The 72089-nt window shown below is 41.5% G+C and overlaps 1 protein-coding gene across 1 annotated transcript; it reads left to right on the top strand.

Annotated features, from left to right (window-relative positions):
* Positions 1-34305: 34305 nt before the first annotated feature.
* On the top strand, positions 34306-69319 carry DCTD (dCMP deaminase). Its single transcript, XM_077815505.1, has 7 exons — positions 34306-34538; positions 40971-41082; positions 45175-45310; positions 57619-57735; positions 61194-61290; positions 63877-63951; positions 69184-69319. Exons 1-7 carry the CDS (start codon positions 34498-34500, stop codon positions 69236-69238), a joined length of 633 nt encoding a protein of 210 aa, XP_077671631.1. The 5' UTR covers positions 34306-34497; the 3' UTR covers positions 69239-69319.
* The last annotated feature ends 2770 nt before the right edge of the window (positions 69320-72089 follow it).

Genomic DNA, 72089 nt, shown 5'->3' with positions numbered 1-72089 from the left:
GTTCTGTTCACTTTCAATGTCAGGAACAACATGGTCATATATTACTCCTCCAGTTTCTGGAAGGTAGACAATCTGTAGGACACTCAGGCAAGAACTGTGATCTGGAAAAGAAAGGCACATTTTGCATGGTGTGGCATATCTCACATGCTATGCTCAGACAATGGCCTACATTACAAGTCAGCAGAATTCAAATGATTCAGTACTAAATGGGAATTTGAGCATGATATGTCTTCTCCTGATTACCCACAAAGCAATAGGAAAGCAGAGTCAGCAGTAAAGACCAAGAGGCTGTTGGCAAAGGCAGACAGACAGGTAGGAATCACTACCTGATAGTGTTAAACCATCAAAATTACAGGGCCTAGATTCATAGATTCCAAGGCCAGAAGGGGCCACAGTGATCATCTAGTCTGACCTCCGGTATAACACAGGACATAGAACTTCCCCAAAATAATTCCTCAAGCAGATCTTTTAGAAAAACATCCAATCTTGATTTTAAAAATTATCAGTAATGGAGAATCCACCAGGACCCTTGACTTTAGCAAAGATGTGGGCAAATTGGAGAGAGTCCAGAGGAAAGCAACAAAAATGATAAAAGATTAGAAAAGCTCATCTCATTAAAAACCTGGGCATGTTTAGTCCTGAGAAAATTAGACTGGGGGGCACGGGGAACTTATAACAGATTTCAAATATGTTAAGGGCTGTTATAAAGAGGACAGGGATCAATTGTTCTCCATGTCCGCTGAGGGTAGGACAAGAAGTAATGGGCTTAATCTGTAGCAAGGGAGATTTAGGTTAGACATTAGGAAAAATGTCTTAAGTGTAAGGGTAGTTAAGATCTGGAATAGGCTTCAAGGGAGCTTGTGGAATATCTTTCACTGGACATTTTTAAGAATAGATTTGACAAACACCTGTCAGGGATGCTCTAGGTTTAGTTGGTTCTGCTTCAGCCCAAAGGGCTGGACTTCATGACTTAGAATCATAGAATATCAGGGACCTCAGGAGGTCATCTAGTCCAACCCCCTGCTCAAAGCAGGACCAATCCCCAATTAAATCATCCCAGACAGGGCTTTGTCAAGCCTGACCTTAAAAACTTCTAAGGAAGGAGATTCCACCAACTCCCTAGGTAACGCATTCCAGTGTTTCACCACCCTCCTAGTGAAAAAGTTTTTCTTAATATCCAACCTAAACCTCCCCCACTGCAACTTGAGACCATTACTCATTGTTCTGTCATCTGCCACCACTGAGAACAGTCTAGATCCATCCTCTTTGGAACCCCCTTTCAGGTAGTTGAAAGCAGCTATCAAATCCCTCCTCGTCCTTCTCTTCCGCAGACTAAACAATCCCAGTTCCCTCAGCCTCTCGTCATAAGTCATGTGTTCCAGCCCCCTAATAATTTTTGTTGCCCTCCTCGGGACGTTTTCCAATTTTTCCACATCCTTCTTGTAGTGTGGGGCCCAAAACTGGACACAGTACTCCAGATGAGGCCTCACCAATGTCGAATAGAGGGGAATGATCACATCCCTCGATCTGCTGGCAGTGCCCCTACTTATACAGCCCAAAATGCCATTGGCCTTCTTGGCAACAAGGGCATACTGTTGACTCCTATCCAGCTTCTTGTCCACTGTAACCCCTAGGTCGTTTTCTGCAGAACTGCTGCCTAGCCATTCGGTCCCTAGTCTGTAGTGGTGCATGGGATTCTTCCATCCTAAGTGCAGGACTCTGCACTTGTCCTTGTTGAACCTCATCAGATTTCTTTTGGCCCAATCCTCCAATTTGTCTAGGTCTCTTTGTATCCTATTTCTACCCTCCAGCGTATCTACCTCTCTTCCCAGTTTAGTGTCATCTGCAAACTTGCTGAGGGTGCAATCCATGCCATCCTCCAGATCATTAATGAAGATATTGAACAAAACCGGCCTGAGGACCGACCCCTGGGGCACTCCACTTGATACCAGCTGCCAACTAGATATGGAGCCATTGATCACTACCCTTACAGCCCGACAATCTAGCCAGCTTTCTATCCACCTTATAGTCCATTTATCCAGCCCATACGTTTTTAACTTGCTGGCAAGAATACTGTGGGAGACCGTGTCAAAAGCTTTGCTAAAGTCAAGGAACAACACGTCCACTGCTTTCCCCATATTCACAGAGCCAGTTATCTCGTCATAGAAGGCAATCAGATTAGTCAGGCATGACTTGCCCTTGGTGGATCCATGCTGACTGTTCCTGATCACTTTCCTCTCTAAGTGCTTCAGAATTGATTCCTTGAGGACCTGCTCCATGATTTTTCCAGGGACTGAGGTGAGGCTGACTGGCCTGTAGTTCTCCAGATCCTCCTTCTTCCCTTTTTTAAAGATGGGCACTACATTAGCCTTTTTCCAGTCGTCCGGGACCTCCCCCGATCGCCATGAGTTTTCAAAGATAATGGCCAATGCCTCTCCAGTCACATCCGCCAACTCCTTTAGCACTCTTGGATGCAGTGCATCCGGCCCCATGGACTTGTGCTCATCCAGGTTTTCTAAATAGACCCAAACCACTTCTTTCTCCACAGAGGGCTGATCACCTCCTCCCCATGCTGTGCTGCCCAGTGCAGTAGTCTGGGAGCTGACCTTGTTCATAAGACAGAGGCAAAAAAAGCACTGAGTACATTAGCTTTTCCCACATCCTCTGTCACTAGGTTGCTTCCCTCATTCAGTAAGGGGCCCACACTTTCCTTGAATTTCTTCTTTGTTGCTCACATACCTGAAGAAACCCTTCTTGTTACTCTTAACATCTCTTGCTAGCTGCAACTCCAGGTGTGATTTGGCCTTCCTGATTTTACTCCTGCGTGCTCAAGCAATATCTTTATACCCTTCCTTGGTCATTTGTCCAATCTTCCACTTCTTGTAAGCTTCTTTTTTGTGTTTAAGATCAGCAAGGATTTCACTGTGAAGCCAAGCTGGTCGCCTGCCATATTTACTATTCTTTCTACACATCGGGATGGCTTGTCCCTGTAGCCTCAATAAGGATTCTTTAAAATACAGCCAGCTCTCCTGGACTCCTTTTCCCCTCATGTTATTCTCCCAGGGGATCCTGCCCATCAGTTCCCTGAGGTTGTCAAAGTCTGCTTTTCTGAAGTCCAGGGTCCGTATTCTGCTGCTCTCCTTTCTTCCTTGTGTCAGGATCCTGAACTCAACCATCTCATGGTCACTGCCTCCCAGGTTTCCATCCACTTTTGCTTCCCCTACTAATTCTTCCCGGTTTGTGAGCAGCAGGTCAAGAAGAGCTCTGCCCCTAGTTGGTTCCTCCAGCACTTGCACCAGGAAATTGTCCCCTACACTTTCCAAAAACTTCCTGGATTGTCTGTGCACTGCTGTATTGCTCTCCCAGCAGATATCAGGGTGATTGAAGTCTCCCATGAGAACCAGGGCCTGCAATCTAGTAACTTCCGTTAATTGCCAGAAGAAAGCCTCATCCACCTCATCCTCCTGGTCCGGTGGTCTATAGCAGACTCCCACCACGACATCACCCTTGTTGCTCACACTTCTAAACTTAATCCAGAGACTCTCAGGTTTTTCTGCAGTTTCATACCGGAACTCTGAGCAGTCATACTGCTCTCTTACATACAGTGCAACTCCCCCACCTTTTCTGCCCTGCCTGTCCTTCCTGAACAGTTTATATCCATCCATGACAGTACTCCAGTCATGTGAATTATCCCACCAAGTCTCTGTTATTCCAATCACATCATAATTCCTTGACTGTGCCAGGATTTCCAGTTCTCCCTGCTTGTTTCCCAGACTTCTTGCATTTGTGTATAGGCACTTGAGATAACTCGCTGATTGTCCTGTTTTCTTAGTATGAGGCAGGAGTCCTCCCCCCTTGCGCTCTCCTACTCATGCTTCCTCCCGGTATCCCACGTCCCCACTTACCTCAGGGCTTTGGTCTCCTTTCCCCAGTGAACCTAGTTTAAAGCCCTCCTCACTAGGTTAGCCAGCCTGCTTGTGAAGATGCTCTTCGTTAGGTGGAGTACTCCTCCTTCTTGGAACACCATCCGATGGTCAAAGAATCCAAAGCCTTCTCTCCCACACCACCTGTGTAGCCATTCGTTGACATGATTCGACGGTCTCTACCCAGGCCTGTTCCTTCTATGGGGAGGATGGACAAGAACAGCACTTGCGCCTCAAACTCCTTTATCCTTCTTCCCAGAGCCACGTAGTCTGCAGTGATCCGCTCAAGGTCATTCTTGGCAGTATCATTGGTGCCCACGTGGAGAAGCAGGAAGGGGTAGCGATCCAAGGGCTTGATGAGTCTCGGCAGTGTCTCCGTCACATCGTAAATCCTACCTCCTGGCAAGCAGCACACTTCTCGGTTTTCCCGGTCTGGGCGGCAGATAGATGACTCAGTCCCCCTGAGGAGAGAGTCCCCAACCACCACCACCTGCCTCCTTCTCTTGGGAGCGGTGGTCATGGAACCCCCTTCCCTAGGACAGTGCATCTCATGCCTTCCAATTGGCGGAGTCTCCTTCTGTTCCCTTCCCTCAGATGTATCATCTAGTCCACTCTCCGCATTAGTACCTGTGGAGAGAACATGAAAATGGTTGCTGTATCTGCGCTGCTGGTACATGGACGCTCCCCTTTCTTCTAGTGTAGGTCACATGCTGCCAAATTTCTTCACCATCCTCCTGTCCCCTCTGCGCAGCCTGCTCTGAATCTTCAGAACATTGTGTCCATAGAAGCATATCCTGACATCTGTCCAGGAAATCTTCAGTTTCTCTTATGCAACGCAGGGTCGATACTTGTTTCTCCAGACTTTGAACCTTCTCTTCCAATATGGAGACCAGCTTGCACTTTGTACAGACAAAGTCGCTTCTGTCCCGTGGAAGAAAGACAAACATGGCACATCCAGTGCAGGTCACAACAGCTGAACACTGCCCATCCATATTACCTTCCTTCTACGAGCTTCCTCAGGAGTTGTAGTAACTACTCAGAGAAGCCGGCAAGATTTAAGCCTCAGTGGGCTCTCCCCAGGCGAACTCCCAGGGAAACTCCATCTGTTAGCCTCTCTGCCGTTCACTGGTTCGCAGCTGACTGGCTTTTTATAACAGTCAGGCCCACTCAAGGCTCACCTGGAACAAAGCACTCCCAATTCACACTTTTCAAACAACCAGTCAAGCACATGGTCAAACTATCAAACTGTCCCCACAACAGACACTCAGATACTCACCAACACAGCCTCCCTAATGCAGCCCTTAGCATACCTCCTCTCAGACAGATCCCAGGCAAACTCCCTCTGTTAGCCTGTCTGCTGTTTGCCGCTCAGCTGGTTCGCAGCTTCTTGAGGTTCCTTCCAGCCCTACATTTCTGTGATTCTGTGACACCAACCAACAGAACAAAGGCAATGACCGGGTGGAACTAGAACCGCTCAACAAACAGAGATAATAAACATAAGGAAGTAGGAGACTGGTTCCAAGACCAGCAAACTTGAAGGACTATGAGGCCTAACAGGCCACAAAGGGCTGCTGGTAAAGGCCATGTCACTACTGTACTACTAACCTCTGGTTCCAGCATGTAAGCTAACACTTGCACAAAAGTCACAACAACAACTGTTAAAAGGAAAGATGTAGAAACCTGAATGGAACTTGAAGAGAGGAACACAGGTTGGAAGAGGAAGAAGTCTGGAGGAGGCACTGGCGAAATGGTCTGTGTGCACATGGCTGGAATGTTTGCTGCAGTTGCAGTAGCTCAGTAAATAGTTCTCTTAATAAAGAACCAGTTTAGTTTAAGAAATATGGATAACTTTCATGTTATTATCCCGAACATGGTACATTTAAACAATCTTCAGCCAAATTTTAGGTAATTTTTAAGAGACTAGCTGGGCCAAGCTTTCATATATCACAATCTCTTCATCCACAGCATGTATATTTAAAAACAAAACAAACAAAACCTACAACTCTTATCAAAATAAGACACCACTGCACACACTTCTCCCTCTGCAGAGAGGACAAAAGAACAAGCAGAAATGTGACAGAAATGTAGTTATAGTGCTTAATACACTACTGGAAGATACTCAGATTGGTGTCTGAGTATGGTATAGGAACCTATATCGAATAGAAATAGAGCAACAGTTACAGTGGCAGTTCACACCTCATAATTAAATTCAGATACACAAATAACACAAGGAGGTTTCCAAAGATTAAATGGCTAGGGGCAAAGTAATTCTTGGCGATTAGCTATTAGTTAAATTCTAAAGAGTAACTTTCTGTGGTTTTATTTGTGTAATCAGAATTTGACAGCAGAGACTGCTAGAAAACAGAACAGTGTTGCATGTTATATTTAGTTTGGCAAGAGCTATTTCTCTGTGGATCTGAAGTTTTTTTGAAATTTTCTTTTTTATTGTATTTTACATTAGCCTTCTGCAACAACAACAAAAAAGGGAGGTGGAGTTGGCTTCTGCAGTAATGAATTGACTCTTTCATTATAGCAAATACCCATGACCCCCACTGTTCACCTGTAAACAATAATAGTTACTGGTCTCTTTAGGAAACTAACAGATGGATTATAAATTCTCACTGGAGCTTTTATCCATTTGTGGCTTGCAGTGCGCACATGTTTGTCTTTTAAACAGTATAAAATGATGTCAAAAGGGGATCTGTGTTCTGTTTTTATTAGTATTAATTTATTCTGATCATAGATGAAAAGAAATCTTCTGAATGCATCGTCATGCTGCTCCTGGCTCCAGGCAAATTGACATCCCACGTACTAGGGGAAAAGTGGTAGAGTTTCACCTTTGGCTTTTTGACAGAGTTGCATTGTCTTTAAAAGAACCCACACTCAAAACTTAAAAAAAAACACAAACTATGTCCGCTTCTGCAGAGATTAAACTGCCTGATATTTTACTCTAGATGAGATGGCAATTGGACCTTGGAAATTATTAATGTTCTATCGTTCTGCAACTGAAATTTTTTGTACAGCCAACATTTCTGTACATAGTTTTGGAAAACGTGATGAACTGTTCATTTACCTTGGATGCCAGGATGGGCCCTAGCATATGAAGACGTTTAGGATGCTTGTCTGGTTGGCTGCATGCAGGTAATGACTGTCATTCCCAGTCACATCTATTATACGGCTGTGCAAGATGCCCAGTGCTATGTTGAGACCAATTAATCTTTGATAGCATTTGGTAGAGTATGTTGCTGTTTCAGAGCAGTAACATTTTACCTTAGTGTGTGATTTTGTGATGAGTCTTCTAGTTCTTTATATGCCCAGGCTGTCACGGTTGCAGTCAAACCCTCAGTTATTTTGCTAGCTGAAATCAAGCTCTGTTATCAAGAAACAAAAATTATTGAAAGGAGAGAAATACATTATGGGCCTTCAGCTCCCAGTAACTTCTAACCACCTTGTAGATTCATTTATGTAGTTTATGTAATTTTTTGTTTTGTTTTGATTTTTAACTGATTTTATTGCTACAACTGATAACTACTGGAAACTGAAGTCCTCTGTTTAGCCCCTGAACAGCTACAGCACAATCAAATGGCATTGCAATCTTCTCTCTACTTTCAAACTTTCAGTTTCAAACTGGATCTGAACACCTCTGGGCCAACAGATAATTCATTCTCTACGCTCAGTCAGTCTTGGCCTCTCCTACTAACAGTTCCTATTAGTGTGTACAGATTTGGTAGGCTGATTTTGTGATGTGGAGGCCTGTCCACTGGGAATTGGATTGAGACCACCTGCTCATTTACAGAGATCAAACATCTATCAAAAGGTAACTATACTTTCAGTAAATACAAGACAGGTTCAATTCAAAAAGGGAATGGGAATAAAAGGCTTTGCATCCAACTGCTGTACCAACCCACTGAGCCAACGAGGGCCTCTGGGGACATGCATAACTGACAATATTGAATTTTGAAAGTTTGCCAGCAGGCTGCACTATTGGTATTTTTATTTCCTATTGCCACTATATCTTCACATACTAAAACCTTGTGGGTGAAATTGACTCCTCTACAGTGGGCCACACGAAAATCTATGCACCATGTAAATCCTGTTTTGAGGACTGAAAAGCATGGACCTTACGCTGTCCTTCTGCACAGCAATACATTTCACCACAATATAACAAACTAGTTTAACCGGGGCAGTCTTTGCACTATGGACAGCTACAGGGCTATAATGCCATAGTGTAGATGCCTCCCACAGTGACAGAAGGGTCACTGTAGATATTCCACCTTCCTGAGTGGTAGTAGCTAGATTGACAAAAGCATACACCTAGCCCCACCTACAGCCGGGGTTAGGTCAGCATAGCTAAGGTGTTCAGGGGTATGGATTTTTCACACCCCTGAGCAACATAGTTATGTTAATCTAAATTTTTAGTGTAGACCAGGCCTGGGTCACTGATAGTTCTTTCATATGAAGTTAATAGTGATCTCAAACAAAAGTCTATTTTATCTTTGCCCTTGTGTTCCCATGTATTATATTCAGTTTTTAAGTTTTACACACTGAATAGTTACTGCTTTAAAGATACCAATGCCTCATGCAAAAAGTTTGCAATCAGAGCATGTATTTTCTGTTTTATCTTCACCTGTCCTTATTTGAAAGGATATTTACATAAAAAAAGATCTATGTTCCTTAAGCGAAACATCTGTTCTTGCTGCTTATTCTTCACGTGAAGATATAATCTTCTGCTTCTGACATCTTAGTGAGAAATAAGCAACAGGAGCAGATGAGCTCTTAAGAAACAAAGATCCTATTTTCATGCAAATGTGTTAGTAATTAAAAGTGAGAGGAGAAAAAAATCTGAAAGAGTGACATCTGCAGCATTGATTTAAAATAGAAAGATTTTCAAAGTTTTCCAGGAGAACTCAGTGCCTCTTTAAGTTGTTTAGACCTTAAAACAATAGAATAATTGTAATTAAACTGAATGGGATATTTTTCTTTGCAAAAAGAGATCTAGAACAGTTTGGCAATGGTGATAAGTTGAAAAGATCTTATTTTTCCTCTTGATACAGTGGAAATAGGTTCGTGGAGGACTTCTTTTGAGATCTATGAGTGAAGGTTACCCTGTTCAGAGGGCAAGCAGGAGGTCTGTTCACCACTTAAGCCTCACAGGACTTCCTGTCTTCGGGGGGGCTCACATAATTAGGCCCTTATTATCCATCCTCCACTAATAAACCTCCCCTCCCCCTTTTTGGGGGGTATGTGTGTGTATGTCCTCTGGTATTTCCGAAAAATTGGTTTCAGGTTAGACCAAATCCAAAAATTCAAAGACATTTTGGTGAATTGAAAGAGTTGACAAAAATCTCATTTGGGGTTGAACAGAATGCTTCATTTGACCCAAAAACATGAGGTTTCACCTACTTTCTAGGCACTTCTTCCACATAAAAAGCAAAGGAAAGGAAGGACATGACAACTATCTCTTCATCCTCTTCTGGTTATTTTGAAAGTTACTGTATAAACGTCTAGTCCAGTAGTAAGCACACTCAGCTTGGATGTGGAAAACCCAAGTTGAAATCCCAAAGGGAATTGAACCAGGAAAGAAGAATGTGATGGCAGACTGTTGTTTTGTAAGGTGATTGTGTGAGATGGATTGATATGTCAAAGCATGTCATATATTAGGTTTGTATCCACTGTTGAATTTTTGGAAGATTATGTAGAGCTATGGAATTATAAATATACATAAAATATACCCATCACTCCAGTCCTGGCTGTGCATTGGTTCTTTAATTCTGCTGTTTTTGTGGGGGAAGGTGTGTGTTGATAGGGATGTGCGTCAATGAGTGAGATCAATGCAAAGCTGCCTCATATAGATCACAAGGAGGGAGAGGGAAAGAAAAAAATGAAATATTTAAAATGTGTTGGTTAAAGCTTATATTTTGCCTAGTTTGCCTAGGAGATGCAGGAGTTTGTAAGTAATATAAATTGTTACAGATTCTGTCAGTGATAATCTGAATGGAAACCTAACTTGCTTACTCAAACATGTTTTTAAAAAGTACTGCACCGAAACAAGCAACTAGAATTTTCTGCACAACAGGCTGATCCACAGCTCACTGACTTCACAAGGATTTGGATCAGGCCCAACATGCATCAGGCGATTCTTTCTTTTAGTGCTTTTGGTCAAGGAAGGAAAACACAAGACTGAATTTGGGCAGTTCTAGGGAGAAAGTGTTTCCAGGTAATGGTATTCATGTACAATATTATTTACCTATATATGCAAACACCAGCATGATAGGTCATCTTTTAGATCTAGGACATGACACTGAATTTACATGGACATATTAGGGAGCTGGCAACACCAGACAATTCCTCAAGGTTCAGTGACAAACAGAGGGAAAAAAAAGGAAGATAAAATTTTTTCAAGTACTTTAACTCTGGTATCACGGCAACACTGTTAATGTTATCCAAGGTCTGTTCAGTTGGTGCCTAAGGCATCTACACTAAGTCTCAGAGTTTATGATAATGAGCAATTAAAGCTGTCTGGAAGAGCCTATATTTTTATAACTGATTTGTTTTTAACTGTTTGTCTCTTAAGATTAATGATTCCCCCCACCCAGTTCAGAGAATATTGTCAGTTGGTGCCTCCAACCATATTTATTTTTATTACAAACATCACAGCTGAAACATTTGACAATGATTCTTTTAGGAAATGAAACAGACTGTGTGTAAAGGTTGAGAATTCAAACGACTGTGCTCAGCATCACCACAAAGGCCACACTGATGGGCAAATGCTGGTTATACGTAATATACTAGAAGATGTTTCATGCATTAATTCTGCTCTCTGTAACAATATAAAGCAGGGAACTTGCAATGCAGCTGACTTCCACTGCATGTAGAAAGATAGTTTCTGTTTCTGCTTGTACCATCATTCTTTCCATGTAGTTCCATTTACTACATAACTATCCAAATTGTTATTTTGTTTCTTTCAACTTATTATAAACAAGCATCCATCTAAAATCTCTAGGTGCCCTGCAACCTTTATAAAGCAACTCCGTGGATAAGTATCCAGAAGGAGCTCCCCAAGAAAGTATTCCCCAACAAAATAAAATCTTCCCTTTCAACCCAGTGGGCCTAGTTCCCAAGTCAGGTACAACTCTACCAATGTCAATGGTATGAACATTACTGTGTAAAGCTAAGTATTCAACTCAGAAATTGCCACTATTTAGATGGAAAGCATAAGGAGGCATCCAGGGGTAAGGGAGAGGAAGGAGAAAAATGTTCACTGCCCAGATCTTCAGCACAGAACCCAGTGAGAAAGGAGGCTAGACTTTGTTCTTTCCTCACAACCATCTGTTCTCAATCCTCTCTTCCCCACATACACCCCTGCACACCTCCTGGTGTCTGTTGAAAGGCAGCCCTGTTCCTTCAGATCAGGAAATGACAATTTCTGTGGGGAAAAAAGCAAAGGCAGGCACTGAGATGCTGCAGTGATGATGGTGTGGGCAGTATAAGAAATTAAATAGTGTGGAGACAAAGCAGCACAATACTGGAGACTGAACTTCTATATGCACATCATAAAACCTGTGTTCTGTGGTGTACATTTTCAATGCTCCACCCACGAGGACAGTGAGCTGACATCCCTAGGGGAGAAGATTTAAAAGACCTTGGGTACCTTAACTGTGATTTTCCATCCTTTAAAATGTTTGCATGAAAATTTAACTCAAATTGCTGTTTTATTAATGGCTGCTTTTTGTTAATTAAAATGCCCCAAAGGGTTTTATCTTTCTGAAAATACTGGTATGCATTTTTAACCTTAACTTCTTAACATTTTTGCAGGGCTAAGTCAAATGTTCCCAACCTCTCATATTAGCCTCCAAGATCCCTCATTGTCCTTATGGACTTTCACTCCCTGCTTTCAGTTATTCAATATCATGTTTGTAATGTGGTACCCCAAATTTTTACAATACCTCAAATGTGTTCTCACTATTCCAGATATAAAGCCCAATTATGCTCCCTACTAAAGTCAGTGTCAAAATTCCCATTGAAATTGGGCTTTATGATTTTTTAAATGATTTGACTCTCTATAAAAGGCACCAGACTGCCAACCCGGGAGATTAAAATCCCTGCTAATGCCCAGAAGAGGCAGTGCAAGCTTCCCACAGGTATTGTCCCCTAACAATGGGCCTCAGCTTGACCCGCTGACACTACCCCTAAACCCTGAGAACAGTTCAGTGTCCATTCCCAGACCACCATACAACAGCTTGATGGGAACTACTTTTAATGTCTGCTGTCCGAGGGGAATTTCCCTACACCCCCTCTGAACGTCCCCAGCCCTGCAGTGTTGGCATTTTCTAACCCCACCTGTAAATTTCCTGGGGAAATTGCTGCCTGAGATAGATTCAGACTGGTAATTTAGGTTCCACTTCCCATTCTCATTCCCCTGTACCCGAACACCTGCCTTATAAGCTGTGTGGCACTGTGCACTACTCCTCTATCTCTACATTGTTGGTTTTGTGCTTTCCAGCTTCTTCCAGACATCAAACTGCTAACAGCATCTGTATTGTTTTACAGAGCTGTACAAACATTAACGAATTAACTCATTTATCTAATTAAATAATGTTTTAAAGTTTACATCCACTGTCACTGCCAGATCCTTTACATACCCCGTATATGTATATAATTTAAGCCAGGGTGAAAGTAAGGGGGTACGGGTCGCTTCGGTGTACTGGTAAAAGGTAGCTGCCGGCACCGGCCTGAACTGCTGACTTTAAAGCCCTGCCGTGGCAGCGCTTTAATGTCGCTGCCCCTTTTGCCCCCCAGCTGTTGACAGTGGGGAAGGGCGGAAGAAGTAGATGCCCAGGGGCCGTGATTTAAAAGGGCCTGGGACTCCAGCCTCCACTGCTGCTACCGCGGGAGCACCAGCCAGAGCCCTGGGCCCTTTAAATCGCCGCTGGAACCCCGGGCGGTGTGGGCCAGGGAGCGCAGATGGACTGGCTGGGGGACACTGACCCCCCCAGCCCTGCCCCTTCCACCTAAGGCCGTATTTTGACCTCGTTTCTTGTTAATTTAGTGACCCCATTGGTCTCCCTCCTCTTTGGTACTGGCCAGCTGTCCCGCATTCATGATACCCAGCATGCTGCACGCCTAGCTGTTCAGCCAGTTTTCCAGTTCATTGATGTCTACTGTGAGCAAGACTGGACCCAAGAATGGTCTCTGTGGTGCTGCATGTATCAGCTCGTTTGTACTCAAACACACTGACCTATGTAACCAAGCCATTTTTTAAATCCAGCTGAGTATTACATCATTAGTACTGTTTCCTAAGCTTATGCATTAATCCTTTGCAGTACTGCATTAAAAGCCTTTCTGAAATCCAATAATATGAATAATGTGTACTTCTTCACCCTTCTTTGCTTTTATCGTCACTTCCTCAAATTAACCAAGTGTGTTATGCATGACTTCCCTCTTGGTAATCTTTTCACAGAAATATTTAAAATCCTATTTACATGGAAGCTCTGAGCATTTTACCAAAATAGAGAACTTGATTTTTTGGATACCTGTGGTAATGCCAGAGGCAGCACTTAATATTTTACGGAGAGACAAGTACAGCAAATAGTATATTTGTGACACTCCCCAGAGTAAAAGTGTGATTTCACATAACAGAAATGAACTACAGTCTAATAGAGAACAAAATAGATTCTGTAAAGAAATACTTTAAAACATCATAAAACACACGTTTTAGACACAGAAATCTGCCAATCAAGTTTACTTCAGTTACATAAGGTACCCTGGGGTGTCAACAGTGCTGCAATGTTCAGCCAAAGGAAATATGAGGCTGCAAAAGTGTCACAAATACATTAAATCTAAAAAGTGCCCATTAAGTTTGATGTGGGAAAAATTCTTATAATTTTTTAATCTTTTTTTGGCAGCTATATATTTAGAGCCTGATCCTGAATTCCTTGCCATTTAAACTCCTGTGAGTTCACTGAGAGTTTCTGACTGTGCAACGAGTGCAATTTGGGCCCCTTTTGCCATCTACTTTCCTTGACCCACTGTTGTGATAGGACAGCCCCCACCTGGAGACTCTCCAGCAGCAGGCTGTGACAGACAGGTATGCTTGTCTTGTTTTCCCTCTTTCAGAGTCCCCAGTAACCTCACACAAGCATTTTTGCCTCAATACCACCTCTCCTTCGAGCCAGTTTGTTAAAAAAAACATAGTGCAAAATAGTCCATAACAAAAATCCCAAAACATAACACATTTATCACCCCCAGTGCATGTAGTTGGTAAAATCTTGACACCCCATATACAACACTCCATCTCCCACTACACCTAGTAGTCCTCTCATATTCTTCTGCCAGGAGAATACCCCAGCCATTCAAACTCAAGGGCAACCCTGCTCTTCTCAGCGGGAACCACCCTGCAGCATCTCTGCTAGGAATTCAGGGGATCATCTATCACTACCCCTGTTCTGTTCACCTTTTGTCTCAAACAAACCAACCAGCTGGCTCTGCCCTATTCCCCTGGCTCCAGCTCTCCAGCATCAAGACACTAGCAGATAAACCCCTCTGCTGCCTCCCTGCCTTCAGCCCTCCAGTTTAGAAGTTAACCAAAAACTGCTTCTGCTGCTCTCTGGACTTCAGCCCTCGTTCTTTGGCTTGGGGAGGTCACTTGGAAAACCCCTTTACTGCTGTCCTACCCTCAGCCTTTGCCCAGGAAACGCCATCAGCTTCCTTCAGCAAGCTCCTACATTATCTCGATCTCTAGCAGTCCTCACCTATCTTCCTCTGTGACATGGGTGCCCTCTTTTAAGCCCAGTTGGGGTCAGCTGACTAGTCAAAGCTGCATTGGCCTCTTCCCTCTTAAAGGGCCAGTGTTGCCCTGTGACATTGGCAGACTAGATACCAGCTGATGCTAAGGTCCCTAGGCCTCACTGAACACTGACAAATGCATAGCTGGGAACCAGTCGGACTCACCTGTGTGTTCATATTGTTAAAATAGATATTAAAGTTATAAGAATGTGTTTAGTCGTTATGAAATGCTTGTAGGATGCTGCATGTATTACTCTTACTTATAATATCTGTATCTCATGTTGTAAGGTAATATTTAAGTGCTTGCTCTGTAACCATAAAAATGTTTTCTAAGACTGTAAAACCACACAGTCAGGGGTGGAGCATTACCAAGTGTGAAATACTAGTTTGCTGGAAAGCACAAAAACAACTAGGTGTCATCTCCCCAACAAAAGAAGGCCTATGGGCACCAGACAACCATTGTGGAACATCAGTGGACAAAAGACTTTGTTGATTGCTTCCACCACACTCATAAGAGGGTACCTCACAAGCCCTCATCCCATCATAGCCTGAACACTGGGGGAAGGGAATAAAAAATCCCTACGGAGAAATGTTTATCCCTATGCTACTTGAACTCTGAGGGGCAAAGGTTTCTAAGCATAAACAAAGGTCCCCAGCTGTTTAGCTTGGGTTAGCCCTAAAGGACATATAAAGCTTACTATTATAGTAGCTAATATAACCTTTTGGAACCTCAGACTGCATCTCAGTGTCTGCATGTGTACTGGATTTAATCTTATAAGTAACTCTCATTTCTTTTCCCTATTTAATAAACCTTTAGTTAGTTTATTAAAGGATTGGCTATAAGCATTGTCTTCGATGAGAGATCTAGGGTGCACTTGCCCTGGGGGTAAGTGACTGGTCCTTTGAGATTGGGAGTAACCTGAATATTGATGTGATATTTGGTGTAGGGAGCCATCTGTCACAAAAGCAAGCTTGCCTGGGTGACAAGATACACTGGAGTGCCCAAGGTCATGTGACTCCATGTTAATGCTGTTCTAGTGCTTTAGGAGTTCACAGTTGTTACATGGTTGGTGAAATGTAATTATAGAACATACAACCAGTTTGGGGTTTGTGCCCTGTTCCTTGAAAGTCTGCCCTGAGGTTGGCACTCACCATGTTTATGAACCTCTTCAGACAGATTGACAACACCCATGTACACAACTTCTGTTGACTTTAAGAGGTCTGTGTGCAGATCAAGGGCAGTATATTCTCCTCTGAGTGACAATGATTTTGCCCACGTTATAGACAAATCATACTTAATTTTTGTTTTATTAATTGATCTGAGTTTCTTAATGAAACAAACACACACCAAGAAAACAGGGGGATTGGAAAAGTTGTTGTTTTCTTGGTTCATGTATATGGTACTAGATAATCACAGGACACTGAAGTATTCTGTTTATCCACATGCCATGCGGTAAAGGTGAAAATCTGCCTCACATTGCCTTTCAGTGTGCCTCAATCTTGATTTGAAGGAAGAATCAAAAAGATAGTTGAGTGTCCATGCCCCATGAAGTCACTGCTAAGATTGCAACAAGGGTGCCAGTTTACAATGGTGCTATTATGCTGTAATATGAATTATAATGACGAGGGCCAGATTAAGACCTTTAGAGGCCCTAAGCACTGAAAAGATTATGGTGCCCCCACATATGTAATTCAAAATAAAAACAATATCATACCGTAAAATAAAATTTTATTTTTCGAAATGACACAAAACTTACACGTATGCTGAAATTAGAATAGCTTCTTTCTAGATTTTCTGATTGCAAAATCTGATTGCAAAATTCTGAATAACTTCATCGTAGCTGACTCGACAAAGCATGTCCACTTCCATACATAATAGGGAAAGTGAATCAAGTCTGTCCTGACACATTGTTGTTCTCTGAGGGTTTTTTACTCTTTTCAGCTGAGAAAAAGAGCGTTCTGCGGAGCAGTTAGTAATCATCAATGTTAGAAAAATATGTAGTGCAATCTCTACATTTGGAAATACACGTTGTATTCTGTCTTTCAATATTGTGTCACGAAGATCAATGTGACTGAATTTTATTTTTCCTGTTTCATTAAACTTTGACACATATAACAGTGGAACTGCTGTACTTCTCCACAGAGATTCATGTTGAAGTCAACAGGGTATGAGTCAACTAGTTTTTGGGAACCTTGTCCATATCAGTCCATATCATTTAGAAAAGAAAATCTACTTGATACTTCTTTGTACACTTCACCTCTCCTCTTCATATGAGCTTCAAGTGTATCGATTATAGCATAATAAGTAGGTACATGAAATTTGTCTCTAGGATTCACTGCTGTTTCTGTTGCATTGCTATCATTTGCTTGTTTTTTCCTTATTTGCTTGTGGGACTGGGCTTCTTTGTAGTTAGCATCAGGCAAGATATCTTTTGATATGTCTTCAAATCTTTCAAAATCATTCCTCAAAGTGTGTAAGTGGTCTGCTAATGATTGACAGAGGTCTGCACATGTTTTCAAATCCAATTCTTTTTCTTGGAGAGCTTGACCTGTGTGGTAAAAGTGTTGTAAAATTTCATTCCACATGATCAACATGAATACAGACTCTAGTTCTTGCATCTTGTTTGCAATGTTTTCTGCCTCTCTTGTAGTTTCTCCCTTTTGTGATTGGTCTTCAGCTATACTTTCTAATGCATCCACAATCTTTGAGTAGGACTCCAGAATTGCACTTGTTGCCACTGCATGTGCCTCCCAGTGAGTTTTAGAAAGAGATTTCAACACACGATCATTGCCCAAATATATTTTAAGAACTGCCCATTGGTGTGTTGAGGCAGAGAAAATGTATAAAGTAACTGGACTGTTGAGAAAAATCTTACTGCCACCGGACAACAATCAACTGCACTGCGGCCAACAAGATTGAGAGAGTGTGCAGCACATGGTATGAATATGGCATATTTGTTCTGTTCTAAAAGCTTCTTCTGCATTCCTTTATAACGCCCTGACATGTTGGCAGCATTGTCATAAGATTGACCTCTGTACTTTGAGAAATCTATTTTGCACACTTGGCACAGATAATGCAGTATTTGATTTGCCATTTCTTCACAAGTGTGGCTTTTCAAATTGAGGAATGTTATAAATCGTTCAACTGGTTTTCCATCTGTGGGAGACACATAGCTTAGTACAATACTCAATTGATCAATATGTGAAAGATCAGGTGTAGAGTCGACAGATAAACTGAAGTACCCAGCAGTACTTATTTCATCCACAATAGCTGAACAAACTTTGTCACTCATTAGACCAATGAGTTCATCACATATGGTCTTGGATAAGTATGATGGGTTACCTTTGCCAGCATTCCCATATTTTGAGATATGGCCTGCTAAAAATGGGTAAAACTGAGCCACAAGCTCTAACAATCCCAAGAAATTTCCATTCTGCAATGATCCAAATGTGTCATTTGATCCCCGGAAAGGCAGACCATGTTCAGCTAATGTTTGAATAACAGCTATAACACAGATTTCAGAGTAACAGCCGTGTTAGTCTGAATTCGCAAAAAGAAAAGGAGTACTTGTGGCACCTTAGAGACTAACCAATTTATTTGAGCATAAGCTTTCGTGAGCTACAGCTCACTTCATCGGATGCATACTGTGGAAAGTGTAGAAGATCTTTTTATACACACAAAGCATGAAAAAATACCTCCCCCCACCCCACTCTCCTGCTGGTAATAGCTTATCTAAAGTGATCACTCTCCTTACAATGTGTATGATAATAGAGAAGCTATTACCAGCAGGAGAGTGGGTTTGTGTGTGTGTGTGGGGGGGGGGGAGAAAACCTGGATTTGTGCTGGAAATGGCCCAACTTGATTATCATACACATTGTAAGGAGAGTGATCACTTTAGATAAGCTATTACCAGCAGGAGGGTGGGGTGGGGGGAGGTATTTTTTCATGCTTTGTGTGTATAAAAAGATCTTCTACACTTTCCACAGTATGCATCCGATGAAGTGAGCTATAGCTCATGAAAGCTTATGCTCAAATAAATTGGTTAGTCTCTTAGCTATAACACACTGCAAGACATGTTGCCAGTATTCACGCTCCCTTTAATTTGTTCTTCCAATTTTTGTGTCAATCCAAAGCCCTGTCTTGAATTTAAATATGTCAACATTGAATCTCTGTGAGTAGTGCTATTTTCATGTTGTTCAATTAAAATAATATTCTGCTAGTCACTAAATCCATCTGCAGCAAACTGGGATGTTAAAGGTTTATATTCAAAAAGTTTGCAAACAAAAGAGTACACAGACACTGTTGATGGTGAATACAGTAGCCATTCTCAAGTGTATTTCTCACCGTTCACTTTCATGCCGAAAAATATTTTTTGTGGACAATATCTTGTTTGTTTGCCATTGGTAAAAGTCCAACGTGATTTCTCAAATGGCCCGGTGTGGTGTTGACAGTCATTTGGTCCATGATCTATCCAGTAAGTTACATCATCGATACTGAAATCAACCACATACCAGGATCTTTTCTCTTATTATTTACAGTATGAGCAGGTTCAGTCTCTGACACATCCACACCTTCTAGAACAATGTCTGTTTTACCACCAGGAGTAGGATGATCAGTTACAGTCTCTGACACATCCACATGTTCTGGAATGGTGTTTGTTTCACCAGTAGAAGAAGGGTCAGTCTCTGAAACACCTACAGGTTTTGGAACGATGTCTGTGCTACTGAGAGAAGATGTTGCTTCTGATGGATTCGCTTTGAAAAATGATGTCAGCTTTGGAAGATTTTGGAAAATTTCACTAGTTTTTTGTTTCTTTTCTTCCTCCAGTTTACGTTTCATCCTGCCCCTTATCTCAGTTATCTGAACTTAAAAAAAAACAAATTACACAACGTACACTATTTTTATGTATATATAATATATATATATATATATATATATATAAGAAAGAAAAAAAGAATCAACTACGTATAACTCAGAAGAATATACCAATAATAAAACATAAATTTATTGCAATACATGACAAGATCTGATTTTCTCACATTATTTCATCCTAGGTAGGACACCCCCCTGGTTTAGGTGCGAATAAGTAATAAAAAGAGAACAGAAAAACGGGAGAAGAGTACGTAGTGAAGTGTAAGGAAGTCTAACAAAGTTCTGATTTTTCTGATGACTACTTTGATGCTTTTTTTGAAATATCAAATATCAATTTTTAAAAAAAAAAATCTCCTTTTTTTTGGTGCCCCCTTCTTTGCTGGTGCCCTAAGCATGTGCTTAGTCTGCCTATTGGGTAATCCAGCCCTGATAATAACACCATCAAATAATTTCACACAGATCACCAAAGAGCCTTCTAACAGTATCAGTTTTGGACACTACTAACCTAGACTGGACTTGAACCAATTAACTGCAGGTGAAAGGCTTCATCATCCCTATTACCATTTTCTTGAATTGACAGTACTGCCAACCCCATGTGTTCAACTATTATGAGTCAGACGCCCCAAAATCACCAGTTTGGTTTTAAAAATCATGTGATGTTAAAATAATAATATATTTGGGGTTCTTTTTATTTGCCTTCTGGTCAGAGTCTTTAGGTTCATGTTTCACTGCACCAGCAGAAACTAGCATTTTTTTAAAAAACAAAAGCTGAAATTCTCATGGAATCACATGAGTCCAGGAGCTTGGAGCTTTAAGAAAAACACCAAATATAGTGATGCTTGCAATAAAATCATGAGAGATGGAAACCTTTAGGAAAACTCAGAGCTATGGTATTGGGGACTATTTTAGTACAAAACAAAACCCACTATGTGTTGTAAAAATAAACACTAACTCCCACACACATCCATATGCCAAGTCTAAAGAGACAAGCTTCTCACATGGGGGGCTCACACGAGCTAGGGAGAAGCACTCTTGAATCTTCAATAATCATTACTGCTCCTTAGCTGTCACTCTGTGGGGTTCCTTGTCTGTGGTATCTGCACAGTGATGGTTCCAGTCTGCTCTTCCCCTGGCATGAATGAAGCGCTGCTCTGCACAGTGCAAGGGATCTATAGCCCTTGTACAGGATCACAAATCTAGATCCAAGCCCTCGTACAGCATAAACATACTGGTTTTGATCATTTGTCCCCTACCTGTGTGGCAATGCTGGGAGAAGCAGGATTTACTTCTTTGCCATTGTTATATTCCTTTCCACCAGCACCATTCATTTTGAGATATACAGTACACCTTTTCTAGCTGCCACTTATTTTTTCTTCATTTTAGTTATATAAGTTAGTAGTTGCCAGCACACAATCTACAAGAGAAATTCTGCACAAGCAGTTTATATCTCCAATAGACTTTTCTTACTATTATTGTAAAACTATCAGGAGAATAGTGAGGACAAATATTTTTAAAGAGCTATGTTTGGTGCCAATTGGAAACAGAACAGTACATCTATCAAAAAGCTTCTTACGTCAGAGGACATCTGTTATATTGCAACTAGCAAAAAACGTTTATAGCTTTATTAATATTCTTTACGGCTTCTGGCTTTGAGACTAAAAGTATGAGCTCACATGAGCCATAGCAGTTCACATATAATCTGTAACTCATTTCAGCGGATATCATCTTTCATTTGTCAGCTCAGAAATTGACAAACTCTGTGCAATGTCTGTTATTGACTGCACAAGCTGATACTTTCTTAGTAATTATCTCAGTCCACATATCTGAATTTAAATGTATAATTCACATTCTTTTGAAGTTGTAGGACTCTTGGCTCCCTCATCCCTCTGCATCATGTTTGATAAAATTAGCTCCTATTTAACATTAATAATTACATTTTCCCTCATGCATAAGGAATAGTACAGCTCAAATTTCCCCAATAAATACATATTTTTGCTGCAATATTTTGCCCATGGAAGCAGTACTGTCATCCTCAAATGTTCAAAAGTCATGAGCCAGGACCATCCAAATCATGAGCTTTTAAAAAATAAAATAAACTGGGGGCTGTTTTTATTTGGGTTCTGATTTTTGAGCCTTCATGATGCACTTGGGTCACATTTTCAAGGTTTATTCTACAACCACAAGGGCTAGAAATTTTTTTGGGGGAAGGGGCGATGTTAAATAAATGATAGCTGAGGTTCTCACATAAGTAGTTGTCAGCCTTTAAATAAAACATCAAATATTGTGATACTCATAAAAGTGGAGAAGGAGCTGTGTTGATTTGAAAATTGTTTGATATGAGATGCTGGCATAGGATAAGCATTAAATGAAACTCTCTGATGGTATGTTGTGGGATGAAGATCAAAAAAAGAACACATCCCACTCAGTGCACTGAGACACAGAGGCTTGGACACCGGGACAAGAGCTCCACACAGACTGCATGTTTGGACTTTTGCAGGGGATGAATTTGAAGAATTGTCTGTCAGCTCCTGGAGAGATGGACCAGGCTCAAAAAAGGGGTTAGAGAGCTAGAGTGTGGCAGGAGGGGAAGCACTGCTAGGCTCTTATGAGATTAGGCTGTCCCTATAAGTAAGAAGTAGGAAGGTCACTGAATGGTGTTGTTTTGTTTTATGTTCTGCTTACTTGGGTTAAATAAAAGTGTAGTGTTTTCTCAAATCCAGGAGTTTAGAGGTGTCATCAGTCGGTGGGTTTTGAAGAGATCTGCAGAGGTTTTGAAACAAAGTTTGGAAAAGGCTTTCTTGATATTTACAGGCAGGTGATCCTGAGCAGGAGATTAGAGGGGTCAAAAGGCTGTTCTAGTGACCTAGAAACACCAGTGTTGATAAGGTGTGTCCAAGAAAGGGCAGGTCATGACAGTTGGTCACGCTGTGGAAGCATACTGGGAAGAACTGGGAAGGAGGACTGTGGTCAGTTCTACCTGCAGGTATAAATAGTGATTGAGAGAGAATGGAGTACATTTTAAAAAGATTAAATTAATGTTTGAGCATCCTTTTGCCACCCTACCGAAAATGATGACAAAAATATTTGCTGGTGGAAAGTGAGATTCCTGTTTAATAGGATTAACACTACTATTTCATTCATCCCAGGAGACTTTTCTTTTAAATTTAATACAATCCATAAAACTAGCATTCCAAGGATGGCATGGAAAGTACCTATTCCAGGAGGCAATGTTAAGATAAAACTATCTGGCTGAACACAATTGTGATTGTGAACAAATGAATTAGATGACATGATGCTCACCATGATTTAGTGATCATTCTACACCAGGACAAATCATGTCAGTTATTTACAATGGATGTTAACAAGTTAAGAATGGCCATACTAGGTCAGACCAAAGGTCCATCCAGCCCAGTATCCTGTCTACCAACAGTGGCCAATGCCAGGTGCCCCAGAGGGAGTGAACCGAACAGGTAAGGATCAAGTGATCTCTCTCCTGCCATCCATCTCCACCCTCTGACAAACAGAGACTGACAAACATGGACTTAACCTCCATGAATTTATCTAGTTCTCTTTTCACCTCTGTTACAGTTCTAGCCTTCACAACCTCCTGTGTTAATAAATGAATGGTAGATTACAAGGTAATGCTGACTGATATTATATTTTTAAAAACTGAAAACATTTAACAAAAGACTTTAAGTCGATAAAGTTTGCACCCTGCAACTGCAGTTAGTATATGATTGTAATCATAAACAGTCAGCTATCCCTGAGCAAAATTCTCCCCTCACTTACAGAAGATTAAATAATGTAAAGCTGTATTAAAGTTAGGTCACAGAGTTCTTCACAGAACTTTTTACTGATGACTTTTGCAATGGCTCTTTAAGGAACTTACTTCATAGTCATTCCAGAATGACTTCTAGTCCAGCACCTGTCTCCAAGAGTGTCCAGTTCTGACTGTTTCAGAAGATGGAGTAAAACCTCTGTCGTGGACAGTCATGCAATAAGATGTCTATGGGAGAAGTTTTTCCCTATGCCCCAGCCACTTAGGCCCAGATCCACAAAGTGTTGCAATGCTCAGCATCACAACACTTAACCGTTAGGTGCCTAAAAAATCACTGTGATCCACAAAGCCTGAGCTGGGTGCCTAGACTCCCTATACAATGAATGGAGAGAGAGAGAGCGAGAGGTGCCTTAGGCTCTCCTGTTGAAGTTGTTCTAAAGTGGCTAAATAATGAAACAGTGACTGGAGCAACGACCTTGGACCTGGGTCTCATACTTCCCTGGTGGGCAGCCTTACCACCAGACTACATTCTCAGTCATTCTTACTAACCAGATCAGACCCTGCATGCAAGATAAGCGAGCAAACATTCATCTTCCCCAGTTTGTGGATGTGAGATTGGTATCCAGACACCCAGAGTGAGGCAACAGTGTGCATGCCCAGAGGCAGAAACATAGGCACCAAGGGAACTTTTACCCTGAAAACTTAGGCTTTGAATGAGTTTAGGCATTTACAGGCTTTGGTGGGAGTTTTGTGGACCACAGTGGACCCTACAGCTGGGACTAAGGTACCTAAGTCTGGATTTAGATGCCCAGGTAAAAAAGTATTAGGCACTTACATATAAGTCCTGCTAAACTCTTCATCTGCATGTTGTCTTCTAGGAATGAATGTCACAGGTTAATTATGACTTCTGAAATGACTTCCTTTTGTCAGTATTAAATTTGTCTCCTTTTAATTTCAGTAGGTATCTCTTGTCCTTGCATTAGGAGAGAGGGTAAGTAGGTGCACCCAATTTACTTTCTCTGTATCATTTATTATTTTACATACCTCTATTATGGCATTACTTATTTATCTTCTCTCTAAAGTAAATAGTTCTTATCTTTTAGAATCTCCCCTCATATGGAAGCTTCTGATCACCTTTGTTGTCCTTCTTTCGGCTTTTTCCAATTCTACGGTGTACTTTTTGAGCTGGGATGTCCAAGAAAGGAATGCAGTATTTATGGGGATAATGTTCCATCAGTACTGTCAGGCTGTCTGGAGTGGTTCACGAATGTGGGTGCCAACTTCAGGGCAGACTGTTATTAACCAGGGTACAAACCCCAAGCTGGTTGCAGTGGCGCTGGAAGTTTTTAGAGTGCTGCAGCTGCACTCCCCTTTACCCCTGTCTGCACCGCTCACCATCCCCTAGATCTGGGGCCGGTGCAGGAGAATGGATAAGGGGGCTGAGGCTGGGGCCACAATGAGTATGGGGCTGGCAGCTGGGACCCTGGGACTGGGGCCGGCAGCCAGGCACGATGCTGACAGCAGAGCCCCCGGGCGTGGGGCCAGCAACCAGGACCCCATGCAAAACCTGGGGGTGCTGCAGCACCCCCCGCATGCCTAGTTCCCACACCTATGGCTGGTTGTGTGCTCTGTAATTAGATTTCCCCAACCAAGTATCAAGTGTGAAATCCTCAAGCACTATAACAGCTTTAACTTGGAGTCACATGCCCTTGGACATGCTGGTCTATCTTGCCACCCAGGCAAGCTTGCCTTTGTGAGAGATGGTCCCTTACACCAAAAATCATAACAATATTCAGTTCCAAAGGACTTACGCCAAGTTAATTGTACCTTAAATCTCTTACCAAAGACAACGCTTGTAGCCAAGCCTCTAATAACCTAACTAAAGGTTTATTTGCTAAGAAAAGAAATGAGAGTTATTTACAAGGTTAAAGCAGGTAACATACACACACAAATGAGTTACAATCTTAAATTGCAAAAGATGATAGTAGCTACTATATGTGCAAGCGCTACATGTCCTTTAGGGCTAACCCAAATTAAGCAGCTTGGGGATCCCTTACTTATGCTCAGAAATATTGCATTCTCTGAATTCTAAGCAGAATAGTGATGATAATTTCTCTTTAACGGGGATTTTTATTCCCTTCCCCCAGCACTCAAGCTGTGATGGGACAAGGGCTTGTGCAGGTACCCTCTTCACCGATGTGGGGCAAGCAATAAACATAGTCTTTTGCCCACTGATGTTGCACAATGGTTTGTCTAGTGTCTATATACCACCGCTTGTGGTAAACTAGTATTCCACACTTGGTAATGCTTCTCTCCTAACTGGGATTTTATGGGTTCAGCAAACACTTTTATAGTTACAAAGCAAATACTTAAATATTACCTTATAACATGGGGACAGATATTATAAGTAAAAGTAATACATGCAGCATCCTACAAGCATTTCATGAAGTCTAAACACTAAACACATTCTTATAACTCTAATGTCTATTTTAACAATACTAACACACAAGCAAGCCAGACTGGTTTCCAACTATGCATTTATCAGTGTTCAGTGAGGCCCAGGGGCCTTAGCATAACCTGGCACCTGCTCTGCCAACGTCACAATACCTCTCTTGGGGTTTCAAAGTAAGCTAGGAAATACAGAACACCACCCCCTCTATTCTTAAGTGTATCTTAATGCATCTCATTCTATAGATTCTCCTTCTCAGATAAAATTGTCAGAGGATTGGGTGTATGTGCAATTGTCCACTAGAGAGCAGGCTGAGACCAACAAACCCTTTTTATTTGTGTCTTAGCCAATTTTGAACCCAGGTGTTTCAGTGTAAATTGTTAGGACATTAAAGCACTGCACCGTCTAGCCTCCATTGTTAGTTTATAAATTGCTATCAAAGTTGATGGATATAGCTTGTGAAGCTTAGTGACCCAAGGTGGTAATAATAAAGTATTCTGGAACCTGGATAACATTTTATTCTGTCACTCCAGTTTTCTTGTTCTGGTGACATCAACTCATTTGTACTGGTTTACAGGGAATTTCTATATCCAGCTCTTTAGCCAGAGTCTCGGTTTCCTTACATTGCTCTTACTCTTTTCTGTCAGACTGAATTTCTTTCAGAAAAAAAATATTGCTTGATATTGATTCCAGTGCACTAGATAATTTCAGGTTCTCACACTGTAGTTCATCTGAAGCACTGCTCAATGTTTTCCAAAGGCTGAAAGCCTTTGTACAAAAGAGCAGTTCTTAAATCCTTTGAAAGATTCTTAAAATCCATTAAAAAGACCCTATGAATTGAAACACTTTCTATTGTTATTAAAATTGAACCATATCATAGGGAGTTGTATCAGCAAAACCAGCAAGTTTTCAAAAAAAGCCATAAAGCTTTTATGTTTTCTAGACTATTTCTTACTGTGCTTGTATAAAATGTTTAGCTTGTGTGGAGAAAAATATGTATCTGCAAAGACAAATGTACAGTGAAGACCTTTGGAGATTTCCTTGTTAGCTGCCTCTACAGATTCTTCAGGACTGTTGTTGCAACTATAAGGAATTTCTTGGTGGACTTGCCAGTAAATGACTAATGTCACATTTCAACTTCCCTCTGCTTCATCAATATTGAAAAATAAATTAATATTTTATGTTATTTTGATTGCTTTATTTTCCCCTGCAGCTCTAAACTGAGGGTAGCCTCAAAGCAAAAATAACTTCTATTAACTTCAACCCTTACAACCCTAATATTCCTCTCTAGTATTGGAGGGATAAGAGCAGAGAATAACCAGCTCATACCTCTCCTTCAACACTGCCCATAGGCCTACCTCACCTAAGTACTTTTCAAAAGTACCTAAAGTTCCCCCCTGAGGGCAGGCAACATCCTGCTTACTGACTTCATCACCCCTCCAGCTCCTTAGCACAGAGCTGCTCTGGGCTCCATGAAAGGATTCTCCACCTGTCCTGTCTAAAAGTTGCCCTTCCCTGCTGAATAAATGCTGCTTTAATTTATAATGATTTTAGAACTGTAATATCATTAACTCAATACCAACACAAACTGGAAAATAAAGAATAACATAATTACAGAGGAAGACACACCACATGGAAAATTTCAGCCCAGATGATTAAAGATTGGCAGCTAGAAGCAACTGAAAATAGGGTCTTACAATACAAAAGTGTGGGGCAATCTTAAGTATGATACCAGCTCTACCTATGATATAAATTAAGCCTACCAACAGCTACATTTTCTCCTTACATCTATAGGGTGAGCAGACAATTCCTGTTCCCTTTAAGCTAGGGTGTTAAATATATTGCTCATGGACCAGATCCAGCCCACTGTGCACCTTTGACACATCAAAGCAGCTTTCAGCTGTTCCTCTGTAGTTAGTTCAAAGAAGCTGAGAGAGACAGGGACAGAGCATGAGTGGGAGAAACAGAGAAAAGAGCTCATACCTCATACCTGATAGGGCACAAGTATCTGCTCCAAGCACAACAGCCATGGCTCAAAATGGGGGCTCCTTTTCAGCCTCTCCTGCTATGTCTCTGCCACCAACCTTGTAGCACTGGGCTCAGAGGAGCACTTACTCCTGTGGACCCCTACCACAGTAGGCTCAGGTGAGCACTTACTTCCCACTCCTCTTCTTCCCCTAGTTCCTGCCATCACAAGAAAACAGGATCCAGGATAAAAATGCCCCAAGTGTGAAAGGACTAGAGACACAGAGTGGTGGGAAGGGAAGGAGAAGACAAGAGGGTGAAAAGAATCCCAAAGGGGATGGGGTAGAATCTCAAAGGGAGTAGTGGGGAAGAGATAAAGAAGGGAAGAAATCCCAAAATGTAAGTGGGTGGGTGGGGAGAAAGAAAAATGCCCAAATTATTATGGGGAAAGGAAAACATCCGAGGTGGGGCTGGGAAGATGGGAAAGATGGAAAATTCACAAAGTGTTGGAAGGCAAGAGGGATACTGGTCATGGGAGGAGTGTACGGAGGGGTAACTTAATGAACAGAGGAAGGGAGATTGTATGAGTGTATTTCCTTTAAAAAAAAAAAAGGAAAGAAATCAATGTTTAACTTTGCTAACTAAAGAGGAGTATTCTGAAGTCATAGAAGACTCCAGAATTGGCCTCCTAACAGTGTTTTTTACTTCGGTCCACAGACTATAGCTGAAAGGGTAATTCAGCCCTCACCACAGAAACATTTTGATACCCCTATTTTAAGCCTTCTAGCTCTAAGGCTTACATACAGATACAACACAACTATTTTGTATAGCTTCTTTTATATAGAGAGTTGAGTATCATCAGCGTGATATCTAAGATTAAAGGTAGAGTTAAGATGACTGAAAGGGAGAGGTAGATAGAAAATAGCAGGAGACTAAGAATTAAGCCTTGTGGGACTCCATACAGGAGAAATTTTAGGCTTAGCACAGATAAGGAGGCATCACTGCAAACACAGAGGTTTGATAGGTATACTAAGAATGAAACTGTCAGGAGAATTGTTTGCAATAGCAATGGAAGCTGTCCCACAGGATGGAATGCTTTTCTGAGGTCAAGGAGAATAAGTAGATAGAAGGAAGTTACATCTGCAGAGAAAGGTCAATAACTATAAAAGGAAAACAGTTTCCCTGATATGGCCAAAGTAAACCCCAAATTGCTAATGCTCAAGGCTATTGATATGTGCTGGAAGAGACGAGAAAAGGCTATAAAGAATTTTGCAGAGAAAGGCAAGGTTAAAACTGAAGTGGTGGTAAGAGAGAATGTCATGGTCAGACCTGAAGAAGAGCTCTGTGTAAGTTCAAAAGCTTATCTGTTTCCCCAACAGAAGTTGGTCCAATAAAAGATATTATCTCACCCACCTTGTCTCTCTAATATCCTGAGATCAACTTGGCTACAACTCTGCATGGTTAAAGAACAGTTTTTAAGAAATTTATGGACAGTAGCAGATTTTAAAGCATTGGGAACAGGTACAGTACCAGACAATGGGAGTATGATAGGAAAGCAAGGAAAAGAGACACGAATTAACGATAAAAGATAAAGAGTCAAGAAAGTAGGTAATTTTCATAAAGGGCTGGATGATGTCAAACGTCCACAAAGAACAATGAAGGGTAAGGAGAGGAAAAAGAAGCTTATAAAAGCATGGGCAGGTATTGCAGGTGGAGGAGATATTCTCATGAAACAGGCAACTTTATACTGAAAACAGAAAACAAATTCCTGGGAAATGACTGGGATTGGCGTGTGGTGTGAGTGGGTGGAGAAGATAATGTTCTGGAAGAGAGGGGGCAAGTATTACCAGAACCATTGGAAATAAGAATCGAAGATTTACTTTGCAATCCAATGGTGTAAAAGGGTTGGCACACACCTCTCACAAGTGCCCCCTTCTGGTTGGGCATGTTTGCATTCTTTAGTTCTGGTAACCCCTTTTGGTGGTTCTCAGGCAGGTTTGTCAGTAACACAGCACTCTGGCCACACTGTCTCCGTGTTAACCAGCACAAACCCCTTTTGGGGTATATGGTCCACCAGGGCCTATTTCAGTACCCCTCTGGTGGTGTCTCTTTCTAGCCCTCCCTGAGCTGTGGTCTTTAAGTAGTCAAGCCCTGGTATGGGGCTGTATCCCCAGAGCTTCCTTCCTGGAGACACTATCTTCCTGAAGCCCTCCTCGGGCTCAGTCCCTACACAGTTCTAGCAACCAGCCAGGGGCTCCCTCAATGCTCCCCAGGCCCTGCTGCTTTTCAAGGCAGCCAGGCCTACAGTCCTTTCTTCTCCTGCTCTAAGCAACAACTGACTACTGTACTGTTCTGCAGCTCCTTTTATATGGCCCTCCTGGGCCCTGATTGGTTGCTTCCCCTGCAACCACTCTATCCTGCTTGGAGGACCTCACCACTGCTCCTTCCTTGGTATGGGTGTGACAGAACCCCGAGGCCTCTTACGGCCTAGTCCACCCCATCACAAATGGGCATCCTGGTTAAGTGTCTGACGAGAACATCCAGTTCCTGTGCTGGGCAAGGAGATGGAATCTGTGCTGTTGTCTTTTGAGGTACTGGTCTGTGCCCTTCAGTGCAGCTGGTCTGTGTAACGGGGGGACTTGAAGTGCAAAGAATAGTGTGGGTTTTCATGGAGACAAGTGATTAAAAGCAGAAACTGGTCAGGGCTGTAAATATTAACATATGAGCCAGAAGGAAGGAACGAGCAAATCCAGCTGGAGAATCTATTGGTATCAAAGCAATGAGTAGTGAGACAGGGTAATTTTCTGAGGAGCAAGGCAAAGGAGAGCATGTTCAACTGTAACCAGAGTAGTCAGTGTTGATGGGAATGGGCGACAGGGGATGGATCACTTGATGATTACCAGTTCTGTTCATTCCCTCTGAAGATCTGGCATTGGTCGCTGTTGAAAGACAGGATATTGGGCTACATGGACCTTTGGTCTGATCCAATATGGCCCATTGGCTGTTCTTATGATGGCATGAGTAAAATAAGCAAATTTTACTTGGGGGATGAGGAGAAATATTGTATGTCTATGGATATTCTTAAATGAGATGATAAACGAGACAAAGCGGTGACCGTCAAAAATGGAAAGTAAATTACAAGACATATAAAAAGATGTTATCAATATGCTCATTCAAGTCCCCAGTGATGGTGAAGTCTGCAAAAGAGACAACGATCAAGGAGAAGATATTAAAGAGTTTTCTCCTTCCCCCAAGGAGGAAGCTGGATTTAGGAGGCTGATATACCACAGAGATTCTGAGACTGGAAGACAGAGAATAAGATGTTCAAAAAGAGAAGAGATCTTGGAGGAGAGAGTAGAAAACTTGAATTCAGTGTTGGTCATACCTTCAATACCACCATCTTTACCCAAGCTGTTCAAAGAAGCAACATCTTGGGAACATAAGGAAGCAGTTTATGCAAGCTGGCAGCAGTCTGAGTATGGGAAAGAAATCACCTTTACAAGAAATAAATTAGCAAAAATAGTCCCATATCAATGTAGAAAATCCCAAGAATATGGCGAAAAATTAGCCATATTCCTGGGATTTCTCTACATTGATTCTTTTCTTGAGTAATTGATGAACAGTTGCCAAGTGGTTAAATATTTAGCATATGAGTCTTTTTTGCAGCTAACGGGCTTCTCCATTGCAAGGACATCTCAAACGTTTGTAATCCACTTGATAGATTAAGTGGCTAAATGTAATATTATGTATTGACATCTATACAAATGTGCTTGCAGTAGGCATTGCTAAAAACTCTTAAGAAAAAAGAAAAGAAAACTCAGGAGGAACTTAAACTCCGTCTTTATATGATAGGTTTTCTGAAATACTACACTTTTCTTCACTTTCTCCTTCTCTGGAACAAAAGAGAAATGAATGGTGAAACAGCTAAAATGTCAAATACATAGGCAACAAAAAGAGTGGGTGAAGTACTTACATGAGAGAGGTTTTGCTTGAACCCGTTTCTTCCAGAGCTCACGCCTACTTTAAAGGTAACTTTAAAGTACCATATTCCCGTGACGCTGTCAATTAGGGCTGAATGTCCCTGTTCTGCTGAAGGACTCAAACTTCTTTTGATAACAATGCCAGAGAAATTTCACTATTATATTTTAAAATATATTTTATTATAATTTTTGTCCTAAAATATCAGTTTTTATATTAAAACTGTCACAAAATAGTCTGAATAGTTATTTTACTAACTGTATCCATTTCTTTGTGGTTTTTTTAACATGATCCTGTTTGCAAAGTAAGAGATCAGATTTTTCTCTGTTATTTTTGGAATTTTATATATTATTCCTTGGCTGGAAAATGTAGTGGATGTAGACAGAGGGAATTGTTTGCAAAGGTACCTAATCATTTTAGATTATGAAAAATTCACTGGAGGGAGCACTACCACATTCTGGCTAAACAACAAAATACTGCAAGAAACAATTGCTAATAATTTTACTGAAATATATTATTTCTTCAGGGCACAGAAGAGAAAAAAATAATTTGTTGTATGTGCATAGCATAAAGAAATAAACTGCTTTTTAAATGTTAAATATTTATTATGGTTTATCTTCAGAACCATAAACTTTGCAAATAAGAAAAATAAGTCGGAAAAAAATCTAATTTAGAATGGATAATTGTAGCATTAATTCTCTGTTTTACACTTAGGGAAGGCACATATATGCATACAGATACCAGAAACTTGTTTAACTGCTAAATTATTCTCTGGAAAATAAGATTTATTCGGTAAGTGTTCTTTAACTTTCCATGACCAACCATAATCATGTCTTTCATTTCACCTTCAGGCTCCTGTTTTCCCTGCAGATAATTATTTCATTAATTTTCTTTTCCTTTTACATTTTTTTTGTTTCAGTTAACTATAATTTTGCAAAAACATTTTCTGTACATATGAAATTAACAGAGTTAGAAACATGATTATGTAGTCCTTGCTCAGACATTAAAGTAAATGGAAATTCTGCCTGAGTACAGGCTGCAGAACTGATCTCTTGTATGCCTGGCTACTGCATTGATGGACTCTTCAGGTTTACAAATGAACAGGAATATATATCTGAAATGAAACATCTTCCATCGTGTAGTTTCCCATGCTCAAAAATGATAAGTTGCTGATTCAGAACTCTAAAGAAGCTCTTTACATTTAAGAGATAAGGACCTCTGTTTTGAGCCTACTATAAGTGTCCACTTCTGCTCCCGTTGACTTCAATGGGAGCAGTATCAAACACTTAGGATTGGATTTTTGCCAGTTCTTTTGTATACTCTCTACTGCCTCCTCGCAGTCCTGTGCAGCAGACAGCCATAAGTGCAATTCGTTCTTGCACTCATTTGAGTGCCACGACTGCAGAACAAGTGCAGCTAGCTACCCTAACAGGATAGACAGGAAATTAGACCACGGAGAGCTGGGAGAGCTGGCCAGCCACAGAAGGGAGCACTTAACTAGTATTATATTATGCACTGGATCTTGAATCTTTAAACTTGCACTGTGTTAGACACTGTATATGTAGGTATACTCCAGTTGTCCGAATATCTTTTGAGACAGCCAAAACTTTTGACTAGGTGGTGGATAAATGCAATTCACTTTCTATATTAATTTCATATTCTGGGGACAAAAAATGAATTTTATATAACCTAATATTTTGATAATTGGGGTTTGACTAAATAAGATTTACTTGTAAAACATCTGCGTGGAATGCACATAGTGTGTGTGTGTCTATGCAAAGACCCAAGAGTAAGACGCAATATGTGACAGACCCTCAATGAGGAACACAAAAATTATTCATGCAAGAAACTTAAAATGCTGTTGGTTTAATCTCCTTAAATTTGTTAGTCTCTAAGGTGCCACAAGTCCTCCTTTTCTTTTTGTGGATACAGACTAACAGGGCTGCTACTCTGAAACCCTTCATTTAAACTATAACCCCAGTGCCATGGTTAGAGCCCTGCAAACTCGCGGATATCTGCTTTATATCCCTGGACCATTTCTGCAGATCACAGGATGCGGATCCAAATTTTGTATCCCCTCAGGGCTCCATCCATGGTCACTTACTCCTGATGTAAATAATTTCCAGCCACCGAGGGTGAGAATCCGAGATGTCCCTGGGAACGAGGGACATCTGCAAGCTGCGCATGGGTGTCCAAAGTCTGCCCTCCGCTCCCATGGCTTTTGTGGTGAGCAGAGCTATGGGCACTGGAGGGCAGACAAGATATTTTAATCATACGCTACTATTAAGGGGGGGGGTGCGGGGCTGCCTTTTCGGTGACTTCACATGCGGGTACCCCCAGGGGGCTGCCGGCACTTAGTCCGGGGCAGGGGACCACGCGGACATCCTGCCAGCAGCGGAGGCCCGGGGACCAGTTCCTCCTTCGCAGCCTCCCGCGCTGAACAGCCATGAACCGGAGCCGGGTCTGCGCCGCCTCACCTCCGTGGGACTACGGCTCCCAGCGTGCCATGCTGCGCGGGCCGCCCCGCCGAGCTGGGGCGTGGCATGCTGGGAGCTGCAGCCCCAGCCTCTGCCGTGCGCTCCCCGCCCGGCCACCGGCCCCCTGCCGGATCCCCGCGCGCGCCCCAACGCGATCGGCGGGGCGCGCTCACGCGGCGGGGGCGGGGCACAGCGGCTCCGCCCTCTCCTGCTTTGGCGCCAAAGAGCAGGGGCGCAGCGCGGGCAGCGGTGGAGTTGGCGTGAGCGAGATGAACGGGGATCAGCCCAGCTCCTGCGGCCAGCTCAACGGGTACAGCCCGCGGGCGCCCCCGGGCTCCATCCCGCAGGCGGGGGGGATTCGGCCCCGGCCGCGTGTCACCCTGGTTCCCGTGGCCGCCTCCACCCTCCCCGCCCCGGCTGCGCTCCTGCCCTGCCCGTGCTTTGCCGCGCCGGCTGAGGCGCACGCTGTGGAGCAGCCCCGGCCCCGGCGGGGTGACAGCAGCGCGGCGCGGGGTTCATTGCTGCTCTTCCACGGTGCAGGGAGGGAATCCACAGAAGGGGGGGCGGGGGCGGCTCAGGCAGCTGCTGGATGCCCCCTGGGCCGGGGGTGGGTGGGTGGATGGATGGTATGGAAAGGAGGACAGTGAGTGGGGGATTGGGACTGGCATCGTGGATAGGGCAGCGCACGGTACCACGGGCCGATGATGTGAAAGCTGTGCCGCAGGCCCCTTCAAATAGCAGCCGCCCTGTGCATTAGGGGTGAGGCCGGTTTAATAATGTGTCCATCGCGCTAGGGTCTAGGTGAGTGCTACGCACCAGCAGGGGGGGTTTAGCATCTTAGGCCTCAAGTTCAGATCCTCAGTGTCAGTGGATCCCTTCCGAATTAAATAAATTGAGTCCAAATGTAGTTTATTGCCAGTGCGAGAGTGTTCCCAAGTTCACATTTATTAGACTTGCTTTGCCAAATCTGATTTAAAGTCTTTCCTCATAAGAGGGCTTCTGCTTCTTCCCTTGAGTCTGTTCCACAACCTGTTAGATTTTACTGTCTGGAAGCTCTTTCTGTTATTTAGTCCAAATTTCCCCTGTCACTTATATCTAGTTATTTCTGGTTATATGCTACTTTGTTCCACTAAATAATCTGTCTCTTTGATGTTTACATCCTTCAGCTATATCTTTCTGAAAATATCTTAAAAAAGGCCTTTACTGTTCATGGATGCTACACTCCTCTTGGCAGGGGTTTGGATAGGTCCCATGTGAGGAGAGATTAAAGAGACTATTCATCTTGAAAAAGAGGAGACTAAGGGGGGATATGATAGAGGTTTATAAAATCCTGAGTGGTATGAAGAAAGTGAATAAGGAAAAGTTATTTACTTGTTCCCATAATATAAGAACTAGGGGCCACCAAATGAATGGTGGGCATCGTAATGGACAGCAGGTTTAAAACAAATAAAAGGAAGTTCTTCACACAGCTCACAGTCAACTTGTGGAATTCCTTGCCTAAGGACGTTGTGAAGGCTAGGACTTTAACAGGGTTTAAAAGAGAACTAGATAAATTCATGGAGGTTAAGTCCATAAATAGCTATCGCCATAATAGCAGGATGGGTACTGGATGGCAGACAGGATACTGGACTGGATGGACCTTTGGTATGACCCATTATGGCTGTTCTCATGTTTCCTGATAGTTTGTATTTGCTCCTGTGCCCTTGGCCAAAATTTCCATGCACAGACCCTTCCTGCAGCGTGCTAATTAATTGCTGCTCCCCAACCCAAGATATGGCAGTAAATCAGTGTAGCTGTTTGTATGAAAATACTACATATTTTGCAAGGTTGTTGAGATTAAATGTGTAATGTAAAAGTAACTTTACCATCACTGGTTATCCTCTAGACACTCTAAAAACTTCAAACCCCATTGAAAAATGGGTTTTAACATATCTTGATATAATAATTGTTTGGAGTTTTTTTAAATGGTTGCACACTCTAACTGGGGTAGGTTGTGGCAGAATGTATATACAGTCTTGTCCATCTGTGCCAGCTGTATTGCTTTATTATGACAACAATTCCAAGTTTCAGGCAAAGATTGGAGGATTCTGGGGTTACTTATCACAAGTAATCATTTTGAAAACTGTCACAAATTTGCCACGGTGATTGTATATTGGCTCTCTTGTGGACTTAAGCCCTTGTCCTGTAATTATCAGAGGGTAGCCGTGTTAGTCTGTATCCACAAAAACAACAAGGAGTCCGGTGGCACCTTAAAGACTAACAGATTTACTTGAGCATAAGCTTTTGTGGGTAAAAACCTCACTTCTTCCTTTTGTGGGTAAAAACCTTACTTCTTCAGACATCTGTGAATGCAAAATAGTGTGTGACTTGTGGAAACATTATTCACTCTTACAGAGTATTCAAGAGGGACTGATTATTGCCAAAAGGCCTGGAAATTGTAAACATAAACAGTATTATCTTCTGTAAAGATTTTGATTATAGCCAATCTTCTATGTGGGGGGTAACATTCAATTTTAAGGAATGCTCTTTATTCTTTGCTGGAAAATAGATATTTATATATATTTAAGTATCACCCCTCAATAACCATATGGGGGAGGGAAGAAAATCTAATTGAAATAAAGGAATCAACTAATTTTCTTGACTAGAGGCTATAAATAAAACAATTAGGGGTATGGGGAGGAAAGTTAATAGCCAGAGGTCAAGTCCACATGTTCCTTGTGCCTCTCGGGGAGGTGGAGCGCCACCCAAGTGTTATGCTATACAAAGCACACGGGATCTTATATAAGAGTGAAGGCAAATCCGCCATATTTATTGAAATTACAACAGTTAGCATATGTTTTTTCAGTCACACACAGATACACATCATGCAGAGAGTCTTGCCAGTTGGTTTTTATAGTTACCATTCTGTTGTAGCTCGAGTCAATCTGATGGCCAGTTAAATTGAACACAAGTGAGGAGCTGGGTTCTGTCGGTCACGATCGGATCCTCCGAGGTTTTGCAGGACTGAACCCAGAGTTCCATGGCAAAACACCCCATTTTTATAGTTGTAAATTCCCATTTGAGTCCATGCATTTTGAAATGTCATCCTGTAATCATTAGTCCTTAAGTGGTGTTAATCTTGGAGTTTTCTGCTGTTGTCATTTGATGGTTATTGTCAGGCTTCCCATTGTTATCTCCTATTTGTTGTCTCGCGGGGTGCCTGCCTCACCTCTGAGGTCATCAATGCTGCTAACATGTTTAGCCTCAGACAAAATGGATATATATGGTTTTCTCACCCCCCCCCAGCCCCCCCACACAAAGCCACTCTCCTGCTGGTAATTGCTTATCTAAAGTGACCACTCTCCTTACAATGTGTATGATAATAAAGGTGGGCCATTTCCAGCACAAATCCAGGGTTTAACAAGAACGTTTGGGGGAAGGGGGGAGGAAAAAACAAGGGGAAATAGGTTACCTTGCATAATAACTTAGCCACTCCCAGTCTCTATTCAAGCCTAAGTTAATTGTATCCAATTTGTAAATGAATTCCAATTCAACAGTTTCTCGCCGGAGTCTGGATTTGAAGTTTTTTTTGTTGTAATATAGCAACTTTCATGTCTGTAATCGCGTGACCAGAGAGATTGAAGTGTTCTCCGACTGGTTTATGAATGTTATAATTCTTGACATCTGATTTGTGTCCATTTACTCTTTTACGTAGAGACTGTCCAGTTTGACCAATGTACATGGCAGAGGGGCATTGCTGGCACATGATGGCATATATCACATTGGTGGATGTGCAGGTGAACAAGCCTCTGATAGTGTGGCTGGTGTTATTAGGCCCTGTGATGGTGTCCCCTGAATAGATGTGTGGGCACAGTTGGCAACGGGCTTTGTGGCAAGGATAGGTTCCTGGGTTAGTGGTTTTGTTGTGTGGTATGTGGTTGCTGGTGAGTATTTGCTTCAGGTTGGGGGGCTGTCCGTAGGCAAGGACTGGCCTGTCTCCCAAGATTTGTGAGAGTGTTGGGTCATCCTTCAGGATAGTTGTAGATCCTTCATAATGCGTTGGAGGGGTTTTAGTTGGGGGCTGAAGGTGACGGCTAGTGGCGTTCTGTTATTTTCTTTGTTGGGCCTGTCCTGTAGTAGGTGACTTCTGGGAACTCTTCTGGCTCTATCAATCTGTTTCTTCACTTCCGCAGGTGGGTATTGTAGTTGTAAGAATGCTTGATAGAGATCTTGTAGGTGTTTGTCTCTGTCTGAGGGATTGGAGCAAATGCGGTTGTATTGCAGAGCTTGGCTGTAGACGATGGATCGTGTGGTGTGGTCAGGGTGAAAGCTGGAGGCAAGTAGGTAGGAATAGCGGTCAGTAGGTTTCTGATATAGGGTGGTGTTTATGTGACCATCGTTTATTAGCACTGTAGTGTCCAGGAAGTGGATCTCTTGTGTGGACTGGACCAGGCTGAGGTTGATGGTGGGATGTAAATTGTTGAAATCATGGTGGAATTCCTCAAGGGCTTCTTTTCCATGGGTCCAGATGATGAAGATGTCATCAATATAGCGCAAGTATCCTAAAACAAAAGGATGACCATAATCAGTCATAAGGATTGTTCTGGTCAGACAATGAAGATAGAGGAAAAAACTACAAATATGAATAAGGCGGCCAGGGATCTAGGGCCCAGTTTTCCTCAGACTGTACTTTACAACTCCATTGACCTCAGTTTACTCTGGTTTGAGAGCAGAGCCAGGGTCATAGTCTATTTCAGGATTCTCCAGGGATTCTCCACTAAATCTTTCATAATTTCTTTCGTAAATTCTTCCTTCCTTGCTGTTAAATCTCCTTCCTAATGTACTTTTGTATGCAGAGGGCTCCTGACTCTGCATTGCTGTGAGGTGTCCTGCTGTCTGATGGGAGGCCATCAGCTGCTGAAAAGTGCCTCTGATGTCCTCTCTTGTAGGGCATTCTCCATTGTCTTGGAGCTCTTAACTAGATTCACAACTTTCTTCTCTTCCTATCCTTCTGATATTTTTAACTGGGATCCTTAGTAACAGCAACTCTAGATTAAAAAAGAAAAGAACTTTGTTCCTTTATGTTTTTACAGGTTATCTACCATGTTTTATATAGAATACTCTGTGGATGATTGGAGAACTGATGGGATTATGAGATAACAAGTGGGGTTTTTTTGTTTTTGTTTTTTGGGTTTTTTAAGTTCAGTTGGGAAAGGAAGAGTTTATGGTCAGTTTGTAGTTTCAAGCTCTTTCTGTTTTGACATGTCTGCTTAACTCAAATATGTTACAGCTGAGAGAAAATGTTTTTGTGAGAGATTCCTTGCACCCACTCCTTCAATTGTGGGATATGGAAGTACTCAGTACAGTTCTCCAGTCTTCCCAACAGTCCTTCAGCTAAAAATAGGGAAGATAAGATTTTTATATATTAAATTAAAAAGCAAGCAGGGGAAAAAACTACTACCTTTCAGCTGCCTTTATATATAAAAGGGTGTGGAGAAAGGAGCACAAATCCATTTTGCTCCTTTCACTTTTTTGCAGAAGAATTTACGAAAGAAATTATGAAAGATTTAGTGGAGAATCCTGAAATAGACTACGACCCTGGCTCTGCTCTCAAACCAGAGTAAACTGAGGTCAATGGAGTTGTAAAGTACAGTCTGAGGAAAATTGGGCCCTAGGTCCCTGGCCACCTTATTCATATTTGTAGTTTTTTCCTCTATCTTCATTGTCTGACCAGAACAATCCTTATGACTGATTATGGTCATCCTTTTGATAGGTAATAGTCTCTGTGTGGTGTGGTGGGGTGGATTGGGTTATGCAGATCAGTTCTCTTTCTGTGTTTTTTATTCTTTAATCTCAACATAACTTGATGCGTGGAAACTTTTTTTTTCCAGTTCAGGGAAGAGGGTGGAAGGCTTACTTTAAAGCTGGACACATGCTCCCACCATCCTAAATGCATCATTTAAAGCCCTATTTACCTGTTATGCTTGATGAGATCTGTTGACTGATATGTTAGGGAACAAGATGGGGGGTGGGGGTGGGACTGGCAGTTTGCAGCTGCTTCTGTGTGTGGCAGATTTGTTCTGCAGTGAGTGCATGATTGAACCATTTGTAACCTAAATGTACACACCAGGAATATTGCTTGTAGGTGTTGTAAGTGAAGGCAACTTATGGCTGTAGTGGCAGCAAGAGAGGTGTTTAACCACAAAGAGCGATTCCAAACACAGGTCTGCTTAAGTCTTTATTATTGGCCATAACAAATAGCCTGAATCAGATGTTTGCAATTAGAACAATGGACATGAGAGATTACATTGCCTGAGTGGAAAGAGTTTTGGTAAGACAGGAGTACGGAACATACCTTTTCTGAGAAATATGCAGGCAGTGGGATAGATAATACCTGGCATTGAACTATTCAGAGACTGAATTATTTCATCCAAAGCTGTAATTTATGATCGCCTTTTGTTTGAAGGGAAGTGTTGCTTATAGGTTCAGAGCAAAATACTGATATGCTTTACCATTAAACTTCTGATGTGAATCCATAACATTCAGGGACAGATTCTGCTGTTGGCTACAGTGGTGTAAATCCAGAGTAACTCCACTGAATTTTATATCCATGTAACCAGGAACAGAATCTGGTCCCCCAGTGTGTTTTGAAAGCAAGCAATAAAAGGACTTTACTTATCTCTTAAAAAAAAAAAAAAAAAAAAAATCAGGAAATGCAGCTATAGCCTCTTTATTGACTGCCTGTTTTATTTGATTTTTGTAGGTTTGGCAGTGAAATGCTCTGTAAAAAACGGGAGGACTATTTGGAATGGCCTGAATATTTTATGGCAGTAGCTTTCTTATCAGCACAAAGAAGCAAGGATCCAAATTCTCAGGTAAGAAAGCAGCATGCAGGAGTAATGTAGTATAGGTTGTATTGCACTATATGTCACACACCCAGTTTATATACAGTGGATTTTCATTAGAAGCTATTTCAGTATAGGGCTACCCAAGTTACAGCACAGTGGGCGCTTTTGCTACAGGAATTTTGTTCATGAGTTTGACCTCAGATATAGCTCTGTCGTTACTTACGTTACTATGAACTTTATCATCATGGTTGAAGAAGCTGAAGCCCTCCTATTGATACCATCTACACAGCCATGCATTAACCTCCAGAATGTACGTGTCGCTGCCTGGATCCTTTCTCTCAACTGAGAGCATGGATGAGAACACGTGCCCCCAACTCCTTCACCCTCACTCCCAGAGCCCACAGTAGTCGTCACTGCTGATCTGCTCAGGTCAGAACTGGTAGTATCATTAGTGCCCACGTGAATCATCAGCATGTGGTAATGGTCAGAAGAACCTCGGAAACCTTTCTGTATTTCTCAGATGCAGTCTCCAGGCAGACAGCACAGGTTCTAGGACATCATGTCAGGTTTGCAGATGGTTTTCTCCCATTCCCCTCAGAAGGGAGTCCCTGACAACCAACATTCTAAGCTGCCTCCTCTTGGGTCTGGTGTCTGTGAGCCTCCCTGCCTGGGGGACAGATGACATTTCCTCCTCAGCCATTTGGGTCTGGTCCTCACCGCCTGTTTCAGGTATTGCATACAAGTTCTTGACCAGAATGGATCGGGGACCTGGGTGGGGATGGAGCACTGTCTACTGTCTGAGGTGGCCAGCAGCCAATCTCTTTCCTGTAGAATAGCCTGTTCTCCTTCCTATTCTGGTGCCACTATAGTCGACTAGCATCCTTCATCCCATATGTTTCCACTTTTATCCTGTCAATGAAGTCCTCGTACTCCCAGATGCTAGGCAGAAGAGCCAGCCCCTCGTGCAGCTCTCTTACCTTCTTCCTGGGAGATTCCATCAACAGCGACCTCTCACACTGTGTGGTTCCTGAGCCTTGGTTTCGATAGCAGGCACATGCAAGCCACATATCCAGCAAGTCAAGACTAGGGCTTGGGTGGAAGCCTTGAGGATCAGGATGCCTGTCTGCCAGGGCTCTCACAGGTGCAGGCAGAGTAAGAGCTAGCAGTGGTATTGGCAACACACATTTTTTTTTCTCCCATTGCAAGGCCTTCCTTGTAGGGTATGTACATGTTAAGGAAAGAGGGACGGGGGAAAATGGGAATAAGTGTAGACAGTTTTGAGATAATTTGACAAAATTTGATGTTAGATGGTGTCAAGGTTCCTTCCCCACTCTGAACTCTAGGGTACAGATGTGGGGACCTGCATGAAAGATCCCCCTAAGCTTAATCTTACCAGCTTAGGTTAATACTTCCCAAGGTACAAACTTTGCCTTATCCTTGAACTGTATGCTGCCACCACCAAGCGTTTTAAACAAAGAACAGGGAAAGAGACCACTTGGGGACGTCTTCCCCCAAAATATCCCCCTAAGCCCTACACCCCCTTTCCTGGGGAAGGCTTGATAAGAATCCTCACCAATTTGCATAGGTGAACACAGACCCAAACCTTTGGATTTTAAGAACAATGAAAAATCAATCAGGTTCTGAAAAGAAGAATTTTAATTAAAGAAAAGATAAAAGAATCACCTCTGTAAAATCAGGATGGTAAATACCTTACAGGGTAATCAGATTCAAAACATAGAGAATCCCTCTAGGCAAAAACTTTAAGTTACAAAAAGACACACAACCAGGAATATACATTCCATCCAGCACAGCTTATTTTACCAGCCATTAAACAAAAGGAAATCTAATATATTTCTAGCTAGATTACTTACTAACTTAACAGGAATTGTAAGGCTGCATTCCTGATCTGTTCCCGGCAAAAGCATCACACACACAGACAGAACCCTTTGTTTCCCCCGCCCCCTCCAGATTTGAAAGTATCTTGTCCTCTCATCGGTCATTTTGGGTCAGGTGCCAGCGAGGTTACCTTAGCTTCTTAACCCTTTACAGGTGAAAGGGTTTTGCCTCTGGCCAGGAGGGATTTTATAGCACTGTATACAGAAAGGTGGTTACCCTTCCCTTTATATTTATGACAGATGGCTAGCTCAAATTTGTTTCCGTATCTAACTGAAGTTTCTTCTCCTCCTCTTTTACTCTTGGGTTGCATGGGTTTGGTGGTTTTTTTGCTCTGCACAGGACTCCTGACTAGTATTCCCACCCTTTGCCTTCTTCTATAGTCCTCCCTGGAACCTGCTGTTAACAGAACAGCTGAGAGAAAAGGGGGAAGATGAGAGAGTGAAATCCCAACAAAAATACAGAGATGAGAAGATGCCCAATAACCATCACTACTCAGTTACTTTTTTTTGTTTGTATCCCGGACCTCCTTACTCTGCTTAATGTTCTTTTTAGCCCCAAATCCTCAACTGGTCTTATCTAAGAGCTCATCTGTGTTTAACTTGCATAAAAATAACAAAATTGTTTTTAATTTGTACGTTTAGAGACTTGGGCTTAATCGAAATAGGACATTTTTTTATGCCAAAATAAGTCCAGCACGCACAGTTGGAGTGATATAATAAAAGATGAGAATTAAAACAGGTGTCTAGTATTTTGGTGCAAATTTGTGTGTAGAACAGACCTAAATCACTAGAACTAAACCGATTTATAACAGATTAGGATCGGTCCCTTAGGCTCTCTGCCTGCAATCTTACATGATTAAGGGTTTGTAGGACCAGGCCCTTCAATTGTAAGTTTTATGAAGTTTCTCTTGTCTGTAAACTGGCTTGCATACTCCTGGTGCATATATTAAATAATAGTAGAGCTGTCAATTAATTGCAGTTAAGGCAAGCGATTTAACTCAAAACAGATTAACTAGATTAAAAAAATAGTCACAATTAATTGTGGTTTTAATCACACTGTTAAACAATCATAGAATACCAATTTAAATTATAAATATTTCGGATGTTTTTCTACAATTTAAAATATTGATTTCGATTACAACACAGAATACATACAAAGTGTCCGGTGCTCACTTTATGTTTTATTACAAATATTTGCACTGTAAAAAAAACAAAAGAAATACTGTTTTTCAGTTCCTCATACAAGTACTGTAGTGCAAGCTCTATCATGAAAATGCAACTTACAAATGTAGATTTAAATTTTTTTTTAACCTAACTGCACTCAAAAAACAAAACCATGTAAAACTTTAGCATCTACAAGCCCATTCAGTCCTATTTCTCATTCAGCCAATCGCTAAGACTAACAAGTTTGTTTATATTTGTGGGAGATAATGTTGCCCGCTTCTTATTTACACTGTCACCTGAAAGTGAGAACAGGCATTAGCATGGCACTGTTGTAGCCAGCATTGCAAGGTATTTACATGCCAGATGTGCTAAACATTTATATGCCCTTTCATTCTTCAGCATAGGCGCTGAAGTTTTACATTGTTTTGTTTTTGAGTGCAATGTAAAACTTCAGCGCCTATGCTGAAGAATGAAAGGGCATATAAATGTTTAGCACATCTGGCATGTAAATACCTTGCAATGCTGGCTACAACAGTGCCATGCTAATGCCTGTTCTCACTTTCAGGTGACAGTGTAAATAAGAAGCGGGCAACATTATCTCCCACAAATATAAACAAACTTGTTAGTCTTAGCGATTGGCTGAATGAGAAATAGGACTGAATGGGCTTGTAGATGCTAAAGTTTTACATGGTTTTATTTTTGAGTGCAGTTAGGTTTAAAAAAAAAATCTACATTTGTCAGTTGCACTTTCACAATAAAAAGATTGCACTACAGTGCTTGTATGAAGTGAATTGAAAAATAGTATTTATCTTTTTTACAGTGTAAATATTTGTAATAAAAAATATTGTATTCTGTGCTGGAATTGAAATAAATATATTTGAAAATTATAGAAAAACATCCAAAAATATTTTACAATTGGTATTCTATTGTTCGACAGTGCAATTAAAACCGTGATTAATCATGACTATTTTTTAAATCTCATGAATAATTGCTGCTATTTTTTTTTTTTTTTTTAATTGTGTGACACCCATAAATGATAGTAAATCTCTGTTTTATATAGGTTGGTGCTTGCATTGTGAATTCAGAAAACAAGATTGTTGGAATTGGATATAATGGGATGCCTAATGGTTGCAGTGATGATTTGTTGCCCTGGACAAGAACAGCACAGAGTAAGCTAGACACAAAATATCCTTATGGTAAGGAACACTTTCTAAGCAAGGCTTCCTATGTGTTGCAAATTAGAGTATTCAGCATTTAAATATGAGAGTCCAAATGATGTCCCAGCATGGTAAATATTGATCCACTTCCCCTCAGCCTGGCTGACTTTAACAGATATGCAGGTAGTATACCACTATGAAATCACAGCTCTAGAAGTAGTGTTTATTAGCTCTCTTTCTGCAGAGCTGGTAGGAGGGGCAAACAGCATCATCTTGTATTTTACAACTTCCTAGTAATGCACTGATGGTGGGTTTGTTTTAATAAACGCTTAAGATTCTTAACAATTTTCCACATTACTAATTTTGACTCAGTAAAGTAAACAAGTCAACTAAACTTCCATTATTATAGCACATGGTTACAGTAGGTGTAAGTAGTGCTATTTTTCACATGTTCGTCTTTACAGTGTTTAATTGCCTCATCACATACTACTTTTTCCACTGCATGTTTTTCCCCCGCAGGCTTACAACTTGGGAGAACTTTCAGAAGGACAGCAAAAAGCACAAAGGCCACACCCTGTCAAATGTCAGGGCCCTGCTCTAAGTAAGGGGGCATTAGAATGTCTCAAAGAAAAGTTTCACCAGAATTTTGTAACTTAGGCAAAACAGTGTTTTCCCCCCTAACTTTGTTTGAAACAGCTGAACTAGTATGCCTGAAATCCCTCCCCCTTTTTTTTTATTTTTGGTGATCATGACAGTGTTTGTGTGTAAACTAAAACTTTCTCCTTTCATCCTTGGCTGCTTGCTGCTCCTCCTGACTCATTTGTTCAAATATGATAAAATCCCAGTGCTTGCTACATTACAATTCATCATTGTGGAGGTGCTTATCTCCATGTCACAAGCACTATATTGTAGTGTCACTAAATGAACTGGGTTGTATAGTGGTACAATCTGTACAATGAGAGATGGTAAAATTGGGATAATTTGTAGTTGCTTTACCTGATGGGTGGTGTGTGGATAAATATGTTAAAGGTTGCGAGGCACTCGGATACGATAGTGATTGTGGTGGAGCACCATAGTACCTGGATAATGTGTTGCAGTGATTCTTGAAGTTGGATACTATGAATCTCCTTTCAGTAGCCATGTCTTTAAACAGAGAAACATTTAGTGGTTTAATAGGGCCTGGGACTGCAAGCTGTTGGGTGCCCTCCACTCTTCCAGAGGAGGGTGTTCAGTATCCCACAGGGAGGCACTTTACCCTTCGGTCTTTTGCCAATTCAGGTGTTTGAGGCTCTCAGCCAGTGAATGCTTTTGTGTGTGTGTGTCAGTGAGAGTGGTTAGTCTTGAATGGCTGATTTATTAAGAGTTTGCTGAAAGCTGAACCTAAAGCTATATGTTCAGTACAACATGCAGAAGCTTCTTCATAATTAGATAAAACTTTTGCTTTCAACTGGGGTTGAAACTGAATGCCCTCTGGTGTGTGTTGTGTTTTTTTTTGTTTGTTTGTTTGTTTGTTTTTTTAAACAAATCTATGGATTTGATGACTTACTATGTCCTCTCACTTCAAACCTAAAGTACTCCATTTTTCTCACATCAGCATATGTCTTTATACTAATGCTTGTTGATTCATTCCCTTAAAGTCCTCTGTCTCCACAGTAATCTAGGAATATTTGTGTGACAAACAATTTAATTAGAGACAAAAAGACTTGCAAATATAGGAAACCTTTGAGCCATAATATAAAGAATAAATTGAGCAAACCTATTTTCAAATATTTACAGATTCAGATTTAATAAAATGTGCATGGTATAAAACACAAATGTGCATTCATTCCACTGTATGTGCTTTGTAAAATGAAACAAACTGTCTTTATGTTTGAAGTATCAGCATTATAATTTTGTTAGGGCGGATGGGCTCTTTTGTAAATAACCTCAGATACTAACCTCTGAAAAATATTTTAAGCAAGTGTTTTAAAAATATATAGTTAAGGGTTCATTATTTTCATAGAATCATAGGACTTGAAGGGACCTCAAGAGGTCTTCTAGTCCAGTCCCCTGCACTCAGGGCAGGACTAAGTATTGTCTAGACCATCCCTGACAGGTATTTGTCTAACTTGCTCTTAAAAATTTCCAATGACGGAGATTCTAAAACCTCTGTAGGCAATTTTTTCCCATGCTTAACTACCCTGACAGTTCGTTAGGAAGTTTTTCCTAATGTCCAACCTAAACCACCCTTGCTGCAATTTAAGCCCATTGCTTCTTGTCTGATCTCAGAGGTTAAAGAAAACAATTTTTCTCTCTCCTGCTTGTAACAACCTTTTATGTACTTGAAAACTGTTATGTCCTCCCTCAGCCTTCTTTTCTACAGACTAAACAAGCCCAATTTTTTCAATATTCCTCATAGGTCATGTTTTCTAGAGCTATAATCATTTTTGTTACTCTGCTCTGGACTTTCTCTAATTTGTCCACATCTTTCCTCAATTGTGGCGCCCTGAACTAGACACAATACTCCGCTTTAGGCCTAATTATTGTGGAGTAGAGTTCGATGAATTGCTTCTCAACACTCCTGCTAATACATCTGTCATAAATATAAAGGAAAGGGTAATCCCCTTTAAAATCCCTCCTGGCCAGAGGAAAAATCCTTTCACCTGTAAAGGGTTAAGAAGCTAAAGGTAACCTCGCTGGCACCTGTTCAAAATGACCAATGAGGAGACAAGATACTTTCAAAAGCTGGGAGGAGGGAGAAAAACAAAGGGTCTGTGTCTGTCTGTGTGATGCTTTTGCCGGGGACAGAACAGGAATGGAGTCTTAGAATTTAGTAAGTAATCTAGCTAGATATGCGTTAAATTATGATTTCTTTGAATGGCTGAGAAAATAGCTGTGCTGAATAGAATGAATGTTCCTGTCTGTGTGTCTTTTTTGTAACTTAAGGTTTTGCCTAGAGGGATTCTCTATGTTTTGAATCTAATTACCCTATAAGGTATTTACCATCCTGATTTTACAGAGGTGATTCTTTTTTACTTCTATTAAAAGTCTTCTTGTAAGAAAACTGAATGCTTTTTCATTGTTCTAAGATCAAGGGTTTGGGTCTGTGGTCACCTATGCAAATTGGTGAGGATTTTTACCAAACCTTCTTCAGGAAGTGGAGTGCAAGAGTTGGGAGGATTTTGGGGGGGAAAGACGTTTCCAAACTCCGTTTTTTCAGGAACCCAGATAAAGTTTGGTGGTGGCAGTGGAAGTCCAAGGACAAAGGGTAAAATAGTTTGTGCCTTTGAGAAATTTTAACCTAAGCTGGTAAAAGTAAGCATGCAGGTCCCCACATCTGTACCCTAGAGTTCAGAGTGGGGAAGGAACCTTGACAACATCCCAGAATGATGTTTGCGTGTTTTGTGTTTTTTTTTTTTGTTTGTTTGTTTTTTGCAACAGTGTTACACTGTTGACTAATGTTTAGCTTGTGATCCACTATGACCCCCAGATCCCCTAACAAGCTGACAAGGTAAAACCTGATTTGATGTTGTTAATTACATTTCTGTATTGACAACTGTAAGCATTCAAAAACTGTTAGCGCCACCTCCCTCTCTCTTTGCTGTGCCCAGTAATGAATTATTAAGAATTTATTTGCCTTCTGATTTTTTTGAACTTCTAGGGTACACTCAAGTTACATTTTCAAGCTTTTCTACAGAACCAGGAGAGCTAGAAACTTACTTTATTTTAATGAGAGCTGAGATTGTCACACATTCACAACTCCAGGAGCTGGGACTTTCAGGAAGCGCACCAAATATGACACTTGCTTTAAAACCACAAAAGTTGGCAATACATTCACTTAAGGTACATATAAGGATCACACAGTTCATAAACTCTCATACTGCCCAACTAACCACGTTGTTAATAAAAGGTTTCAGAGTAGCAGCCGTGTTAGTCTGACTGAATGCATCCGATGAAGTGAGCTGTAGCTCACGAAAGCTTATGCTCAAATAAATTGGTTAGTCTCTAAGATGCCACAAGTACTCCTTTTTTCTTTTTGTTGTTAATAAAGCAAGTGTTACTATTTAACTCTATTTTATAGTAAAACAAAAGTTTATAACATAATGCATTTTATGTATATACAGTTCCATTTCTAGTGCATAATATTTCAAAACACTTTAGTGTCTGTTTCAAAAGGTAATTGTTAATGCCTGGTAACATAGAAAAGTCAAACTTTGCACCAGATTTCCTTTGTGACTGCTACTTACTACGTGAAATTTTATAGTGATCTGTTATCAAACTTCTTGGTCAAGCAAGTAAACATAACGTATTAATGCTCATATGGTTCTTTTTATTAGTGTTGTTTGGGCCAAACACTTTTTTATTAGGTGGGAAGAGTAGTTTTGACATTACAATACACTGAGGACATTTTCATGGCAGGATAGAGGATATGCAGAAAGCAACAGGAATAGTGTGAAGAAAGGCCTCTTTTGTTTGATGTACTATAGGAAAGACTTTGGGTTAAATATTAGATCCTAACACTAGATCAGACCTTCAACATGGGACAATATGGTGCAAGGTGAAAGGAAGTAGAAATGTGATATGGTAGGCAATAAGATAGTAGTAAGAAATATATTCTTGCTAAAGAGTAGTGAGGTTAGTTTTCCCCCCCCACACACACACACACTTTTTTTTATTAAAGCATTCACAAATAGTCAACACTGTAGATAAGGTTCCAATGTTGGCTTCCATTCTGAAAAAGTGGCTCGGAAAATATTCTCCAAAGACTTGGTTAGCAGTAGAAATAACCATGTAATGAGAACTTAACATGTTTTTCTGACCCTGCTGTCGTGTACGGAGGGAGGGAAAGGATGGTGGAATTTTCCCCACAGGATATTGTAAAATTGGTAGCTCTAACAGTCTCAGTTTTGGAAACCTTATGTTGTATTATATACCTGTGCAGAATTCATATGAATAGAGGAGTTAATCTCTTATTGCTTGAAACTGGGATTTGTAATCCAATATGTATTGTTAATAATGGTGGACGTTCCCAGCCTGTTGGTATCAAGATGCTAGAAAACTAGGGAGAACTACTTACCTATTAACATAGGGTAGTCAGGACTCCTGGGTTCAATTTCTGGCTCTTCCACTGACATGTCACATGAAATTAAACCAGTCACATAGGTAAATTAAGGCACAGATAGGCTAACTGTGTATAAAGGGGGTAAACTGATACCACCTGAGAGGGATGCAGATCCTTTAAATCAATGCAATTTCAGATCAGCCAAAGCAAAATATTTTGCTCTAGCTCTTTCCTCGCTTTTTCAGTTGCTCAAGACTTTCTCAAACACATTGCTTTTGGAATGAAAGCTTTCTTGCTTGAGCTTCACCTAAATGAATATTTTTATTTTGACAGTTTTTGTAAAATCAGTTCAATCCCTTGAGTCTCTTTCTGTCTGTAGAAACAGATGAGGCAGTGTCATGAGCCTCTCCCTTGCTGCTGGGTGATTATAAGCAGTACCAGGACTTTCTCAGAAGGATTACAGAATCTCTTCAGATACCATCTGAGGTGGTTCAGGATCTCAAACATAAGCTCTTGGACATTCTGTAGGCTGTGGTTTTCTCTTGAGTGGCACTTATGATTTAACAAAGCCATAGTGGAGCCTACTAAAGCAATCTGACATACATCTGCCACTTGCACCCTATCCCCTAAGAGGGCTGAGAAGAGGTACTTTGTTCCTTTCAGAGGGGCAGAATATTTGTTTTCTCACCCAAACTCCTTAGTGATCTAGGTTGTTTGCACCAGCTCAAGCCTACTCCTCATAACAAGCTAGTCACCAGATCTTTCCCTCAAAGTGTCCCTTGTTATGGTGGAGATGGCATCATGCTCCATGACTCCCTTGTCATGAGATTGACTCCAGGCCTGTGTTCCCCAAAAAGGTTCAAACAACTGTAAAGGCCCTCCCCTTTTCAGTGAGGAAAACAGATGACTCCCTGCCTACGCTTAAGGACTCTTGGTCTACCCTCCGCTCTCTGGGGATATACATACTCACACACACACTCACTCACTCTCTCTCTCTGTACCCTGGAGAAAATATTCTAGGCCTCCTCTGAGGTTCCTCCCAGCACCTCTATCCATTTTTCCAGAAAAGGACTCCTGTGTGATAGGCACCCAGCCCAACTGGTCCCTTCTCTTCAGTCCCAGAAAGTCATTTTGATGAGATGCATCAGAACCGCCAACCGGTCTCCACACTGCTTATTGCCATCCCATTCAGTGGCTGCCTGGCACATTTTCTGCAATGAGGCACCTTATCATACTGGACAGATGGATCCTGGATATTATATCAAATGGGTTTATGTGAGAGTTACTGTCTGCCCCCTCCCTGTCCCTTTCCAGGAATCCCTCTCATTAGAGCAGGGGTAGGCAACCTATGGCACGCATGCCAAAGGCGGCACGAGCTGATTTTCAGTGGCACTCACACTGCCCGGGTCCCAGGGGGCTCTGCATTTTTATTTAATTTTAAATTAAGCTTCTTAAATATTTTTAAAACCTTATTTACTTTACATACAACAATAGTTCAGTTATATATTCTAGACTTATAGAAAGATCTTCTAAAAACATTAAAATGTATTACTGGCATGCAAAACCGTAAATTAGAGTGAATAGATGAAGACTTGGCACACCACTTCTGAAAGGTTGATGACCCCTGCATTAGAGGATTCTCAAGCAGAGATGGATTCCTTTCTCCAGCTGGGGGCAATAGAGCCTGTCCTACTTTGTCATGAGGGGAATGGCTTTTACTCAAGATACTTCCTCTCCCCCAAGAAGAAAGGGAGGCTGGAGACCAATCCTGGATCTCGGACAGCTAAATCTCTATATGTCACTCAAAGTTCAGGACGACTACCCTTGGCTCAATAAAACCCTTCCTCAGCGAAGGTGACTGATTTGAGGCCCTATGTTTGAAGGACACGTTTTCATATGGACATTCACAGGGGATTCCTGCATTTCACCATAGGCCCAGAGCTCTTTCACTACTAAGTGCACCCCTTTGGCCTCTTGATGGCCCCAAGGGCCTTTACGAAGATGCTTGTGGTGGTGGCGTCTGTGTACCTTTGCAGACAAGGCAATCTGATATTTCCCTACTTGGATGATTGACTGCTCACAGGTCAATTATACCAGGAGGTGCAAGCCGCAACTACCTCCACATTACACCTTTGTCATTCTTTGTGTGATGAGTGTATGAGTTGTGTACAAAAACTTACATATGCATTCTGGAAATGTGTTTGGGAGGCAGTGCATAAACCCAGCCTGTGCTAAACAAAAAAATGTTTTGTTCCTGTGTCTCCAGTGTAAATTAACAAGGTGAAGCCAGAGGACAATGAAAGTGCATTTACATATAAAGTAAACAAAGCAAGACACAGACTGCATCCTAGGAAGTCTTCTGGCTCTTGAGGCCGAGACTATGGACTTTGGGCAACACAAGGGGACCAAATACAAATTTTTAAATATTTGTCACTTAGGGGACAGCACTTTCTGAGCCTGTGAAAGTTGGATCCCTTAGCCTTGTGGGCTAGAGATGCTGTTAACTTGATGTAAGAAAGATTAGACAAAGATTGTAATTTGCTAAAATTAAGTTTATCACTAGAAAATGTTTTTTGTATTTGTTTTGTTTGTAACCATACCTTTCTTTCCTCTTGCTTAGTGTTACTGAAATCTCTGTTCTTTGTTAATAAACTTATTCTTAGTTTTCCTGAAGACTATCTTAGTGCTGTTACTTTTCAATATAAGTGTGAGTCCTCAACTAAACTAACAAGCTGGTGTGTGCACTGTCTCTTTGGAGGCAGCAAACTTAACTTCTGTAAGTGTCCAGTGAGAGGGAGTGGATGCCACAGGGAGACATCTGGGTATCTTGGGAAATGGGGTTCACTGATTGTTACTTGCAAAGCAAGTGTTGGCCTGGAAGAATCTCAAGGAGTTTGCTGGTGAATCAGACAGACAGGTGTGGCTGACACACAGTGTAATCTCCAGCAAAGCTCACTTTTGATGAGGCTCTGGGGTAACACAGTGGCTTACAGTTCTGGGTGTTGTGAGCTGAATGTCAGTCACATGACCACTACATGCACGTCACCTACGTCTGCATTTATGGTGCCTCCAGATCTGGTTCAGCACGGCATTCACTTTGGGCAGGGGCTCCTTGAACAGCAAGGTCTCAGTTCCATAGAACATACTGACATCCTTCACATGGGAATTCAAAGTATTTGGGAGAGTTCTCTTTATTCCTTCGTTACCTACAAAGGCACTCATCACAAATATATCTCTAGGACGGGGAGTGCATCTGGATGACCAGAGAGCCCAGGGTTCCTGGTTCCCGCAGGAATCCAGGCTGCGTGTCAACCTGCTTGAGCTTTGAGCAGTCCACAAGGCATTCAAAACATTTCTACTTACTGTCTGGTCTACGCACATTCAGGTCAAATCAGACAATATTTCTACTATCTATTATATAAGTGAGACAAGGCAGGTGAGGTAATATCATCTCTTGGACCAACTTCTGTTGGAAAGTACAAGCTTGCGAGCATCACAGAGTTCTTCCTCAGGTTTCAAGAATGAAATCAGTGTGTCTGAACTAAATACAATTTGGGACAGATTGTTAAGCATAAAGGGTTAACACATTTTGTAGGGGGGATCACTTAAAATGAAGCGGGCAACTAGGGGTTAGCAAGCAGTGGGATTTGTTTACAAACTGATGTAAGGAGTCATAAAACCAGGGTCTCTGAGTCCATGGTTTTTAGTGTCCAGCAGAGTTATGTTTTAAGTTCCCGGGATCACTTGTTATGCAGGGTTTATGCAGGTTTCCTTTTGAGGATGAGTACTGAGAGATCAGATAAGGAGTGATTGTTTGCCTACGGGTGATAGTGTTTTTGTCTCTTATGATTTTCCTGTGCACGTTCATTCGAGAGCATAATGATTATCTGATTTCAGTTGTTGAGGCATTTGCTACATTGGATGATGTACACCACATGCCATCATAGGCATCTCTAGAACCCATGAATCTTGAAAGGTGTGTTGGGGCGGGGGGGTATTGATCATTATAGTAGTGGAGATATGTATGCAGGTTTTGCATCTGTTGTTCTGGTAGGGTCTGGTGCTGGTTTGAGTTTTTGCTCTGGTCTGTGGGGACCTTGCCTCTGATGAAGAGCTTGGTGAGGTTGGGGGAATGTTAGAAGGCCATGTGTGGAGGGATGCTTAGTCTTTACACATCCCACTACTGCAAGGTTCCTGAAGATATCATAAGGACATTCCTTCCAGTTCTAAACCAGTCCCTACATGGCATCTGAACCTTGTCCTCTCTGTAGAGCCCTGCACAGATACAAAAATGTGGCTCCGCATCCAATCCACATCTGCAAGAATCAGCTTGTATTCAACTTGGGATCCACACCCTGTCTTTTATCTGTATCTACATGTGCACTGCATCTGCAGCAGCACACTATCTCTCAGTGCCTCTCAGGAGGAGCATCTGTGTGCATGCGTGTGTACTGTATATAGGATCTCAAAGGTGGGGAAGCAGCTGTCTGCAGCTCATAGCCTATGTAGCTGCTTCCCCACCTTTGAGATCCTGTATTCTCTCTCCCCTGTATAGAGAGAAAGGGGTGATCACAGGTCAAGACAGGGAACAAAATCCCCCATGCTCCGATCCTGGTGGTTTAAGCAGCCAAGCAATTTAGGAAACCTCTTCTGATGTCATTGCCATATCAGATCAGTTGGAGAAGGAGGCAGCTGCTTCTGCAAAATAAATAAGTATGGGGAGAGGGAGTATAGGATCTGGAAGGTGGGGAAGCAGCTTATAGGCTTTGAGCTGCAGACAGCTGCTTTCCTACCTCTGAGATCCTATAAAGCAGGTATCCGCAGATTTGTAGGGTTCTACCTCTGTGCTTATAAGAGCACCATTTGAGCCTTTGGCCTCCTGTTCCCTTCTTCACCTGTCCATGAATGTTCCCTTCCTGACAGCCAATTACCTCCACTAGGAGAGTGGGGGAGCTTGGGGCCTTTGTGGCAGACCTGACATGCACAGTTTTTCACAAGGACAAAGTGTTTTTGCACCTACATCTCAAATTCATCCCTAAGGTGCCTTCTGAATTTCACATTAACCAGACTGTTCACCTTCCAGTGTCTTATCATGGCATGGAGGCAAGGGTGCCGGAACCATTGTGGAAGTGTGTGGTGGGGGGGCCCACTGGTGCCAGAACTAGGGGCCTAGGGCCTATGCCCCCCATTTTTTAATGTGGGTGTAGTTTGGGGGATGAGCAGCAAGGCACCTGCAGGGGATGAGCTTTGTGGCAGCATTCTTTCCCTCCGTGCCCCTTCGCCCCCCCCCCCCACATACTTCAAGCCTTGGCAGGCATGGAGTGGCGGCACCCCTGCCCAAAACTTGCAGTTTGGGGGGGAAACGCTATCTCCTGTCCCCTCAAACTATGCCCATGTTAAAAAGTGTCAATATCACTTTTTACGCAAACTTAGCACCACTTTGCCACACTTACTTTTGTGCTGCTGCTGCAGCCTTAAGGCTCTCAGTCGGAGCCCCACTGCCACCTCCAGCTGACTGATTGAGGGAGGAGCAGAAGGAGAGTACGGGCTGCCTCCCCGTGAGTGATTGGGAGCGGAGGAGGAGAGTCCAAGCCAGGGTGGTGGGGCTCAGACTATTAGCCGTGGTGGGGTCTGGCTGTCCCTTTTATCCTCTTCCCCCCCTGCCTCTCAGATGTGCACAACCCTTCTGCACTAGCCTCCATCACCCAGGGCTGACAGCTGGAGCCCTTAAAAAAAAAAGAAAAGAAAAGAAAAGAAAAATACAGCTCGCACCTCCCAATAGTTTGAGAAACAGTGCCATGAAATTGATAAGACAGACAACAACCAGTGTAAGGAATGCAGTGTCCACATACACATTGCATTGCCCTAACCACACCAACATAAGCCGTATGCCTCTTGCAGAGATGGAGTTATGTCAATGCAGTGAGGCACTTACATCAGTGGGACAGTATAGTGAGGCACTTACATCATTAGCTGTAGCGTGTACGCTGACCTAATTAGGTTGACATAAAACATCTTAAATCAACCTAACTGTGTAGCGTAGACCAGGCCTGAGATTCTTGGCATGGCATAAATAAATGCCTCATTACTGTAGCTGTACGCTATCCAGTGTAATTTTGGAACATCAAAATGGCTGAGGACTTAAAACTGGACAGTAACAGACTGCAGAACCCAGAGATGATTGAGCCTGGTGACATTCTGAACAAAAGGATCTCTTAACCCTGCTTATAGCTGTTTCCATCACTTCATGCTGACTCTACAGTCATAATAGGCTTCAGACCCACAGAGTGGCATTCCTGGAATTCTATCTCTATAATAAGTTGGTGGTCTCTGTCCTTTTCCTAGTCATCAGGTATCCGAATCACAAAATCCACTATTGTTCTCGAAATTACTTAGCAGAGGGTACTCTGCTAGAACTGCCATCTAATTCATCTAGCCAGTATTTTATATTGCACACATCACTGCACTGCCCAGGGGCCTTGAATGATTGAATGTCTAGGGAGACTGAAATATACTCCAGTTTGCAAGACATTAAATACCATCTTGGTGTGTCCAGTATGAGAATTTAGACCTATAGATGTGGCTTGTTCTTAAGAGCTGAGGCACGTTGGTGGAATGGTACAGTGAAGCTGCTGCCTTTGCTATATTTGTGCTGTAGAGAAATAGAGGACTTTGTTTTTTTCATTCAGGAAGTCTGGCATCTTTTCATGATCAGTATGCTCACTTAACGTTAAAGATAAGAACATTCTTATGGTTATGAGTGTCTCTTGTGTATTCTCAGGGTGAGAGAATCATGCAGCAAAGCTGAGCAGTTCTGACACCCTGAGGACAAAACTGCTCAGTTTTACTTCATGATTCTCCTGCCCTTAAGAGTGTACATGGCACGTGTATAGCCATAAGAATGTTCCTATCTGTGCATGTAAACAATAAATGAGCTGTTTTATATTGGCAATTAGATACTCTAGAGAGTTGTGAAGCTGTGAGATATTGCCATACTTAAGGTGGTTGAAGACTAAGTAGTTTCAGCCCTAGAGCTTCGTTGCCTACTATAGGTGCTAGGAAATGGCAATGCTAATGTGCTTAATGATTTCATTCCTAATCAGCAGCCTGGTCAGAACAATTGACCTTCATTAATCTTGGTATTTCTGGTTTAATTTTTTTTCTTTTCCCTCTATAATGAATAAGTCAGGTTTTTTGACTTTGAAAGAATACAAGCAGTTACCTTTTAACACTTAGTTAATTTTAGATTGACTCATTTTAATGAACAGTATTATGAATATTTTTCTTCTACTTTTTTAAAATCCAGTGTGCCATGCTGAATTGAATGCCATTATGAACAAAAACTCAGCTGATGTGAAAGGCTGCAGCATGTATGTTGCCTTGTTTCCGTGTAATGAATGTGCAAAGCTCATCATCCAGGCAGGTAAGGAGCAAAGATACCAGCTTGATTTGTCAGAGTTGCAGCACTGCTTGCTCATCAGTACCTTATAACAGATTTATTTGATTTTAAATTGCTGCTGTTTAGATCTAAATTAATTGCACTATCAGCTTCATAAGATACTTCTTGTGTTTTTGCATTTGAGTGGTGCCAAGTTTTTCCAGTGCTAATTGCATCCTCTGTGATTCTTAGCATGTTTTTAATTTAGGTTTACAACTTCTTAGACCAGGAGCTGCATATCATTACTGTCAGTTTACTGTGTTCTGACACACAGAATAGAGTATGGGGAAAAGAAATAAACTTCTGCCTGACACGAGGTCTGTTGGGAGTATATACATGAAATTTTAATTTTAATGTAATACATGGTAGATATTTTAAGATTTTAAAATATCTTTGCTCATAAATGTCATAAGACTTCTATGATCCTACTTTAATTATATCTTTCATTACAATTGTTATAAATCTAGACCACTGCAGCAAGTGCCTGAATGTTTTGCCTTTTTTCAGATTATTTGGTGTAACTGCAGTAGACTTTGGTTCCATAAAACTCCCTCCCTAAGTTCCTAAAACTCTGAGTTAGCAAAATGTATTTATAAAGGAGTTATCTCTTGAGAGAGCAAAAGGTGAAAGTTAATGGGGAGACATTTACCGGGTATAGGGATTCCGGGACTCACTGAACTATAGTCAGACCTCATGTAGTGAAATCTCATCAAATTCTGGGAGGATGTAAAAGGTGAATGAAGATACCCAAGGTAGAGCCCTTTGTCCTGCCTTTGGTCCACCTTCCTATACATACCCAGGAAGGTTAGGGAATGTTGGTATTTGGGATGCTAGAAGATACACGTTTTGATGTATTACTTGGGTATGATATATTGTATGCTTAAGCCAAAATCCTGCTCTTTTCCCTGTACAAACAAAAGACTGGTATCAGGTGCTGCCAGTTGGCCATAAGAGTGAGTGAAGGTGTCATCCAAAATCTGAATGGAGAAGCTAGGATGGAGGGGGGGTATAATTACACCTACTTGTGACAATAGGGATAAGTTCTTAAAGTGAAGCTACATGTGCCGCATCTATGAACAAGTGTATAAAGTGGAGGGTGGAGAAGGACCTCTATCCATTTCTGCATGGGAGATGACAGTCACACAGGCCCACATGTAAATTCTCTGAAGCCTGACTCTGTGACTAGGGAAGCTAGCTCACTGCCTATCCTTACCAAGGAAACTGAGACAGAGCTGAACATTGCTGTAGCCAATCACAAGTAGAAGTGGGTGAAAGGTACTGTACATCCAAACTTCACTGAGAGAAGGGACACTTTGACTGGTAAAGAATGTTCCTAACCATATGGTACCCACCAGAGCAGGAGGGAGAGGGAAAGATATTTGTTCCTTCATCTATAACTGCAATGATTTATAAAAATGTAAATGGACCTGAGGCAGATGGGAGGAAGTGCTGGTTGCCTCACCCCAACACATGCGGGGAAAAGAGGCACTCCACAGTCATCATAGAGTGCAAACCCAGGGGGCAAGGATGCAGTCCACTGCCTTACCCTGGATTCCATGGTGAGGAATTGCCTAAGGGGACTAGGACCCCTGGCACACTTGGGGGCAGGGCAGAGAATGGAATTTGGCTCTGGGGAAAATTTTGTGGATTAGCCCTGCGGAGAAGTGAACACCTCATATACCAGTGACACTAAATGTTCATGTGGATCCTGCTGCCATGCACTAAAAGTCCCCTAATACGATTTAATCTGTCCTGCTTTGAAACCAGAGTAGATTAGAGTGCACTAAGGAACTTTTAGTGCACAGTAGGAAAGTCCTCAGATACTTAGTGCATGGCAGGCTTAGTGTGGAGTATATTTACAACCAGGCTTTCTGCAAACTCAGTGTTCATATAGCCAAAGTCCTGCATTTGACCAGGTCAGTGAGGAGAAGTTATTCTAGATGCATTAATCTGATTTCTATTGGGGCTATTAGAAAAACGAACAAGGAAGTAATACAATGGCTTCCTAAATAAGTGCATTTAGATATATGTTAGACAGACAAGAGGACCCAAATTTTAGTTTCAGAGATCCTATAACTTGTGTCCCATATGCTGTGAATGTTGTTTGGTAATACTGGGATCTAGCAGATAAAGGACTTCAAAGTTAAAAAGTCCGATTCCTGTGAAGGTCGGGGTACTTGTCAGAAGCTGCTGACTTGTAGAGACAGACTCTGGGAGGAGTCTAAAGGAATTGGCCTTTCCAGATCTAGGGAGTGGTAAGCATTAAGGAAAAGCAAGCATAGAATTTAGGTTGGCTAATTGTTTTTAAGACACACTTTTTTTTCTGTAGTGCTTTTTCTTCTAAATAAATGATGCTCTGCTTTGATTGTTGATTACCACTGTCATTGTCCTGGAGGAAAAAGAACAGCAGGGTGTGTTAGACCTCTAAGGTGTTCATGGTTGACACAGGAGTCTGCGCTCCAGTACTTGGTTTGAGAGCAGGAGAATCACGTGATTCCATTCTGAGACCTAGGGGTAGAGGGGCACACAGAGAGACCAGGAGGGGGCAGAGTAACTGTGACATTGATGACCAGGATTCTACAAGAACCAAATTTAATCCATAGTTAATGCGTTCTGAACTTTTCAGGGATTGAAACTGGTGTGAAAAAGAACTAATGGTGTTTTGCATCCAGACCAAGGTGTACTCATTTGTGACACAAAAATAAAAGGTTCGCAGCTCTTCACAATATAGTTGTTCATTTTCTTTCTTATGTGCTTTGATCAGTAGTTAAATAGTTAAGTGTTAATAGTCATCCTAATTAGGAGAGCATTTTAACAGAGAAAATGTGGTAGCCATTGAAATATTTAAATATCACTCCTGGTTCTGCCTCTTCATTTCTCCTCTGACATATTTAAGACAAGAGTAGTTAATTAAGAGCTGGGGCACAGTCAGTTACCCATATGTAGGGCCTGTATTTGAAAAATGGGGAATTGCTTCCTGGTTTAACTATGATGAGTCACATTGGTTTGTACAAAGGCTAAGTGAAAAATTTCCATCAAAATTGTTTGTGATGGAAAATTGTGTTTTCAACTAAATGAAAATTTTCACAGAAAGTGTGCGCTTTCCATGGAAAACTTCAGCTCTTTGTTGTTTTTTGTTGTTGTTGTTGTTTTAACATACTTTTCAGGTTTTGGCTGAAATTTCTTGGTTTTCAGTTTTTCATGGAAAATTTCAATTTTTTTATTTTCACCAAAAATTTTTCATGGGGAAGCTATTTTCTGAACAGCTCTATATTGTACTGCTCCACTCTTAGGGTACAATTTATAATACATTTTCATGTGATGTGGCACCTAGAGTGTATGGATAGGTGCCCTTTTTAGCCTGTATACATCTAAATTATTTTTCCCTACCATATTTATTTCTGCTTGTAATTCTAGCATGTCTCTTGATAAAATATTTCTAGGTATAAAAGAAGTTATTTTTATGTCTGACAAATACCATGATAGCCCTGAAATGACAGCTGCCCGTCGCCTGTTTGATTTAGCTGGAATTATATACAGGTAAGACATAGTCTTGACTGGTGGTGGTGGTTGATTTTAAATGTGAAGATGAAGAAATTGCTGTATGAGGAAGACAACCTTTAGGCAAAAGCTTTATTTTCTCCTTATGTTATGTAACTTCTGTGGTACAGTCAATTCTCTTACAAAAACTCTCATGCAGATTTAGTACCAGTCAATTCAGCACCTTTGATAGCCTTTGACCGTGTGCTCCCTGGAGAACAGCAGCAGATGCTTCTGTACTGTGCCCTGCCAATGTGCTTTAAGTCCAATCTCATGGACTTGGTAGTGACCTACCTTCTCACCCCAATATTCATTCAATCCTTGGCCTTTCTCCTGAGACTGCCATCAAGATTGCCAATTGGGGTGGTGGTTTCTGGTGTGTGTGTACTCATAGGAGCTGGACTGGAACCACCAATTTGTTTTATGTAGACCGTGGAGCCCTGTTGGAAGGGTAATAACCTTCCGTCGCAACCAGTCTGAGCTGGAGTTAAACCAGCTTGTGATAGGGCAGGACTCACCACCTTGGCACCTCCTGCTGGCTGTGCAGGGAATTAACTCTTGGTTGCCAATGCGCCTTTCTCTAGTGGTGTCTCACTTCCATCACTTCTGCTCTACCTCTAAGATGCGCATCGCTCCCCAGACCGTGGCATCCTCTTCTGGGCATGGCCCTCAGGCTGTGCCCCACTCCACTTTCTCCCCCCTTTCAGGGGAATTGGCTGTCTCTAGTCCATCCATTTGCTGCTGCGGCCTACTGTAGCCTTCAGTCTAGTCCCTCACCTCAAGGGGATAACTGCAGTCTGAATACTGGCCACCCCCTCTGTGACAAGTGAGGGTACTGGGAGCGAGGTGGGTCTGGGTCCACTCACTACTCCGGGCCCCAACCCAGGGACCCTTTAGCTGGCGACCACGTGCTGCCGCTCCTCTAATTCCTACCGCCTATTTCCCTGGGCCACTTCCCCGTAGCCCTAGCACCTTCCTGGCCCTTTTTATCAGGGGCCTCGCTCTGGCAGTCCTCAGGCTGGAGCTCCCTATTGCCCCCCTGACCCTGCCCAGCTCTGCTCTAGCTAAGGTACACCTCTAAGGCAACCAGTCATTCTCTTGCAGTCCAGAGAGACTACCCCTGCTCTGTTGAGCAGCTCTTCTTATATGGCCTCCCTGGCCCTGATTGGCTGCTCCGACAAATCTTCTGCTGATTGGCTCTCTGCATGCCCACCTCCCATTGGTTGGGTTTTGCGCAGCCTCCCTGAGGACTGCTTTAACCTTCCATCTAGCTTTGTGGGGCAGCTGCTCCACCACACAGCCACATAGGGTAAGACGTTCTCGTATAATCATTTATCAGTCCCTATCACCATCTGGTCTTCCGCAGTGTGCTTTCTTAAAAGAAAAGAATAAAACCTGAAATATCTGTCCTGAAGTAATGAGGATCTGAATGATCTGTTAAGAGTAGTGACAGAGATATCTCAAGACAATCTGTCTGACAGCTAGTTTGATACAAATAACATGCTACGGGTGAGACTAATTACGCAATCATGGGGAGACTTTAAAATTCCAAAAAGTTTTACAATATTAATATAAAACCTTCTTAAATTTTACAAGTACAGCAATTCTGACAGAGAAAATTTTACGATGAAAGCTACCTGCTGGGCTAAGAAACACCCATGAACCAGTGCAGCAGTATTTGAAATTCACTTTTAAAGTCAGTGTATTTCCTTCCCCTAAAGCTACTTGGCTAAGTAAGGCATAAATCATTCCTTTACAAGTGAAATCTTACTACAGTTTCCCCATGGTGAGTGTTGTTACTTGCTTTTCAGACTGCTGGTCTGGACAAAATGGGTATCATAATCCTTCAAGGTTTCTGTAGTCAACAACATATCCTTTACTGTGTTTACTGTTTTCACCTGTTGTATTGATTATTAAGGATACAAGTTGTACTTAACGAATCTCTGGAACTGAATTGTGGAGCCTAATGAGACACTAAATTCACACTATTTGCATAATCCTTTTGTTTATTCGTAGATTGTAAATTATATATTTAGTCCCCAAATACCTTCCTTACTAACTGCAGTAGCAGATGCTCTAATGGTGTAAAAGGATGCATTTTGTTGCAATATTAATTTTACAATTCTAAAGTTATAATTTTTAAATGATTCCTTCTTAACCAGTTTAGTTATTTCTTGTATGATGCATAATGCAATCTATTCCCTTTGCTCAAAAACTATTGAAGTGTATTTTAAAGTTTGCTGTGAAAACTTGGCAGGAAAGAAGAGATAAAATTTTGCAGAAAAACTTGTAACATGATGCCACCTCCTGCAGCTAAGTTGTTAGAAATCCTTTGACTCCTGGGTAATTTATGAACTCCAATAGCTGAAGAATATACAGACTAAACAACCCCATGTGTCTTTTTGTCTTAGTCTTTCTTGTCCGGGTTTCTCTCTGTATGGTGCACTATAATTGGCTCCTATAGAGATAAAACGCTAAGTGAATCCAAGGAAATTTTCTTCAAAAAAAATTTAGTTGGCGCCAAAGCAAACAAAATATTTAACTACTCACTGGCTAATATCTATCCATATTTTTTCTTATTTTCAGGAAATTCAAACCAAAGTGCAATAAGATCATCATTGACTTTGATTCAATTAACGGCAGACCGAGTCAAAAGCCTCTGTGAGTTACGTCTCATTAAATCTCTAGAAGATTGTGATTATCCTTTTCTGAGAAGCTGCTAATGCCTTTCATCTTGAAGTCACACATAACTTTTTAATAGCCACTACAGCCAAAGTAGACATCTGAAGAATGTAAGGCCTGAAATTTTTCTCTGTCAGCCTTGTCGTACAGAATCTACATCTAAACTTTTGGTTGCTGCATTTTTTTCAAGCTGCTTTAAAATCTAGAACTATATAGAGGAAACATAGTACTGCATATGTACTGCAAGAAAATGGTTTTGATTCTTATTGTGTCCATCATCTGCTCTATTAAATGGAGTCAGAATAATTGAAGACAGTCTAACAGTAGTATTTATTGTAGGCAATAACATGCTGGAAAACCTCACTTACATATATGGATCTGTCCTTATTGGATACAGGGATCAAAATAGCTAATCCACATGAAGTGTAAGAGGAGATGTCCATGCAAATATTGATATTCAATCTACAGAATTACTAGAATATTCTTGTTAAAAAGTTACAACAATTAGATTAAAATATTGTGGTGTCAAACTATAGTGTTGCAATGTACTTTTATTTGCAGATGTGATAGTGATTTTTCTTTTAATTGCTGTCTTACATTGTAATATATGGGGTGTGTGTGTGGGTGTGTGTGTGTGTGTTTTAGATATGTTTGGAGAATTTTCTGTGTTGGATTCGGTTTAGAGGGGCTTTAAATTCTTTTTCCCAAGAACTTAATGGGGGCTAAGTGAATAAATCATTGGACTTTCACCTATGGGACCTTATTTGGAGTTGATTTTCTTGCCTAAAAGGAAGTTAGTTTATTGGTCTAAGTTTCTACTAGACAATCCAATACAGTTCAATCTCAGAATTAACCTGTAAGGTAACTGAATAATTTCTTGTCCTCAGAGAGAAACGAGATATTCAACCCATGTTGAGGTTGTCTATGCCAAAAGTAGTAATTGTGGTTTTAGCTTGTTTCTTAATGCTGGCACAGTGCCTTCATTTTCACAAATGTTGCCTAAAATAATGTCCTTTTTAATTTTATTTTGAGGTTTGGGAATAGATTTGAGTGCCTTTTCTTTAATTTGATTTTTTTTAAATTAAATATGCCTAATGGCTTTGTTTAGAAGATTTTTTTTATCCCAGAGGTAATCATATTTTTTTTAAATATGGTTATATTTCAGTAAGCTTTTATTTTTTTCTGTAAAGGCTTTCTGTTCCATATTTTGGGACATTATGTAATTTGGCTTCCTACCAGTACTATTAAGTATTATTAAAATCTGCTATGCTGAAGTAGACTCATTATTATAATATTACAACATGTGCTAGACTCCAGAGTGCTGCTGTTTTTGCAATCATATGCAAAGCATATTTTGTACATTTGTGATGTCATTACATAAAGTGTAATGTTCAAAAACCACTTGGCTCCTAAAGGGACATTATGGTGTAATGGTAAGATGTCAGTTATTTGTGACCTTTTCCCTTACTCCCTCCAACTTCCATAATTGTTTCTCACCTGAAATTTGGTCTGAAATCAAGAGATTTTTTTTTATGTGCTAATTTTGAGGTAGATTGGACTGACTATTTGAGCATCTAAAAATTACTTTCTAATTTTCCTACCCCCACCTCAGTTCTCAAACGGCTTGTATTAGGAGCTCCATGTTTATTTCAGTATGTCTGTAAGAGATGAAATGTAAAGAGGTATGTCAAATTATCCTGGGTTGATCATTGGGGGAAAATCTCTTGTAGTTACTGCAACAATGAATTTTTGGATTTTAAAATGCAATTGTTGCAAATATCACAAGGAGTTCTCTATATCTTATGAACAACATATTTATTGTTCTACAGTGTCTGGATCATGTCAAACAGAAAAGACATAATACTGACAACATGATCTTAAAAAAAAAATTGAGCTCCATTTCAGAGTGAATAAATGGTCTGAAGAATGACTTTTCTCTTGCACATCTTTTACAGTATCTGCTGTTACATCAGTTCATCCCTCCATTTTTAAAACAGAACATTTTGACATGAAGAAATTTTTAGTCTAGGAATAGATTAGTTTTTCATAGTGCATTTCTCAAAACATTTGACTCTGAATCACCATGTAATAGGATGGGAAGTTCTTGGGACCTCTGTAGGAGAATAGGCCTCTTCTGCTGAGTCACTGTAATGTAAGATCTTAGAACCCTGTGTAAAGCTTGCAGAGTAATTTCAGCTTACTCATGTTGATAGGTAGGTCCTATGAGCTCCAAGCCAGCTCCATATAAAAGGGGATAGAAAAAGCAAAGGGCAGATTGGAAGTCTTACATTGTAACATATGGTATGCTACCAAAGCCAAGCTGAAGAGAGAGCTTAGTCTGAGAAGTTAATGTGCTGTTCAACAGTAGAGGCAAACCCTAAAGAGGCATTTAGACCATATCAAGCTTTTGTATCCTGATTAGAGTAGGATGGATACTTGCTTGCAGTCCTTTAATCCAGAAGAAAATACATTTGTAAACACTACATGACTTTGACTTCCAAATAAACAATAGTTGTGCTTATTGTAAATCATATACTCCTGAGGGAATTCTGCGCAGGTGCAGAATTCATGTACCCTGCAGATTTTTTTGTTTCCCCACAGAATAATAGATTCTGACGGGGAAACCATGAGAGGGGTCATGTGCCCCTCCCTGGCAGCAGTCCTGAATGGGCACATAGTTTTGGGCATCAAGAGCAGTGGGAGAGATGTAAATCACCACCGGAGGCGGGGGGGCGGGGGCACGCGGGTGGTTCTGGGAGTGTGTCTGAGATTCTGTCCTTCTCACTTGCTATTGCAGTGTGCCTGGCATGGAGGGCCCAGGGGGGAGGGATAGCTCAGTGGTTTGAGCATTGGCCTGCTAAACCCAGGGTTGTGAGTTCAATCCTTGAGGGAGCCATTTAGGGATCTGGGGCAAAAATTGGGGATTGGTCCTGCTTTGAGGGTTGGACTAGATGACCTCCTGAGGTCCGTTTCAACCCTGATATTCTATGATTCATGCAGTGCTGCAACCCAGGGAAAGTGCAGTAGCTTAGACATGCCCCCAGGGCAGTATGCAGTATGCCAGGGGCCACTCCAACTCCCAGAGTAGCCTAGGATCAAAGGGTGGAGGTGCAAAGGCAGCTTAAAGTTCTCTCTCTCTGCTTAACAAGTCTTGCTCTGATGTTGATAGTTCCTTTGTTTCAAAGAAACTTGGCTGTTATGAGATAGAATGGCTATGATCTGAACCAGTGGAAACTTTCTTAAAATCAGTATCTTTATTCCAGGTGCAGCACATTAGCACTAATATTCCAACAAGGCATAATCCATAGCAGAATTTTCCATCTTCAAAGTGCTGAATAAAACTTAATTCTCACAATAATCCTGTGAGTTAGGAAGTATTATCCCTAATTCTGCTGTTGGGGAACTGAATTACATAAAGACAGGTTTCAGAGTAGCAGCCGTGTTAGTCTGTATTCGCAAAAAGAAAAGGAGTACTTGTGGCACCTTAGAGACTAACAAATTTATTTGAGCATAAGCTTTTGTGAGCTACAGCTCACTTCATCAGATGCATTCCATGGACATGCAGAGATACATAACGTGACCTAAATTAAGCCAGAGAACAAGTCATTGGAAGATGTGAAATCAGAGTTCTTGATTCTTGGTCCAAGCATCTGTAGAACTGTGAGGCTGTTACATGAAATGCGAGTAAAGGAACTTTTCAGCTTTAGAGTGGGTAATTATTACAACAGGTGTAACATTTCACAGCTGAGGAGAATCACACATTTCTCTTTCAGAAGACAGTGAATCCTTTGAGTGTTTTTTTTTCCAGTCTCATTGCTCCTTTTTTACACAGCCCTAGCTTTAGTCAGACTGCACTTTACAACCCCACGCTTGATCATTTTATTTATTTACTTTTCCATTTGCACCTGTCTAAAACTTTCAGTGCATATTATGCCAAAAAATACAACTTGTTAGATACCTTCCTGACCACAAGCAAGACTCTGTAACCTGCCTCCTCTTACTACCAAGTCCCCCTGGAAAAACCTGGTGCAACCGGTAAGTCCTAATAGTATATCCTGTAATGAAGTCCTGTAGTGTATCATGAAGGTTGCCAAATCTAGGTTCAGGAAGCCAAAATAGCAAGCAAGTTCCAAAGCCAAGGACTCTCCCTTCTGCCAACCCCTCCCCATCTAAGCCACGGGAGCTGTTACTTCGAGCACCTTAGCTCAGAGATAGCTAAACTTACTGACTCTCTGTGCTGCATATGGCAATCTTCAGAAGTCCAAGAGCTGGGGCTGGGGGCTTCTGCTCAGCAGGGGCTGGCGGTCTCAGGGCTTCAGTAGGGGCAGGGCTGAAGTCCTGAGCCCCAGCAGGTGCCGCCGGTGTGGCTGAAGCCCCTAGCCCCCCCCCCACCTCTCCCTGCTGGGCAGAAGCCCCTAACCCCACCATCCTGCCACAGGACAGAAGCCCTGAGCTCCCCTAAATGGTCTGGAAGGGAGAGAATGGGTCGGGGGGGGCCTCCGTGAGCTGCACTTTCACTGTAAAAGAGCCACAGTTTGGCCACTCCGCCTTAGCTAATAGTAGCTTCAACAGTGTTGGCTGGAAAGTGAGGTAGTCATTCAAGTGAATAGGATTCAATTCATTTTGGGCATATAGATTAAAACTACCTTAAATTTAATCCTGCCCCACTTAAGTTTTCATTCTAGATACTGCCCTGACATGCACACTGTGAAACTGGAAAAAAAAAAAAATCTAAGAAACCAGCAATATCCTATTCTTAGTCTCATCAAGAAAGGGGAGGGTGGTGGTTTTTCATAATATGGCTTGTTGTACAGTGGCAATAATCTTCATATAAGTAGCTTTGGTTGTGCAGTAATGTCACTTTATTGCTTTGTATATTAGAAAGACTTTATAAACACCCTTGAGAGCGCTGTTGGCACCAAAATGACCATTGTCATTGCAGGAAAAGGTTGGAAAGGCCTATTTTAGAGGGTCCTCAGGTACAATGCTCAGAATGAATGCTCTAACCCTGTGACAGCCACTAATCAACTGCATCTTGCCAAGGGTTCTAAGGTGACAAGAACAGGCCAGAAAAGAAGAGCTGTAGCTGTTGGACTCAGTCCTTGAAGTAGTGTGTGGTGGTGTCTTTCTTAAGTGGAATGAGACCAGGTGCAGAGTCCCTATCTGATCACCAGTAAACAGCAGGTTAATTCCCTACTTGATCTCACACAGGTGTACAGGGTGGGGACTGAGGACTGAAGCAGACATCCAGAATACAGGAAATTAAGGAAAAAAACCCATCTGGCTGGCAAGCACCCAGAGGTCTCTGAAGAGGTAGAGTGCTGTACTCAGTTGCTAGAAGATTGTTTTGTTAACCCAAATGGGTTTTTCTGTTTTCTTCTGTTATGGGTACCCATAATAAGACTCAAGAATAAAGCCTGGAAGATTACCACAGCTGGTGAGAACCTTCTAGCTTGCTACAGTCTCTTTCCATCATCTTACAGGTAGGAACAGGCTTCTACACAATTAGTGTCTTGTTTTTCTTTCTGGGGGTGATGATCCAGAAGGTTTATTTTACAGGAGCCTATTCTGGTGGGTTTCTAGAATTCCACTCCCTTTGAAAGTCAGGTGTAATGATGAGCTTAATGCAAATCTCCCCCCTGCAAACTCAGAATGGAGGTAAAATCTGCTTTTGGTCAAGTATTTTTTTCTCCAAATCTGTTCTAAGATCTCACACTCAGTTACTGAAAGGTGGGTGTCAACGGGGCATGAGGAAGATAGATTCTCATTGCAGTAGTAACCCTAGTTATGGTTTCAATTAATATGTCCTTTTGTACGAGCTGAGGGGTTTTTTGTTGTTTTTTTTCCACTCATCAAGCTCAGGGGAATTGGGGAGAAGGGTTGTAAGAGGAGCTTGTGGTGAGTTGTCTATGTATTACAGTTTTATTCAGAGAAACAATATCTCCTTGGCATTTGCAGCTATTTTGTTAAATGGTGGTGAAGGCTTTAATGAAGCATATGGTTTAATCAAAATATGTAAAAACGAAATGTTTGATTTTTGCTGTGGTAGGAGCTTATTCATAGTAGCTTAGTTCCTAAGGGTACTGATCTGCGGGAGGAGTGGAATTATGCTGTCCAGAAATGTTTTGAAGATGTCAGTGTTCCAGTTAATAGGGGGTATACTTTGAACTGGTTGCCTTTAGGGGAAGTATTCCAGAAGGAAGAAGTCTTGAGTAGCTTTGTGCCTTTAAGGCATGACTAGATAATTGTGTCATAATGGGACTATATCTGAGAGCACTGTTGCTGCCTGTCATCACCAATAAGTAACAATAAGGACACCATCTTTCTGTGAACTGTTCAGCAGTGGGGTAGCATTGAAAAGGAAAACACAAGGAAGAGAGCAGTTTAATTACACTGACATGTTTTGTGCTTGTGCTAGATTTTCAGGGGGAAGGCAAGAGTGGGGATGTGAGTGGACAGCTGCCAAATATTTTGTGTGTGTTTAAGGACTCATAGAAAACCTGGTCTCAGCCAGTGTATTCCCACTGTTTACTCCCCACAAAAGTGAGACACAAGATAATCAAAATGGGAAGCCTGCAGCTGCTTCCTGGTTGTTTGTATAGTTTACTCTATGCTGCTCTTTGCACCTTAGTTAGAATAAAACAAAGTCCTAAACAGAACAAGAATAATGTGCCCAATCAGCAGAATATGGATAATAAAAAGAGACTACCAAATATTGCTTCCTGGGATACCTTACTCATGATCGTCCCACCCCACCTCCCTTTTTAAGACAATGTGTATTCCATTCCCTTCATCCATGGGTTCAAAAGGTCTCAACACACCAAAGGAAGGGAAATAGAGTATATTCAAGCCACCACTTTAATATATTACAACTTATTTGACAAAAAGACTCAAACACACGTTTTAGCTGATCTCAGTCATAACTCAGGTAGCTCTTCTGTCAGCTTGTGTGAAAGCCTTTCTGTAGCGTGGTCTTTTCCCTGAAATATTTAATCAGCTGTTACCACTAATCAGCAGACCGCTGGCTACCCAGTACTGATTAAGATTACAATTGTAATTCTGTGTTTACACTATGGCATTTTAATAACAGTACAAGAAATAAAGAACCTAATAATGATGAACTTATATAATGAGGTGTTTTCATATTTCTTGGAAGAGCTGTCAAATGTGACTAGAGACAACTCCACAGTCAGAATCCAGGGTTAATCCACATATTTCCTTTTAAAAAAGACTGCATTTAGACAGTTACGTTTGGATAATGGCATATTATAGTATTGGCTCTTACTACATAATTGACTGTTGGCCAGTAGTTGGAATGCCAGTGTGGGGAAAAATGAGTTTCTACTATAAATCCTGAAAATCTGGCTTTATGTCTTTGTCCTTTCTGGTCTTTAAATCACATCTGACTGATAATGGGATATGATTCTTTGTTTACAGAAAGATTACTGGAATCTGTGGTGGCTCTTGTTAGGCTTAAAGCTAACCAAAAGAATGGTTTTTGTGTGTTGATTATAAAAAATATATAGTAGGATGTTCTACGCTACAACTATTCATTTTTGTCCAGTCTCCTGCCTTTGACAGTAGTGTGTAGTATACTGCTTAGTAGAAGACCAATCCCAGCCTTCCTCCATAATAAGTTAGTTCCCTGTAAACCAAAGTGAATAAGCACCTTATAACAGAGGGATTGTGCAATATTTTATGCCCCTATTCAGGACAGCACTTAAGTATGTGCCAAAGTCTGATTGAAGTCAATGGGACTTAAGCAAATGCTTAAAATTAAGCAGTGTTCAAGTGCATTCCTGAATTAGGGCCGATACAGAGATGGAAGCTAAATTCCTTCTTGCCCCCAAAAGATACTAGCTATGAAAAGAATAATTATAACCACCTTCACTCCAAAGCAGTGATGTTTTAGCAATATTGTAGCATGTTCTGATTCAAGGCCCTTTCCACGTGCTGGGGCTAAGAGTATTTCCTAAACTGGTTTTAAATGCGCTCTAAAAATTAGCTCAGGCTAACATGGCTAAGGCATTGTTTACCTAAGGGAAAAAGCCACAGTTGTTTTAGCTCATGATCGTGCCCCATATGTAGATTCTCAGAAAAGTCAGAGGGACTGTGTT

Source organism: Eretmochelys imbricata, chromosome 4 (genome assembly GCF_965152235.1).
Source record: "Eretmochelys imbricata isolate rEreImb1 chromosome 4, rEreImb1.hap1, whole genome shotgun sequence".
In the NCBI taxonomy this organism is placed as follows: domain Eukaryota; kingdom Metazoa; phylum Chordata; order Testudines; family Cheloniidae; genus Eretmochelys; species Eretmochelys imbricata.
This window is presented reverse-complemented; position numbering and strand designations above follow the sequence as displayed.

Excerpts from the sequence above, each read along its gene's own strand:
- DCTD (XM_077815505.1), top strand. The coding sequence starts at position 34,498 with ATGAACGGGGATCAGCCCAGCTCCTGCGGCCAGCTCAACGG. Across the intron at positions 41,083-45,174 it reads GCAAGGATCCAAATTCTCAG|GTTGGTGCTTGCATTGTGAA; the intron begins GTAAGAAAGCAG and ends TGTTTTATATAG. Across the intron at positions 57,736-61,193 it reads AAAGCTCATCATCCAGGCAG|GTATAAAAGAAGTTATTTTT; the intron begins GTAAGGAGCAAA and ends AAATATTTCTAG.